The 60,948-nt window shown below is 35.1% G+C and overlaps 2 protein-coding genes across 5 annotated transcripts; one reads left to right on the top strand and one right to left on the bottom strand.

Annotated features, from left to right (window-relative positions):
• Window positions 1-970: 970 nt before the first annotated feature.
• Window positions 971-1,414, bottom strand: LOC137408023 (octapeptide-repeat protein T2-like). Its single transcript, XM_068094414.1, has one exon. The coding sequence runs from the start codon at window positions 1,412-1,414 to the stop codon at window positions 971-973; it is 444 nt and encodes a 147-aa protein (XP_067950515.1).
• Window positions 1,415-2,582: 1,168 nt separating this feature from the next.
• Window positions 2,583-35,116, top strand: LOC137408406 (chordin-like). Of its 4 annotated transcripts, XM_068094925.1 has the most exons (20): window positions 2,583-2,895; window positions 10,365-10,465; window positions 11,790-11,931; window positions 13,297-13,449; window positions 13,987-14,095; window positions 16,702-16,801; window positions 19,240-19,378; window positions 22,162-22,376; window positions 23,315-23,563; window positions 25,704-25,832; window positions 26,661-26,802; window positions 27,764-27,951; window positions 28,853-28,948; window positions 29,678-29,881; window positions 30,463-30,684; window positions 31,041-31,146; window positions 31,507-31,682; window positions 32,614-32,713; window positions 33,097-33,122; window positions 34,541-35,116. In XM_068094925.1, the coding sequence occupies exons 1-20, from the start codon at window positions 2,748-2,750 to the stop codon at window positions 34,544-34,546; spliced, it is 2,751 nt and encodes a 916-aa protein (XP_067951026.1). In that variant the 5' UTR covers window positions 2,583-2,747; the 3' UTR covers window positions 34,547-35,116. The 4 variants fall into 4 exon arrangements, with proteins under 4 accessions (XP_067951026.1, XP_067951025.1, XP_067951027.1 ...); XM_068094924.1 differs by lacking the exon at window positions 33,097-33,122; XM_068094926.1 differs by lacking the exon at window positions 33,097-33,122 and having other exon boundaries at window positions 31,041-31,150; window positions 31,523-31,682.
• Window positions 35,117-60,948: the final 25,832 nt, after the last annotated feature.

Below are 60,948 nucleotides of genomic sequence, written 5' to 3'. Positions count from 1 at the left end.
AAGGATACTTTTCAATATACAGTTAGGTGCATAAATTTACCAATTTGTTGGTAGGTTTGAAAATCTAATAAAATAATAAAATTTGTAATTATTATAATATCTAACAAAATAAGGTTTGGGACTCACTTGATTTTGCAATTAATGTCATTGCCAAGTTTTTTCGACTCGTAGATTCTAGACCAAAAAAAATTGGACAAATTTTACGGCACAAAGGCCATTAATAAATTTTAATCTTGTTATGTGTCTGCCATAGAGCTATTCAGATTGCAATTGAGACAATTAGGAGAGAATGTGCTATAGCTTGTGTTCTATCATAATAGCATAGCATTCCTGTTTTTGCTATTCCTTTACACATTCATAGATTTTTATCCTTTTATTATGATCTCAATTAAACTGCTCCAAAAAATAAGGACAAGCAGCACAATTGTTTTTGACTTGGAGTTGGCCACTAGTGGTAAACCTCAAGCCAGATGGTAGATCACTTCAGAAGCTCTTAAACAATTTCCTCTCAGAATCTAGCGGCACTCAGGCTCATTTTACCACAGCAAATCTTTTGCAGTTCATCAGCGGGTTCTGTTTAAGATTCTCTGAACAGCTCTCAAATACTTCAAAGAAACCAAACTAGAAATATAGAATAATAATATAAAAAACTTTAGAGATAAGATAACTTGGCTGTTGAAACATAGTAGAAGATTTTGAAACAAAATCAGGAATTGAAGCAATTACTAGCACCAAACATAAGATAATGCTCCTTCACATATTGGAAGGTTGATTTCTTATGAATTCGCAGACTGTAGCACTGTTACTTAGCATGTGGAATGTTATATCAGGTAATATCCTACACATAGCTTCAGGTGATTTCATCAAATACCAATTAATGAAATAACTCAAAAACTCTTGGCGTTCAAGACTTAGATGATTATGTTCAAGCTATCCAATAGTCTTGAACAACATTCAATTTCTCGCGCAGTTAGTGCTGGTCTGTGATAGCAGTTAGTAATATAGGGAGTGTTGTCCATAGGTCTATCTCTCCCTCTCTCCTTCCCTCTTTTTCTTTCTCTTGCTCTCTCTCTCTCCTTCTCCCTCTCCCTTTCTTCCTCTCCCTCTCTATCTCCCTTGCCCTTTCTCCTTCTCCCTCTCCCTTTCCTCTACATCTCTCTTTCACATTCTCCCTCTCTATCTCCCTTGCCCTTTCTCCTTCTCCCTCTCCCTTTCCTCTACATCTCTCTTTCACATTCTCCCTCTCTATCTCCTTCTCCCTTTCTCCCTTCTTTCTTTTCTCCTTTTCTCCCTCTCTCTCCTTCTCTCCCTCTCTCCCTCTCTCCCTCTCTCCCTCTCTCCTTCTCTCCCTCCCTCCCTCCCTCTCTCTCTCATGATTATTGCTTCTAACTGCGTAAAGTAGAGGCTGAAGCATGCTGGAGAAATATCAAGTGAATTTATTGTTGAATTCATTGGGTGTTGACACAGCAGTTGACGACGAGGATTGTTTTCATGTATAAGTAATGTTTGATATTTTCCTGCTGCTTTGTCATGATTGGCTAGCTGACCATCTGAAAATGTGGTTTACAACAAAACTTGAGACACACAAAACAATTCTTGTGTTTTTAATAAAATGTATTGCTATAAAATAGTATAGCACCAATCTAAATAAACAATGGTACAAAGAGAAAACTTTTAAAAATGAATACTAAAAATATACAGTAAACTCATCATGATGAAAGTTTTCTATACCAAAAGCAATTTAGCTGCCAGTCATTCTACAAGCTGTCATAGAACCAGCCAAACACCTTTTGCTTTACCTATCTCTCATCTGCAGCATTTTATGTCCTAACCTTTGAAAAAAAGGTCAATAGGTCAGCATTGTATGTACGAATATGTCCTTCATCTTTACGAGTGGTAGAAAATCCTATGCTATAAACGGGCAATAAATAAAACCATAAATTCATGATTGTCTGAATATTTGCAACAGAATTAAAAAATTAAAACTCAACTTTAAAAATCTGCCAGCACCTCTTTATTCAGCAAATCAAAATTCTGTGAGAAAGTATGTAAAAACACCGTTCTTCGCAGTTCTTTACGCACAGTTGTTAACAATCATAGCTGAATAGATCATATCCTTTTAGGAATCCACATGCCAACATTTTAGGAAGTTTCTGAATAAGTCTTCGCCGATGAAAATATTCGCGCGATGCACTCAGCTACATAATTGTCTAGGAAAAGCATTCCTCATTTACATAAGAACGCGAGCAATGTTGCGTCCATTATATGATAGACCTAATTCATAATAGTTATCACTTTTACAACACCTTCGACTATCCACTGCATGTCCAACAGCTGCCTAATGTCCATCTCTGACACGCTTAGTCCAGGCATGATTTATATTGTATACCGCAGACGCATTCATATTTTACATATCCAACGCACTGCTTCAGCTCGGATCATTGTTGAAGCTAACGCAACCAATTATAGTAAATGCATACTCAACGCGTAAGCTCCGCCTCTTTTTCATCTACCAATCACGCGGGATGTTATGGCATATAAAGATCTGGTGTTACGAGCTAAGATTAACAGTCATTGGAAAGCATATCAAGGGAAGATTTTGAACTGAAGCTAGAATTATAATTTAATTTTTGCTGACCAACCTCGAACGCATAACGTCAGCAAACTGTGAAATTGACCGACCCTCTCTCCTCAAGGTCCTCAAGGCGCACCAGAAGTCAAGAATTTTACAGACTAGAACATTTGATATGGAGCATTCTGGGAAGACTAAACTATTCTCGACTATCTTAATGTTATTATCCTTGGGACTTTGTTTGAAATATTCGTCAGCAAATAAATTAGAAGAAATTCCACTCGTGGCAGACAGGCAGTTAGAGTCCTTCTCAAGTAATGTTGGTAAGTGACTATTTTACTTTATTTAAGTTTTCAATAACTAATATCCATTTGAAGTTTGGCTTAAAATCGACATGAGAAACAAAGTTCACAAGGGGTCTCTTCTCGAGAAGTCAAGCGATAGGGTTGAGCCTGATTCACTTGCAAGCTAAAATTTCAATTGATTGTCCCGATTGCTTATAACCCAGCTAATCTTTTAGTATCGTCATTAAAATCAAGTCTCCCTGACTACAGTTGCTGCAAAACCATATTGAAATAGATTCCTTGTAACAAAGTCCACCGCGCCTGCTGTTGCCTGCTTCCATAGTCTTAACAATAGAGCTCAGATCATTTCATCTGATAGGCTCTGCATTGACTGCTAGTTACTGATCAAGTCTACTGTGAATTTTTTGAGAGACCAAAATACTCACAGCCCATCAATAGCTATAGATTGTGCTTAACTTGACTCGACACTACGAAGCAGGGATTCAGTTCTACTAATTATCAAAAAGATTTAAACTTTTATGGGATTTAACTTCCAATAATTATAACGATAAAACAGTTATATTAGTAACTAACTTATCACAACCCTAGAATTATTAAATGCATGACTTTGAAAAATAATTTTTAAAGATTGAATTCTATTTTAATTTAAATAACACTTTCATTAGAAATAGAATTTGATGGTTAGGAAATTTGGCCACTACTCAGGTGTATGTACTTTTATATACTTATATGCTTTATATACAAACATCTCACACCATGATTAGAAGCAGATTCATTCAGTTATTAGAAAATTATTACTTGTTATTACTTGGCAAGTTGCCAAGTCTGCTAGTATATTTAGAAACAAAATTGTAAGAAAACCAAGTTTTATCAGATTTACAAACCTTTATCATAGTGTACACATTGTGACAATGCTTCGTATCACATTGATGGCTTGTGCTGTCTTCGTTTATTTTGTCAAACAATTCCTACTCTTCTAGTAGCCTTGACTAAAAACAGGAGAAGTTAGAGCTTTCACTTTCAGTTTCCTTGTCCAGCTCATCTAATTATTGAAGCTCTTATTTGTCCAAAAGTTGTGAAAAGTAGAAAAACACCAGCCTGCTAGAAATATGAGACTCTAGACTTTTCAACCGTAGTTCAGTTGTGTGATTACTGCGTGCTCTAAGTAATGACAGGTATGATTCAGTAATTTTTAAGAGCGTTCTATGCATCTGCGTGCATCTGCAAGCACCACAGATGTGCGTGACACTATTATTATAAGGGTATCAATAGACCGAATCTCACACCTGGACTTCTATGTCACTCGAGCACTTTCTATAAATAATTGTTGCTTGGAAGTGCGGCGTCTCTGCGAAAAACAATTTCGCTGGCATCACTCTACCCGCTGTCACGAAACTAACCAAAGACCTTTTGTTTTACCCATCCCTCAGCCACAGCTTCTTGTCTTCTCACCTGCTAACTGTTGAATGAGGTGTGTCTGAATGAAAGGACGCCATATGCTCAATGCGTAAGCACTTTTTTCTTGGTCTTAAATACTATATTTTGTTTGAGAATAATCCAAGGTACCACGACTTTTAAAACAAAATTTTGTAGTCGAATAAAAGTAAATGGACACAGTATTATATTGACAGATTAAGTTCAGGCATTATTTTATATGGATATATTTAAAAGATTTTAAACCTATGGTGAAAAATAATATTAACTGTTTAAAAATCCATTTGCAGAAAGCTTTACTAGATTTTATCAGAAAGTATGGGTATTTATCTATCATTTTCAGTTGTTGTTGATGTTTGAGGTGATCTGATTGCTAGGACGGTTTAAGATTAAAATGGATAAAACTTGATCACTGTTAAAACACTCAATTAACTGCGCTAAAATCTTTTTAAAATTTAATTTGGATTTGAAAGAAATATTCTATTTTAGCTTTGCAAGTTCCTAGAAGTGGCCAATTCTCCCTAAATGATCATATACCACAATCCTACGTGACAACGCTCTCTTGGCTCGTTGCCACAATGTTGGCGACTAAGCATGTCTTTATGAATGTTTTTACTTGGAAACTTGGTTGTCAGGAAGTAGATTAAGTCCAAACACTGACTGGCTGTAACATATTTCAGTTTAGTGTAACTAAACAACAGCTATAGCTATGTTGTGATGAACATTTCATCGTCTGGGTCTGCAGAAGCGCAGGTGTTTAGCAGTTACGGCAACCTTACGTTTCCAAGTTACGGAATATTTAAAACCTTAAGCACGGCGGGATATAGGAAGCTGTCTAGTTTGGTTATATTGGAGCCAGAAATGCAGATAGTTACAAGTTTAAAACTTTATGGTGGCGCAATAGTACCAGACTTGGGAGAATAATATAACATGCAACAACTTGTGGCTAAGCTACCAACGTTTTGATGCTTCCGTGAAGTACATCAAATGTGTCTGTTGCTGGCTAGCTTTGATAAGGAATGGAAAATGCAGAAGTCTCCCCAATTCAAATAGCTCAAATGACAGTTTAGAAGCATTTGAATATCTCTCAATAGCTGTTTATAGTAGCAGTTAGTATTCATTACCCCCATTTATCAATGACTTGAAAGAGTCAATTGTCTAAATTGCTATGCAGTAGTGAGGAATAGGTTTAAAACTGTATAATTGGGTATAAATATTCTACGCAAGTCTATAATCAGGTCTGTAAAGTGATAATGTACGTATTAAGAAGCATTCAAATTCTCTAAGCGTGTGAGGAGATGCGATCGAAGTAAAGTGAGGGGTTTGAATAAAAATCGTGTAGCTATTGCAATGGTAGGATAGCTACCATAGTTGTTTCCTTGATTATGACACATGATAGTTAGCGATAACTGAGCTACACATTGTTCATTGATAGCAAACAAGCATGCTTTTGACAGAATTCTAAAAGCCATGACTCCAAAATCTCCATAAATAGTTCGTTACATACTCCAACAAATTTTTTGTTTGTTCACAAGTCATTAATAGAGCTATTACCATTAACACCACACGCCTTTGAAATTAGATTGTGGAGGACAACTCCAAGTTCATATAAACACATCAAACTAAATGATTTTTATCAATGTGATTTTTACCGTGTTTATCAAGCAGCAATTGAATCTTTGTTTCAAGTAGCTCAATTAGGGTTTTAGTGAAAAATATAAAAGCCTTCCTGATCCTGTGAATATGCAACCAAATTCATCAAAAAGATTTTTCCTGGTTCCGATTATTGGCTAAAATAGACCAACTAGTTCTGATTAAAAAGATTTTGATTCTTAATTAAACTTTAAAAACGAACCTACAAATTATATCATTAGGTTTTATCTGAAAGTATCGGTATGTTTCTATTATTTGCGATTGATTTTTATGCTCAAGGTTATTTGAATGCCATGTTTCAAGACTAAAATCTATAAAACTTCATTGCGATTAAAACGTTCAGTAGAAAACTTGGTGTGAAATGACATCACTGATTGTTATTGATGTGATAGTTGATATCAGCTATTACATTCGAGTTGCAGTGCTATATGTCTCTGTTCTGTCGGTCTGCTTGCTATTATGAATGTCATAATCGCACTTTCACTGGATCTGAGAATTTTAACCGAGATCAACTTTAATCGATTTTAATTTTGAAACATCCTGGCAATCAGATCACCTCAAACATCAAAACAATCTCAAATGGTAAAATATACATATATTTTCGAATAAAGTTTACTCAAATTTTGTAAGAGTACATCTTCAAATAAGCTAAAAGTAAGATTTTGCACAACAGCCATGCTCTCACTCACTAATCCAGTCACAAGTTTTTGTAAGACTAATTTGTCAAAGTAATTTTTAACTAATGTCAGAATGGCGCATAGGTAGGCGAGTTGTGACCTTACGGTTGCAAGAATGACAGCTTAGACCCCATTCATGACCAGTTCTGATGTATTCGTACTTCTAGCCAATTTTACACTTACAAAGTTTTCACTCTCAGCGATAATTTATTAAGTGTTTGTTCTCAAATGCGCAGACTGGCTTATCTTGCCAGACATCGGCTTTTCTAGAAGCTAACCTCAGCTAGAGGCCAGAGACTTACTAATGGCTATTTATATAAGCGTTTAATTAGAAATTTAATGATTATGTAATGCTATGCGGTTGCCATAGAGATGAATTACAGTTCAGTGTTTCTCAGAGATTAAAAATGTGGATTCATGATTATTTCTTATTAGTTTTGTTGCTATTTTAACCTGGCTGCTTGTGTGCCTGCCAGTATGCTCACCAACATGAAATCATATGCTGTCAGATTCTCATTGGTAGAGGGCTGTTGCTGAATTGATCTCAGTCATGAATAATGTATTTGCTTGAGATGGTTGCAACAAGTGGCTTCTAAGGTTCTATAACCTTTTGAAAATATGTTTTTATAGTCAAATAAAAGTAGGTGGACACTATATTATTTTGACGTATTAAATTCAGGCACTATTTCAAGTGAATAATCTTAAAATCTTGACTGATGGCACATAAATTTTTAAAAGTCTATAGTGAACCATATATTTGGCTGTTTAATCCAAAAATCCTCAAATTAAATAAAATGATCCATAATTTAAAAGTTTATTCGGATTTGAAGTACTAAATTTTAGTCATCGTTTTTCTAATGTCAACTGTGACTCATAACATTAAGATGGTCTAGTTTGTTCATTTCAGCTAGATTTAGTAAACAACCATTATTGGCAAACTGTGTCATGCAGTTCAACCTGTTCCCTGTACCAATATTGAACGGCGAGCGCAGGTGATGCCATTGTTTCCTCTGAACATCATTATACCTTAAAGATAATAGCTTTGTGTTTTCTTTAAAGAGCAGTAAATGTCACTTTGTCATCATGCTTACGCACCTGGTTATGCAAATGAAGTGGTGTAATATCAGCTCAACTATGTAATTGTAATTTAAAGTCCTGAAATCGGCATAGTAACACTTTTGTCACTTCCGTTATGATGGGTACAATTTGAAAACACACCTTCACGAAATGCCCAAATGCCATAACACGAATGACACTGTTTGTCTTACTTAATGCATGACAAAACACACTGATGACAACCCTTGTCTGGGTGATGAATCTCAAACAAGATGCAACACCTGTATTATTCTCAGGCTATACCTCAGTGAGCAGCCATGGGCTAGGGGTCTAAAATGCCTGACCCGTAAAAAAGCATGTCAGCGTTCAATAACCAAATTATCCAATGTTGGTGAATAGAATGACATCTAGCCATAACTTACTATCATTAAATGAGTATGTCTCTGGTCGGCGAGGTTCCTTTGCCGCTGGAGTCAGACATATCAGACCATATCAGCCTAGTTGAGTAATCTTGGGTTATGAACGACTCTCTAGAAACATATTGTGAAACCTGACAAAAATTATAAAAAAAAACACCTGCTTTAGTTTTCTCATTTTACTTGTTGCTAGAATGAAACTAAACATTTGTCAGAGTTGCAATAAAACTTGCAGCTTGATTAGTTGTGAGCTGTTCGGAGAGAAGTCTGCAGAAGAAGAGGTGCAGCAAATATGGGCCATCAAGGCATCGATTTGCAAATGTTTTCGTATGCATTCCATTGGAGGCAACCTTTGTATTGATAGCCTCAGCTGATCTTGAATCTATGGTACATGAACTGGCATGGCTTGATCTCGCTTTGGCAGCAGTGGGCATGTTGCTGCCTTCTAAAGTATTTGGTTCTTGAAAATATTTCCTTTTTTATATTGTCTGAGCTTTAACAATCGATTTTTCTATTTTAAGTTCCAGCTTTAACAAGGAGGCTATCATACACGCTAGCATCAGGATTTGCTAGCAATGACAACAGTGAAACTTTGAAATGCAAAATCTTTTGCACTTATTTAAGACAAAACAAATATTTCAACATATTAAATTTAATTTAAAATTTGTAAGGTTTCTAGGTATCACAATAACATAATTTGATTCTGAATGAGATTATTCGCAAGAGTTGTTGCTCTTAAAAACTTAATTTTTAGTTAGGTAGACTTGTTATAACTTTTGCTATGATTGGTGGTTGATAAAGTACATGAATATAGAGTCTGGTAAGATCCAACGACAGTGGATAAGCTCAGGCTCTGCAATGCATCAGTCAAAACTTTTATAAACTCTACTTGAGATTGTCAAGTTGAATAACCATATGTACGATTGTTTTGGATTTTTGGAGCACAGTTGATTTGGGCAATTGTTAGTTTGTCATCATCGATGCTCAAAGTCAAGAGTTCAAATCTTATAGGATGCAATCTTTTTTACCTAACTTCCAACCCAGCTTTTGATCGACAGTTAGACATGGCTTTTGTTATAGTAAAGATGTAACAAAAATATAAACGATTGTAAATATATAACATAATATATAAAATATAAGTGGATCGAAAATATAAACGCCTTCTTCATCACCAACATGTTCGGTGCACGCTGAAAAAACTGTGTTGGATTCGTTTGAATGACATCGGTGGAGTATTTACTGTGGTGATCGAGGTAAATACTTTGATGTATTTGTATAAATATGTGAGTATTTACTGTGACATGTAAGTAGCAGATAAAAGATAACTAAGTTTATATATATATATATATTTATATATATTGTATATGAGTAGGAATAAACAAATGCTTCTCGCGTATTCGTTCCAGAATCTAGTCTAAGTATTTCTTTGATAGGTAGTCAGTCACCTGTAGGTTTACCTCTTTAAAGTGCAGGTAGTTTAGAAGCATCTTAAGACTAAAAGCGCTTTAAACATAAAAGTGTTTTGTGATTAATTCTACTAAGTACTAGACTCGTCTGGTTCTCTCTTCTTCATTTATTTAATTACTTGTTCACACTTTTTCATCAGCCGGTTTACGTAAGATCTCTAGATTGTCAAGCATAATTTAAATACTTTTCGCGCATTGATCCAATTGCACTGTAGATCTGAGGTGAAGCGGTGCTTTAATAGATGATTATGTGTGAATTTGTCGTATAATGATATACTATATGGTCATCCCTTTCTCAGACGTTTCACTTCAACCTGCAGTTTATGTATTTATGGCCTTAATGCACTCTAGGTACAATGAAATCCTGTTAGATAAGAGCTTCTATGGTTTCAGTTATAGCTAATCGCACCAGACCTCTTATACGACTCTGTCATTACCAAGCCGTAAATAATATTAAAATCACCTTTTTAATTAAGTAATAGCCCATTATAGCGGTAGGGATTTGTCACTCGCACAGCTGGCCGGGTGGCCTGGTATGATTCTGTCCCGCTCTGGAATGTTGGCTTTAACTGCTTTCATTCATATCATTGACGCGTGATGATTCGGGTAATCTTGATCATCGCTATCAACACGTCTTCATATTTTTGTAATTTTCTAGTCAAGTACCAATATCTGTTAAGGAACTAGCCGTAGGAGGATAATTGCTTCTAGCGCATTCTAGCTGATTCAGAGAGGTCATTTGATAGAATGTGTGAAACCAATTAGATTATAATGCTGTTTGACAGGATGTGAATTTGGAGAGGCAAGGTATGACATCGACAGCCAGTGGCACCCTATTTTAGAGCCATACGGAGTGATGTACTGTCTGAAATGTTCATGTGAAGCTGTAAGTAACGCTGACTAGCTTCTCTCATTGGTCGGAAATCAGACTAGTTAAATTCTGGATGAAGATGTTGGACCACAGTCTAAGCGGCGGAGTCTCTTCTTTCTAATGATTGATCAAACACTAAGTTGATGTCATGCAGTTTATATTTCTACAAATCCGATTATGATAAAGTTATTATTGTACAAACAACATCTCTATATGCTGTGACTTTTCAAAATATTTTCAACATTCATGTTTTATATTAAACAGGATAAATTTTAGAAAAGAAACATCAAGCATTTAACTCTATTTTGTGATTCCAGTACTTCTCTGTCTTACTTGAGAAACTTTGCCTAACTTTCAAATTAGTTAAAATTTTAAACGTCTGTTTTAAGTTTAGCTTGTCTGGTCTGGGTTTGTGAACTGATTAAATAAAATGTTTGTGCTCATGAGGTCTGACAAGCTTAATTTTAAAAACAAAATACAAGCGGATATACACTTTTTAAAATATGATATGAATCTTCTTAGACTCTTTTCACAAGTTTCTCAAAAAGTGAAATTGTAGCCGTTTGCTAACAATGAACCACTGGCAGCCCTCTGACAGCATTAAAGAAGAAGTTATACAAAATTTCAGTAAATTTATCAAAACTTATCAGTATTTTTCTATAATTTGCGATGTCTTTTGATGTTTGAAGTAATCTGCCTGCCAGGATGTTTTAAGATTAAAATGAATAAAACTTGATCATGGTGAAAATGCTCAGATCAAGCGAATGTGCAATTATCACGTCTATAGTTGCAAAGAGACTGACAGAATAGAGACGTATAACACTGCAACTTGAACACACTAGCTAAAATCTACTATAGCAATGATAGCAACTAGTGAAATTATTAGGCACATATTTTCTTCTGAACATTTTGATCACAATAAAGTTTTGTAAGTTTTAATCTTAAAACATCCTGGCAGTCAGATCACCTCAAACATTAAAAACAGTTGCAAATAATAGAAAAATACTTTTTAATAAAATTTACAAAAATTTCATGTAAGTTCATTCCAATTACAGAAACATTATGCAAAGTTTCGACTTGTCAAGAAATCATTTAATCTGTATAGCTCTGTTAAAGTAAGGCAAAATCTTTGGCCCAAACACAAAGTCTGTCAAAATGAAATTTTTTTGTAACTTTCAATGTAGTGCAAAGACAGCACAAACAAATAGAACTTGTTTTATTTCATGTCTGATCAGGTTTTAATATGGAAGCATTTTGATTTGCTTTAAAGATTTCTGGCATGTGTTCACATTATGTTCACAGCCCAATGATGTCTAATCTAATTGCTCCCTTACTGCAGGTTATCAAGAAGGGACTTCTGCAGCAGAGAGGTCAAGTGCAGTGCCGACGAATCTCACATGAGTGTCCAGATGTCAGCCATTGTTCAGAGACAGCGATTTTACCTCCTAACAGCTGCTGCAAAATTTGCCCCGAGAATGAAGGTAAGGTTGCACTCAGAAAAGGCAACACAGATGCGAATAAAACAGTTGGTAATATAATGCCACATCAAATTCGAGATTTTTTAATTGAAAGCGTAGTTACACCAAATCCATGAATAAGAGCTACATGTATGTAATAAGCAGGAATTTCTTTTACTGCACATTATTTGTTGCGTCATACAACGAATTTAAATTTATTTGAACTGAGCTTTATTTATTCATCAAGTAAAACAATTGCTAAAAAGACATCATAAAAACTCATTGATGAAAACTATATATGCACAATACCTTGGCTAGTCAAGGTGCAGAGCACAGTTGGTAGGGAGTGAGCAGGGGGGACTCGCGTGGATGAAAAATCACTGCAATTCGTTTTTTCAATTCGAAAAAGTTTTAGTTTTAATATATATTGCTATATATGTATTACTTTATTGGCAATCATTTTATTTCAAATAAAACTGTTTTTCAATTATGCTATACAACAATATAAAAGAAAAAAAAGTAAAAAAGGGCAACAAATCACCACTGAAATCCAATAAATCGTTTGACCAATAGTGTTTAAAATACCTGTTTCTGATAAGAAAGCAGCTATTAGGTAGAAGATTGTTAAATGATAGCAGCTGGCAATGATATTTTGTAAATAATTGATGTAAACATTTTTGCAACTAATCTAGACATTTTAGTTCTCTGTCTAAATTTGTCTAATTTAGACATCTTTGTTTAAACTAGACAATTTTAGACATGGCAATTAAATGGTATGTAAACTTATTCTAATACCAAGGATATAGAAATTAAATACTATGCTATGTTTGGTAATAGAAATAAAGTAATATTTTTGAGCGCTCTTTTTCTTTTGCTGCCTTTTTATTGACTGACCTGCTGGGGGTAGGCACTTTTATGTTTCTTTGTATCCACTCAAGTGATCTGACTTTCTGTGGTCAGCAAACATTTTATTAACTTACTCTCTTTGTGTATTTGAGAATGTTAAATAAAGTTATCTTATTGTAAGAGGCTACAAGATCAAAAAGTATTTAGCCTTACTTAAAGTAAAATGTGATTGGCTCAGCACACAGTAATGATTTTGACAATTTTCTCCTACACCGATGAAAGCTCACAATTTCTGCTTTTCTGTTTGAGTCAATTTTTTAATAGTTCTATAAAGCTTTTAAACTGCACAACCTAACTGAATAACTCTGTGTCTATGTTGGTACTAAGATGCTCAGTGTGTGTGTTCACGTCTCATATATGTGCTGCTGGGTTTTGGTATGCTTCTGGAGTTCTACGGTAGAGATAGCATAACTCCCAACTGTAAATAATACTTAACCCCGCTTTTCTTACACACTGCTGCTCCACCTTGTCTATTGCTTGTAGATGATAGACTAGTTTCTGTGGTTGCGCCATTTGGTGGGCAGGCTAGACTAGACCCCGCCTCTCCGAATAACCGTAGGCTAGAGCACCAGTCAGGCTCAGCCAGTAATGGTAGATCTATTAGCTCAGTTCTAACAGGCACGGGACTAGCTACAGGTGACTGTCTATAAGCGCATCAATGCTGCTTATCTTTGCTCTATTTAACTAGTTTGCCAGAAAGATTACTAGTAAAACAAGTGTCTACAAAGAACTGCATCTTTGCAACCATTTTATGGACACCTAATATCTAATATGGCAAGCAATATATGAAGTGCATACGAGTATATGCCATATCACACAAAGAAATAAAGTGTGGTATTTATATCGCTAATATTCAAACTGGAATCTCAAACTCATTTGGATACAAACAAAAACATTAAAACTTTCATTTTCTTAACTTTGAACTTCTTTGCATTAACTATTTTATGCATTTATTCATATTTATAGTTTTTATTGCATCAAAATAATTAGCAAGCCATTTCTTGTTTTTTAAAAGTATCAATTTTCAATTTTGATAAAAATCATACTTACTGTAAGATTTTAATTTTTCTTGAACACAAAGTTTACTCTGTATTCGACTTGAAATATTGATATTTTTTATTTGAAACTTGAAAAAAATTGTAGTTTTTTGTAATTTTATTTTTTTTTATTTAGATTTATTTGTACTGCTGAGTGAAACATCTAATTCCACAACCGTGACTGTTGGAAAGGCAACCCTGGTGCTTGAGCAGTCTGTCTTACGCATGACTATACTGTTGTCTAGGTAAGTGGTTTCTATGTCTATGTAAAACAACTTCGACTACGTATACTGTTTATGGATACTAAGTAGCCTACCATGTTTCCATAAAGCGGTTAATCTGCAAGTTTGCATCACCTGCAAGATGAAAACAGCGAAAATTCGTAAGTCGAACGAGTTTTGTTAATCAAAAATTTTTACCGAATGTTTTGCGCTTGTGGAAAATGAAAACAGCACTTGCGAATGATGCGCCAGAAAATGCTGTGCAAGCTATTCCACACTTCAGTTCTTATTTTGATTTGAGTAGTTGGAAATGCGCCAACATGACTGCTGATATAGAAATTATATTTTTTAACAAAGCACCCCGGCAATCATTCCTATTTTGATTTTACAATTTTAACAGTTCTTCTGGCAGTTAACATGGTCTCTGGCGTAGAGATCCTTATCTTATGTAAATATGCTGCCGTGTTGATCAGCATCATGCGAGTGTCCGTTGAAACACACACGGTAACTCAACGTGCGCACAACCCTGGTATAAATACTCATCGTACAAACGCAGCATATGTACTAAACTCTATAAAACCAGAATATTTCCTTTTGTTTAGTTTATTGATATATCAGCGCTTATGTTTACAATTTAACCCTAGGCTAGTCGTGGAAGCTGCAGTCATGAGGGAAATATCAAGTTGGGTGTAGCTCAAAACTGTGTCATGGGATTTTTCCTAGCCATAGTTACATTACATAATCTAGTTACATTACATAATCTAACATCTCTTAAAGATATCTTTAAACTAATGCTTTTATTTCAAAGTTTTATGTATTTTGACCTTGACCTTGACACCGAATTACAAAGTTTTTAGGCAAAGAAAACTTTATAGATTAGTTTCATATTAAAGTCTGTAGAAAGTTTTCTATCAATATATGAAATGAGATCGTTTGCAATTATTGTATTCTCATTATATTTTTTGGTTAACCGAACTATGCAATTTAATAGAACCTATTATCATAAACTTAATGAAATCATACTTATGCATTTTTAAATTCACACAACACACATTTGCTTTTCAAGACTCCTAATTGTCGCATATCTTTTTATCCTATCATTTTTATTTGCCACATTTAAGATGTTTGAATTTTGGGAAATTACAGAAAGAAACAAAATGAAAAGCATGTATGAAAGATACACATTCTTCTATATTTTTGGCTAAGCAAACAGCATCTACCAAAGAAGATTTTTGAGTTCTCTGTTTACTCAACCCAATCCATTAACTCTGTGTATCATTTGTCTTCAGAATAATTCTCTAATTCAAAGTAGCTAACTGCTGAAGTGTCGTTGCATTTTTGCTGCATTTTATTGTATTTCTGATAAAACAAGGAGTTTTTTAGCATTGCATCATTCACACAAGGCAAGATTTTCAATGCTTCGACAATCAGTTTTTTTCTCTGAAAACTGCCAACTATTCTCACAACATATGGTACACGAAAAATCTGAGTTGCAGCATTTTTGCTCATCTTTGCATATGCTCGATTAGGTGACAATTACAGCAAGATACAACTAGCTACATATTAGCGTGTATCGTAAAGTACAATGCTGCCTGCTGGTAGCAAGGAATTTTCTCTGAGTATTATTGCTATCGTCCACTCGATATACAATTGTCGGCAAAGAATCGTTTCACTAGCTACAAACATTCCGATTATATAGTGAGATGAATGGAAACAACTTTCTTACAGGAATTACTAAGGCTTTGGAATTTGACAACCAAATAGCTGAGTGTATAGCAGTTTGTTGTGAAAGCCGAAACTATAGCCACATACCACGTATAACCTTATTTCTTAATTAATAGAGGAAACGTTAATTAGTTTCCTTGTGGCTAATGTGCTTAATTTGTTTTATGGTCAGTATTTGTAATTATTCATTTTGCGCAACATTTTGGCAGTCTCCTATTACAATGAATGCCAAACTGACAGCAGCTTGAGCAATGGGCATAGTAGCTAAACAGCTGAGTTGTGAAAATGCACTTATGTTTAGATTCCATTCTAGCTCAAACACATGTAGCTAAAGCCTGGTTCCCATATCGAATGCGAGACTCCTGCGGTAATCTCGCGCAGCAAAACACTTGCGGCGTTAGGCTCGGCGGCTAATGTTACATAAAACTGTGTTGCTGGTGATTACATAAAAATGCCTGCTAACACTGCCATCTCGAAATTGCTGACCTTCAACTGTACAGTGCATTTTGGGGAGGTTTTTTCTGTGGCTTTTCGCGAAAGTTGAACAGCACTGAACTCTTGCATTTACCGCTGGCAACTACTGGGGGTGCTCAGTGGTAATCAGTGCGCAGGTTCGCATTTTACTGCTGATAGCCCTGCGGCGCTGTCGCCTGTGCTGTCGCCTGCGCTGTCGCCTGTGATGTTGCCGGTGCTGTCACCGATGCTGTCGCTGGTGCTGTTGCCGGTACTGTCGCCGGTGCTGTCGCTGGTGCTACGGTGTATATGGTAACTAGGCTTTATAGGGTTTAAAAGTGAGTTGAGAACAAGGAAACTTAGTAGAAGATAAATAGTTTCGATCTCTTCATTTAGGTTGCCAAATCGACGAAATACTCGAAATCAAAAGCTGTTACTTTTAAACATTTCAGGGCAGTCGAGATAGAAAGCTTACAGCTGCTCGATGAAAGTGGAGATAGCTTCTATGAGACAGCAAGCTTTACCATAAACTATGTGGAAGGAAAATCTAAGGTGAGAGAAAATAGCTTAAAGAACTAAGAATATTCTAGAAAATAAACGCATAAGTTGCTTGAACTTTCTGTATCAGAGAACAGGAGCCTGTAGCAGAATAGGAGCAGCCGTGGTCTAGTAGTTAGATCGCTGGCATTCCATCAGTAGGTTAGTAGATCAAATCACAGCACAACCATTGGTGGTGTTAGAAAGGGCATCAAGCCACAATTACTCCTGCACCAAAGAGGCTATATTATGCAAAAATGGTCACAATATGTTTTGCCCGAGGACATATCCTTCGCCGGGGTGACTCTTAAATGAAAAAATCCAAAAGAAAATAAATTCTATAGTCGAATGACAAATTTAAAGCTATGTAGTTTTTATTAGTTTTTATAACTAATCTTTTTGCAGGCACAAAAGTAGTTTTTTCGATTTGTCTTCTTTATTTTTAATAGAATGACCATTAATCAAGTATACAGGTTTTTCATTTTATAAATAAACTTACACCAGGTTTTAGTACATTTTATCCAAAATTAGCTGTATTTTTCCAGTCGCAATTTTTTTTGATATTTGCGATGATCTGACTGCCAGAATGGTTCAAGATTAAAATCGATAAAACTTGATTATGGTTGAAATGCTAAAAAAAGTGGGTGCAAAATGATGTGACTAGTTCCTATCGTCGCTATAGTCGATATCGGCTATCGTGTTCAAGTTGCAGCGTTACGTGTTTCTATTCTGTCGGTCTCTTTGTAACTATAAACATCGTAATTGCACTTTCGCTTGATTTGAGAATTTAAATTCAGATCACGTTTTATCAATTTTAATTATGAAACACCCGAACAGTCCGACCACCTCAGACATCAAATGATAGAAAAATATCAACACTTTCTGATAAAATTGACTAAAATTTGTATGACTTCATTTTTACTGTGCATTTTATGGATGGAAGGCTTTGAATAAAAATAATTACTAGTAATTATTGTCATACTACAAATTTTTCGTTTTTTCCAGGCTGTTCAAGTTGTGGAATGCTTGTATCTTGGCATAACTAGTCCATTTACAATCCTCCGGGACGTAAAAGATTATTTCATTTGCTTCTACGCGAGTAACAGCTTCTTGAGCCAACTTGTGTGAATGTAACTTAATTTACAAACGAATCAACTTACAACTCAACGGTTAGCCAGAGGCGTGACGTAATCGGATTTTGGCCTAATATTTTATTATGAATGAAACGGATTCCCCTTCCGTTCGTATTATGATGGATGGCTCTGAGTTTCATTGTCTAGCTTTCTTTTCCTGCCACTCAGTCTTGTTATGGCTAGGAGCAAACAATGCATCCAAGCCATCCAGGCGTTTTTGTATCCGTGAATGAAAATAACGTGTTGAAAGAACTCTGCACTGGCAATAGCTAAAAGGCATACCACACCGCTGTCATTTGAGAGGAGACAATAACGTAATAGGAGAGCACACAAAAGCTGTTTTAAGCGCCTCTCAAAGCACATGCGCAAATATTAAACATATTAGTTATTCAAGCTAGCAAATTCTCAGAAATGTCCAAAACAAAATAATAAATTTAATGAAATCATTGGCATTTATAGTAAGAAAGGCAGCACCGTGTATAATTCATGCAACTGGAGTAGGACCCTAGTTGTTTACCACTCTTTGAGTTAAATGTAATTGGAGCACTTCAATTTCAACACACCCATACGACAAAAAGCAATTTCCTGTAAAATTCTTAGATTAAAGGCTACATATATGTTAAATCTTTACTATGATCACTATGCTTTTATGATGCGAATTTGAAGTTGTGCACATGTTATGTTTCTGTACGATATATACTCCAATAGACAGTCACATGTCGTTGATTAATGTGAGCGCTTTGCTACAAATGATAATAATTTCTAAGCCAGAGGCCATAGCGGTGCACTCCTGCATCATCAAATAACAATAGGAGCGACTGGAGTGTTGAAAAATGCTTACAATAGAATAGCTTGCTCTGCATTTGTCTTTGCATCATTCGCAAAAATCGTTTCCGTCATTTATAAGCATGAATGATTGGATGAAGAATAGCCAGTAACAAAGTTCGTTGACTTGCAGATCTTTGCCATTTCTATCTTGTGGATTATAGAAAACTTGCAGATTAATCTTTATTCAGATCAGATTAATCTTTATTCAGATCAGATTAATCTTTGGCACAGTGATTAAGAACCACGTCTGTCTGTCTGTCCATCTGTCTGTCCCTCCAAATACATGGTTGGAGGTTCAAAAAAGATTGATCCCCTCTACATTCAACATATCATCCCTCTACCTTTGGCGTATTAACCCAGCCCGCACCACCTGCACCAACTAATCACTTTTTATGCAAATATACTTGTTCTCTGTGTTTTGTTGACAAGCATGATGATCTCTCGCAGCACACCAGACTGCCAGGGTACTAGTATGATATAATTCTCTTGTAGATATGCTTAGAATGGCGAGATGCTTTTAGATTTACAGAGGAAATACAATCAGGATCATCTCGACTAGTCTTGACAACAACAGATCAGCCGGATGGCTTTCTCTCTGGAACTATTCGTACAATCACTACAGAAAAACTTGGTAAGTTTTTTAAAAATTTTATTACTAGCAGGAAAGAGTAATGCTCATACATTTCACAAATAAGGCAAAATAGACCTGATTAATCAACAAAGAATTTAAATGGTTTTAAATTTAATCTAAGAGTGGAATCCAAAAATTTAAATAAAAGGTTTCAATCTAACGATTGGGTACTCTAAATTGATCAGTGCTTCTGAGCATATAATGTAGGACAACCTTTTTGGAAGGCATTTTGTGTGTGCCAACCCTTTGCTGTCTTCTCCATCTAAAAACTGTGATACATTCTATAGCTTTACCAACTATAAGACAGTTGTGGTGACGCTTGTTGAAAACTTATTTGTAATCGAGATAAAAAAAACTCTACGTTACGAAAATACCATTGCGTCAGTTTAAATTTGTGCAATTAGCTTGCATTTTAATATTGGCACGGGCCGTGTAATGTCAGATATCTGTTAGCTGGCAAACCACCTCATTCCTTGTTTCCTTAACTTGTTCCCAAAGCATATGGCTACCTACATAAGTAAAAAATGCACTGTCACTAAGCGTATGAGCATATACAGCATACCTATATTTTAAAATTGATTGCTATGAAAAAGTTAGCTTGCGTCAATGAGGAAATCTTACATACCATCGATGTCATAAACTTTATGACATAAAGTGATGCCAAAAGTGTGATCTCGAACTGCCAAGTAAGCATAAACAGCCAGTCATTTTTTCTCTAAATAACTACAAATCTATTTCCAAATTTCTAATTTTCAAGATTCTTTGTTTATTCAATAAATGAAGTTTATTTTTTGGCAAAAGGAAAGTTTTTAAACATCAAGCTAATTAGATCAGGGTAGACAACTCCCCTTTTAAGGTGCTCATATGCTTTCACAGTTCTAACTAGTGCAAACACTCTTTAAGGATGAAGTCACATAAGTTTTTGTAGATTTTATCAGGAAGTATCGGAATGTTTTTATCATTTTCGATTGTTTTTGATGTTTGAGGTGATCTGACTGCCAGGATGTTTCAAGATTAAAATCAATAAACCCTTATTGTGGTTAAAGCATTTAGAAGAAAATACATGCAAAATGCTGTCAATAGTTGCTATCGTTGCTATAGTTGCTATAGTTGATATCGGCTATTGTGTTTAAGTTGCAGCGTTACGTGATTTGTTTTGGAGGTTAGAGGTGACCTAATTGCCAGGATGTTTTAAAATTAAAGTCGATAAAACTTGATTGCGATTAAAATGCTCAAAAAATTTGTGTTTCTAGCTGTCCACTCGTGCTCTAAAATAATGTGCAGAATAAGCATCACTAAAATATACAAAATACGGAAATTCATTTTGCCAGAAAATCTACCAGTTGTTTTATGCGTCTTGGCGCCTCTGGTGTCTGATAAAACAGGTGTTGCTGGCTGCATAGTTTGCATTGCTGGTTCGGTAGGGAGAGAGATTTATGACATTTCTGAGAACTTTACTTTAGACCTTTGGTTCCAGGCTTGGCACTCTAGACCCTGAGGCCAGTGCTGTCTCCCAAAGTAGTTTTGAAGTCAAAATCTTTACTATGATAATAACAATATTTGTGTCCATTTTTCTATCCGAAGCCATGCTTGCAGCATTAAAAAAAAACAAATCTTTTTACACCGATTTGAACTCGGATCCTCTGTTTTATAAACCAGCGCACTAACCACTCCTCTACTCGACCACCTTAATGCTTAGTCAAATAATTATGCACATACTGATTACTCATGACAATCTCCTACAGTCACGAGACTGCCAAGCAAACTAGCTTATATAATTTATATTTGTATGTATACAGTGTATGCATATATACCGTTGTGTAACTTGGAAAATATATTTTGGGCTGCAACAAAAACTATAAGACAGTGAGTATATATGCCATCTTTGTAATACATGCCTAGTTATAATGATATAGGAACAAAGTACTTGGTAAGGTCAGGTTGACAATGTAAACAAACACACCTGCAAGTCTATATCTCGGTTAGTCAACGACAATCCCTATATTGAAGGTTATTGTATATGAATACAGGGTTTCATATCCACCTTTGTTCTTGCCGGCCGATCAGTCGTAGTATAAGATGTTTTATAGTGCACGATACGCTTGCTAGCTTCTATTCCCACAATAATGGACTACTTGAATTGTTTGTCTGGGTTTAAATCTCTTGTGTATCACGTAGACGCTATGAATATCTTACACATTGCGAATCCCGCTTTGTTACCTGTGGATAAATACGGCTGCAGGAATCTCGCTCTGATTTACTAGCAGTTAAATTCCTTGTTTGTAACTATTATACTGGTTCTAAATGGTCTTACGATTTCTTTTGTAGATTTTATCGGAAAGTATTGGTATTTTTTATATTTTGAGATGATTTGTCTGCTAAAATGGTTCAAGATTAAAATTGCTTAATTCGGTCACAGTTAAAATTTGGTCATGGTTAAAACGGTATAAGTATATTTATATAGAGTAATAGCTCATAAAAAATCGGTAAAATGACGGAAAGTCATAGGTCAAGGCCAAAGGACAAATGAATGTTCACAGCTTATCGGGTGCTGCCTAAGAATTTTGGTTGCATAGGAAATCAACAAAAGAAATGGCAGCAGCTAAACGGTTTCACTTTGTGCACACTAGCCTTAGTGATGCTGTTGCCAGTATGTTTGGTCTGTATTGGTTTAATTTCTTTTCAAATCCTTTTTACTACAGCTAGCATTATAATAATAATAATATTGATGCCAACATTAGTATTATGTTCTTACAGCAGCTTTGTCTGCCTATATTTTTCAGAGACATTCTCCACCCTATTTACCGACTCTCAAGGCTTGGGCTATTCAGGCACGCTGTCAATGGGTGTTGATACTTCTACCAATTCCCTGGTCATCAGGGCTACAGTTCTGGCTCCTTCTTCCACTTTAAGTGGCAAGCACCCGGTCTCGCTTGAAATACTTAGGGACAGAAGAGTAGTGTACAGCGATGTACAACCTCTTCATTTTGGCTCAACCGTGAGTTACACAGACAAACACTTGCTTAGCTCTGCTGCCGGTTAAAAAAATTGAATTTATTAGTGCATTTATTAAGCAGCTTTAGTCAAAACTTTTTGATCAAAATCTGAGTTCAATAAGAAAAAACTTGACAAAAAGCCAGAAAAAAACATGCTTTCAAAACACTGACACGATTCAGCAAATCTTTTATCATCAAAGACTTGTTAAATGTTTAGAGTAATACAATGGCTAGAACTGTTATTTAATAAAGTGCTGCCGCCACTGTTAGGCTTATCTATTTGTACATTATGGTTTATGACTTTTGCAGAAACCTCACAAAAGCTCCATGCTTTAGCGATAGGAGTTGTTATACCTTTTGATGGCTTTAGGGGTGTTTTTATATACTTCAAATGATCATATGAGGCTCACAATATTTAATTTAGAGATGTTATACTTGAAGTGCATTAAATTACCAGGCTGCGTAGTTGTGGAGCGGCTATTCAACTTAATCCATTTGTTCATCAGTATGAATTTAACAATTTGGTATTGATTAGTCGCTTTACCCTTTAGTTTAAAGTTAAGATCACAGTAAATTATATTTTAATTCTCTGATATAAAAAGCCAAAATGAAAATTTCAACGTGTGGTGCCAAATTTAAACTTTATAGTTTTTGTAAAGTTTTGAATTTGAACTTTTTGAAATTTACCATGTCCAAGCATTGAGACACCTTAAATTGTAAGATATATCACTTGAGGAATGTATACAATAGAGAGAAATTCCTTCAAAGGTCTTTATATTGCTGTATGGTTTAATTTTGCTAGAGTGTGTACAGAGTCAATATTCGAAGCACGAGAATGTGAATTAACCTTAATAGAGATGAAATTTTTGTAAATGGGGAAAAATCATCAAACAAACAGTCACCCAGGGCTTGATAAACTATGTTGCCATAACGATTTTAGGCAGGAGAGTTCACAAGCACCTGGGATGGTTTACCAATCGCAAGTTTGAAACAGCTGGCAAGGGGACGTCTGACTGCCCGACTTACTCTGCCGGGAGAAGTTGAACTGTCAGGCGCTATCACTACGTTTCATCGGTGCGGTGGAATAAAGTCATTGATTACGGGGCAGGATGCCCTCCCACCCTATGCTACTATGGGGGTAGCCCTAGCGGAGCTCAACCTCACCTCTTCTGGCAGCGTCCATTATAAGGTACCTTTAACCTTTTGAACCCTGGCTGTCCTCGTCAATGTGTGTCACTATCACTAACACTAGAGACTAGAGAGAGCCAGATCAAAATTTCATCGCTTTGCTCACTGCAGTGACTATGTTTTAATAAGTTTTTATACAGCAATAGCATAGCAGCACACTCCAATATGGCACTGCAATATCATCATGAAAACAGCTGTGTCACTCTCATTCTGTCGTGATTCAATGTCGCTATTTGGAAGGGAAACACCCGTGCGATGCCCTATATTTGTGCTGTGGAAACTGCCTTACCGACCAATCATAGTTAAACGCTCCGATTCAAGCGGAAGTATAATTATGACATCTATAGTTGCAAAGAGGCTGACAGAATAGAAACACATAACGCTGCACCTTGAACACGATAGCTGATATCAACTACAGCAATGATAACAATTAGTGATGTCATTTGGCACTTTTTTTTCTGAGCGTTTAATCTCACTCAAGTTTTGTAAATTTTAATCTTGAAGCATCCTGGCAGTCAGATCACCTCAAACATAAAAAACAATCACAAATAATAAAAATACTGATACTTTCTGATAAAATCTAATAAAACTTTTTTTAAGTTTTCAAGCTGTGCTGACTGATGAAATTACAGCGATTGGCATATCAAACGGTTGACTTGGATTTTTATCTTAGCCTATAGGGCATCATTCATCAATTAAACTCACTAGTAATACTTCCTGTGGTACCGCAATGACAATAAGATACTAGACAGCTATATAGTGCAGACTATCAGGGCTGGCGGAACCCTCATCTTGTCTTTACTTTGAACTTTTCGAATTGCTTTTTAGAATGTCGGGTGAATAGGAGTTCATGCATAGTATGAATAATTTCAGATGTTGTACGCAATTAAGCTCAAAGGACCAGATTATGCGACCAAATGGATTACTATAATTCTCATTGACTAATGCAACGGATGCAATCAGTTAAGAGCATTTCCTGTTATGTTTCCAAAGAGTATCTTCGCACTTGGGTTCCACTTATCAACTCGTCACCATGTGTCGGATTATAATGTGTCTGAAAACAATCATGTCACCCTATCTTGCATCTGAAATAAGTTGGAAAAGAATTAGCAGATTCCTATTCGACCAGTCTCTGGTCGCCATCAATCGATTGTGGGTAGTATTTCATGTTAAGCCTGAGTAGCCAGCTGATAGCATTACGTTGCAGTAAATATATATATTATTTTATTTGCAATGATTTCATTTCCAAATATTTTTGACAAAGAATTTTTGGAGTTCTTTCCAAATTATGCCATACAAGAACCATCAAACAATAAAAAACAGTTAGCCACTCAAATCAAATAAACGGTTTGGCATATAGTGTTCAAAATGCCTTTCACTACTAGGAGAACAAATACTAGATAGCAAATTGTTAAAGGAGCTATCAATTACATTTGGTTCCCATTCTTGTAAGTCGAATAGAGTTGAAAATCTGTAACTGTCATGTAAAAATGAGGACACAAACCATTAAATAAGTAAATGCAAAAGCTGGCTAGTTTTGAAAGTTGGTTAAGGCAGCCATAGCCGAAAAGATTTCTTTTGTATGTCAGTAGTAAACAAATTTGTAAAAACTTGTTGATTTCTCAAAAACACGATTGTTCAAATTTAAGATAAAATGTGTATGAGCTGTAATAATATCTTATTGATTTTGTTACATAACAACCTTTTTTCAACATCACTCAAAACATCATAGAAGACTGAAATCTCAACACCAAAGAGATCAAAGTGCTTCATAGTTACACACCTCTCAAGGGATGTTTTTATAGTTTCATACCTGTCAATAAAGTTCTTTACAGTTACTCACCTGTAAATGAGTGTCATCATATTTACACACCTGTCAATAATTGCTTTTATAGTTACACAGCCAATTCATGTCTTTATGGTTATTCATCTGTCAATAGGTGCCATTAGAGTTACCTGCCTGTCAATGACTGTCTTTATAGTTACACATTTGCCAATGGACGTCTGCATAGCTACGCACCTTCAATGAGTATTGTTATAGTTACAAGCCAGTCAATAAATGTCTTTACAGTTACACACCTGTCAATACATTCATTTTAGTGTAAAGGTGACACCGTGTGATTAATGCTTTCATTTTTTAGATTGAGATCAAAGATATTGAGTCTCGAATAAGTGAGATAGCCATGGAAACAGATCGAACAACTCTAGCAGGCAGCAGTCGGAAAATAACTAGGCTGGCTAGAGACATCAATGATCGAATGCATATTACGGTAAGGACAAGATTTGGACATTTCATATCCAGCTATCAGTTTTTTAAAGGAATTCCGAATTTTTAGCAGTACACTAAACACTCAAGGTTTAAATAACTTGCAATGATGAGAGTTTGTAAACAACCATTGAATAATGTGCAATGGTTTATTTGTATGGGTCTAAGGCCAAGTAATTGCGTCAGGCTGAATGAGTTAGTACTCTGTTTAAAGATAAACCTACACCAAATTCTAGCAGATTTTATCAGAAAGTATCAGTGTTTTTCTATTGTTTGCAATTTTTGTTGTTGTTTGAAGTGATCTGATGGCCAGAATGTTTTCAAGATTAAAATCGACAAAACTGAATTGCTGCTAAAATGCTTGAAAAAGATATTCGTGCAAAATGAGACCACTAGTTGCTATAGTTGATATCGGCTAATGAGTTGAAGCTGCAGAGTTACACATCTCTGTTCTGTCAGCCTCTTTGCAATTGCAAGCGTTATAATTGCACTTTCATTTGATTTGAGTTTTTTAACTGAAATTAAAATTTGTCGAATTTAATCTTGAAAAATTCTGGCAATCAGATCACTTTGAAAATCCAAAACAATCGCAAATGAAAGAAAAACACCGATACGTTTTAATAAAATCTTCTAAAGTTTTGTGCCGGTTCATCTTTAAGGAATTCTTGACTAACAGTTAATTGCTTGAAAATAGTTGCTTCATTTAATGGTTTAAAAGTAAACACGGTGAGTTGGATGTAAAACTAGAAATCAGATATCAACAGAATAATTGTCACAAACAATTAGCGCATAAAACACAAGCTTTAAAAGGAGATCATGTTTTGACACGCAGGTGGAAGGGGTGTATGACAAAACTGATGCAACAGACATACAACTGTTACTAGAAGGAAAACTCTTCATCAATGTTGTTACGAGGCTGAGACCTACTGGAGCATTGAGAGGACAAATCCTGGTTGTGCCTACCATGCAAACAGGTACGTTAATATGTTGCAGTTTTGTAAGCTTGTCGGCGTGTGAGACAGGCGCCTATACAAGATGCGGGATTCTCATTTCTTGATCAGCTTGTAATATGCTCGCTCCCATGTTTGTTTTATGTCATGGGTTATTTGGCAGTGAAATAGTAAACAGAAAGCTAGTAGCGAAACCAAAAGCTTAAGCATGAATTGATATATACTAGTATTTTGGCTGTGAGAGATCGTCAGATAAAATAAATAAATGCACCATCATTTTAAAGTTCTTCAAGGTGGTTGATTGGCCCAAGTATAGTAGAGTGTTGGTCTATCACCTGGAAAGTTTTAAGATCCCATTAACAGCATTTGTTCCTTAACCTCTAAGTATGGCTTGGAGGCAGACGGACACGATCCTTATTATAGTAAATATTATAGTAAATAATAACCAGATTCATGGACTTATTGGGAAGAATATTTAGTGAAAGGCAGCTGTTTTGCATATACATTTGAATAAAACTTAAATGGGGATGTTAGATGGTGCTGTTGTCATAGATATTCTGTGCTCTGCTTTAGATTTGGAGGCAAATTTTGAAATTTCAAAGTATTCATCGTTCATCTATTTCTGTAAAGAATTTGAAGAGTTGATAAATAATTGATGATAAATACATGTATATGCGTATAAGATAATTGCACGAGTTTAAATAAATGCACTAGGCTACAACTTATGGGAGGTAGTAGCAAAGATGTAATTTTCAGTTAATATTAACCTAGAACTCATAATTTTATCTAAAAATTGCTAAAGTTATAAAAACTGAATTTTTCTGTATTTTATTAAAAGTTTATAAAATTATATTTTATTATTTATTACTCAAACTTAAGTTTAATTTTTTATTTTATTTAATTTGCACTTTTTTTCACTTGTAATATTTCCATTATTGATCGCCTTTAGTAACCGGTTTTAAGTATACTAGTAATTTAATTGCAGACTACTTGCTGATGAATGAGAGACAGACGGGAATGGCAGCGGCAGCATGGTGTGAGAGCCCTGATTGTTCACTCACCTGTGCCATGCTGGTACCCCGTGCAGCTACCAGAAGGGATTCACCAACAAAGGCTTACCTAGATTACTGGAATCAACAGCAACTTCTAGCAACTTTCTCTGAAAAAAATCTGGTAAGCCAACAATAAGCTTTAGCGTAAAGTTGTGAGTTCAAATCCCATTGAAAGCAATCTTTTTTCCAACTCCAGAAATAAAAAACTTTAATAATCTAAATAAAAGCTTTATTTGAGCATAAGTCGTTTTGTGTTATTATTAAAATACAAAATTCATAAAGAAATAATATTTATAAAGAAATAATGAGGGAGTGTAAATTGTTGCAAAGATGCAAATACAATATAGTTCACTCTTAGCTAATTATATTTTATTAGTTTTAAAAGTAAAGGAGACGAAAATCTTTCAGAGATTTGTCTAGGTATATATTTTATGAAACTTTTAGATCAGTTTTCAATCAAAACTGGTTGTTGAATGTTATTCAAATGCGCATATACAATGTCAAGGATGACTGCATGCGTTAATATACCGTTTTAAGGATTTGTCTGCTGTCGCCAATTTAAAAGGCTCTACTGATAAGTAAAGTTTGTTAAGCATTAAACAATTGAGTTATGCAGAACTGTGATCAAAGCCCAAGGTTACTATTTGTGATTCAATTTTCAATCTGTTAGCTTCATTAGAGTTTGACAAACCTGTCAAACTTGACAAAACTATCGAAATTGACACAAACTGCCATTATTTTGTCAAAATAGACAAAAACCGTCAAGGTTGATTGAAGTTGTCAGAATCGATGTAAGCTGTATACAGATTGAGCTAAATCGCAAACTAAATATAAAACTTTCCTAGGCAAGCCCAGTAAGAATTTTATATTAAACAAGCCTTTAGCAAAAGTAATATCTGAGGAGACCTCACTTACCCCCGCCACCTTTACTTGTGCCCCTAAGACAATGTCTGTTCATGCAAAGTTTAGAATCTTGTTGAGCTAAGTTGCTGTTAAAGATATGCTGTGGTTTCTGTGTACAGATACAAGCAACTGTAACACAGACAGAAGTTCAGCAAATTGGCTCATCACTGCCCACTTTGAGGATTGTCAGCGAGGACAGCACCTTATATGGCCAGGTAAAAGAAATACTACGAGAAAAACTGCATCTGTATTAAACCTCTCCCAATATTAAGAATAATAGTTAATAGTTAATAAAATCATAGTTTCCATAGTTAGTAGGTTTAAAGTTGCTTTTTTTAATCACTGTCATTTTTATTCTGTAAAATCTTATTTTCTAGTTCACTTTTATCGTCATAGTTTCTATAGTTTAGTTTTAAGACTAATTTTGCATATTCATTATTTTGGATTTTTGGATTTTATGATTATCTTCACATTTATTTTGACTGATACGCATGCAGTCCCGAGCGCCGTTAGAGATCGTCAGGTGTAATAAATAAGTGCACAATTATTCTTTAACATAGAAAAGTGGTTGAGTGGTACAAATGGTAGCATACTTGGGGAAAATAAATATCTGAGTTGGTTTCCTGTGCAGCTCAATATTTTTTCCTAACGCTCTTTTCATAGTTTTGAACAACCGGACAGACATGGCTCTTATTATAGTAACGATTAGATGTGTTATTTTAAATTGCCCTATTTATTTTTACAATCTTTCATTTTTCTAGCTTAGAATTTGATGTTGCAAGTTTTCCTTTGAAATATTTCTTTTACTTTAGCATTTATATATCAATATACTTGTATTATTTTGTTCCGTTCCATTAACAAGCTTTTATCCAAATTCAACATAAAACCATTTTAACCTTGCTAGAGCTTACTTATAGATTTCATACAAATACGTGTCTATTTAGGCAAGCATTCCAGAATCATGCTTCGAGGGTTCACCAGATCTTGTTCTACCTGCGGCTGATGAAAACTCAGGTCCCCGGGTAGGCTGGGTAAATGAGCCTCTCAAACTTCCACACAAATGTAGCTATGACAAAAAGATTTATTCCGATGGAGAAAGTTGGAAACCGGATGAAGACAGTCTGGCTTGCGTGACGTGTAGCTGCAAGGTGCGACAACCTTCTATAAAGGCTTTAGCAATTGTGTCGATTACATTCTTTGAATTGTGTGTGTGGAAAATTCCTAAAAGATCAAATAGGATTTCAGCTTCACTTGTGAGTGTTTGTTGTACAAACAATGGCTATGGTATCTTGGCAGAAAAAGACTAAAATATAGTCACTGGTAGTTTGATACCTCCAACAGTGAAAGCAAAGCAGCATTTTTAACTTTTGTTAACAGCATCTTTGGCCAGTGCTGATAAAATCAATCCAAGCCAGGTAAAGAAAAATAATAATATGAAAATTATTATTTAAAAATTAAAAAGAAATTCTTATAGTAAAAAAATCTAGAACGGGTCTCCTAGATGAAAGAAACAAACATCGAGGCGTTTATGTCTGGTTTACTCATTAGTTTTTATTTGGGAGGTAGCAATAAATTGGGAGGTGAGGTATACATATCCTGTATTGTCACATTTTTGCGAGTATAAAATATATTAATGCAATTTTTCTAAGCTCTTTGGCTAAAATATATTCCTAATTGCGTTGTTCCCAATAGGACATCTAAGGTCATATGAATTTGTTTATTGCTGTAGAGAAATAAGGCGCAATGTCACCCAGTTGTTTGCCCGCCAGTGGACTGCGATAGTCCTGTGATGCTGCCAGGAGAATGCTGCCCGGCTTGTCCAAAACCGACAGACAACACTACCGACTCTTGTTTCTTTCCAGGAGACCACCGTAATCATGCTGTCGGCACTGTTTGGCATCCTTTCATGCATCCTGGAGGCTACTTCAAATGTGCAATATGCTACTGCAAGGTGCGTATAATATCTGACGACAAACTGTGTGATAGCAATTATGTGAAGATCTTTCCAAGTCAGAGTTGCTGAGTGCTTCTATTTAGGATCGAAAATTTCAAGTTCAAAAGCAGTTTATCTAAGTCTACTTTTTTGCATTTTATAAATATACAGACTATTTTTTTCTTTAAATTAAAAAATGTTGACTTGCTAAATAAATAAAATACAATAGGCCTACCACAATTGTAGTAAAAATGCGCATGCAGGAAATACTCACCAATAATTTTACATATTGGTTTTTGTCGACTAGAATCAAAGCATTTTGGTAAATAGGGAAATAACAGAAAAAGTATTAAACTGTCATACATATGGTGCAGGATGGAGGAGATGGGTATGACTGCAGACAGACTACGTGCTCCACACTTTCTTGCCCAGAATACCGACAGGAAACCTTACCTGGGGAATGCTGTCCCTCTTGTAGAGGTATGTACAGCTGCACTCAGCGGTAATCTCACATGAATCGATTGTTACTTTTAAACTATAAATAGAGAATTCTAGAGCAGGTTGCTGGTGTGCTATTACATAGAAGAAAACATGTAACCTACATGAAAGGTAAAATGTCACTTACATGTAGGCCACATGTAACCTATACACATGCAGGTCATTTGTAACCTACATGTAGGTCACTTTTAACCTGCATGTAGGTAACTTGTGGCATGCTTATGCCAACATGATTGTTCAAACTTGAAAGCTGATAAAAATAAAGACAATTGACACGTTGTTATGAGATATAGACATCAGTAATAGAAGCAAGCTTATTAGAGTTGTCTTCCCTATTTTTAGTTGAGCCAACAGACAGTTCTGTGATTAGACCAACTGTAGACTTGAGCAGAATGCAAGGCGACAGCGACAGCTACAGTTCCTGCAGCATAGGTGACAGACAGTACGCCAATGGAGAGAGCTTTAATCCACAGATAGGATCACTTGGCGTGTTTGGAAATGTTCTATGTACATGCAGAGTGAGTATTGTTTTACAGATAGAAGTTGAGATGTATTTTAATTAGCTTAGCTGTGAAATGCAATCAGCAGATTTTGATGTTTTGCTTCGTTGAATACAAAAAAATAAGTTTGAAAGTATTTATATACAAGATCTTGAAGCAGTTCTTAAATTCATATCTCAAATTTACACCAGAACATCATGTAATCAGAGCTAAATCAAAAGATTATTGCAACTTTTGAGTAGCTATTCACCAAAAAATATGTTAATAGTTAATATCAAATCATATCTATGATGTTTTTAATACTAAGAGCTTATTTTTAAGACACTAAAAAAGACGAAGTTCAAGTACTCATTTTAGATATTATAAGTAACTTGCCACATGCTAATTGCTTATTGCTAGTTGCTTATTGCTACATGCTAGTTGCTTATTTCTAGTTGCTTATTGCCACATGCTAATTGCTTATTGCTAGTTGCTTATTGCTACATGCTAGTTGCTTATTTCTAGTTGCTTATTGCCACATGCTAGTTGCTTATTTCTAGTTGCTTATTGCTACATGCTAGTTGCTTATTTCTAGTTGCTTATTGCTACATGCTAGTTGCTTATTTCTAGTTGCTTATTGCTACATGCTAGTTGCTTATTGCTACATGCTAGTTGCTTATTTTCAGTTGCTTATTGCTAGTTGTTTATTGCTTTTTGCTAGTTACTTATTGCTAGTTGCTTATTGCTAGTTACTTATTACTTATTGCCACATGCTAGTTGCTTGTTGCTAGTTGCTTATTGCTAGTTGCTTATTGCTACATGCTAGTTGCTTACTGCTAGCTATTAAAATTATATATTCTTGCTGATACAAAAATAAGACAACGTCTTTTAAAAAGGTTCATCCTGTCTTGAACCTGTTCTGAGTTTATGCTGCAAAAAATTGAAAAACAAATTTTTTTGTAAATTATAGAATGGAAAATTGGATTGCAATACTATAACCTGCGACTGCAGCAAGAAGATGGCACGGAAACATCGATGCTGCATGAAAAAGTGTGGATTTACAGAAGAAGGTAAGCATGAGATCTAAAAGTTGCTCACCGATAGCACTCGTTCTTTTACAAAGGTTCCAGGCTAACAAAGCCTAACTTATTGCATGGCGCTAAAGTTGTTTGGATATGGTTTCATGTCTAATTCTTAAACTAACAATTGATCTATGTTTGACTTATATTTACTTTGATACGATAAGAGTGATGTTTAAAAAATGCATTATATTGGTTCAGATTCCAATATTATTACGTCGCTTTTGCCTGGGTTGTGTCTTCAACATAGATGGAGTTGTCATACCAACTTACTCAAGTGTTGCATGTATCGCATGCTATATAGCAATGTGTCTGACGTAATAATATGCATGCAACTTTGGCATTTGTAACTAAATCTTTTCTGTCACACACAGACTTAACAACTAAACCATTTCCCAAGGTAGGCCTGATGGTTGTATTGTGACGCGTGACACTTGTGTGAACTGCTTCTAATGCTTACCTCAGTTTTGAGTTACGTTTTTCATGTTATGACACATCGTTTTACTGCAGAAATTTGTCAGTCTATTGTTAAAACCGTGTAACTGTAGACTGAAACTTGTTATATTGTCAATCTACAGTTATAGATTACTTTAGATTATAATCTACAGTAATAATTAGATAATTATTACTGTAAATTAGTATTACACTAGTTATATATTAACTATAATTATATAATTAGATAAAAATTATATAAGTATACAATTATATAATTAAAATTATAAAAATTATATTTTTAATTATATAATTAAAATTACAAAAATATATTTGTATGTATTATTTAATTATAACAACGAATTATATTGTTAGTTGAGAAATTAGCTTGGATTAAGTTATTTGTGTGAACCAGATGAAAGAGTGATATTACATTTAACTTAATACCAATTCTCTATTTAATGGCTTAACCTAATAGCTAAAATATACTTGCTTCAAGAGACTTGATTAAGTTTTGTATAGCCTTTTATAACATAAAAAAGTACCCAAAAGTATTTAGTGTTATCACACACAGCACACATCTGTAGCCTTAGCTCCACCATTTAATCTGCACCTGCATCGCTTTGCTTATATAAGTTTACTTGCCTGTATCTTTCTGAAATAGCTTCCTGACTCAGTTGGTTGCTTTGCCTAGCTGCTCTTTCTAGTTTATTTAAAGAATGATGCGCATATATGAATAGTTAGGAGTTGTCTTATGTTGCTAGTGTTTACATTATTCAAAGCTTTGGAGTAATTTACATACATCTACAAAAGATTTTGATTAAAAAGCCAACTAGCCTATGTATAAAGTTATAAAACAAGTTGTGAGCAAGCTTCAATTTTGAGTAAATATCAGTAATTTTCCATCTCTAAAATGGTTGTTTTTAAAATTTTTAATTGTCTGCGAATAGAATATTAAGTTTGAGAAGTTGTCTACTTCTTTATTCTTTACTCAAGCACACGTTAGGGCCACAAAATTCTTAATTTAGTTATGACTGTCTGCATTAGTTGTGAAGCCCCCAATTGAACCCTTTCAAAACATTAGAATGTTGGCTATATAAAACGGGACCACAAGTTAATAAATGAGATAATCTCAAACTTGTAAAGTCAACCAATGAACATGCGTAGTCACCAGATTATACATTTTAATTTGTCCATTTTACTGGTCTGATGTCACAGATAAATCATGCAGGCTATATTATCCTGATAGGGAAATGTCAAGCCAAAAAGCCTGTACCCTTGTTTTATGGTCAATGGCCGCACAAATTTTAGAAGTTTTTGTAAAATTTGAAAAAGTTCTTAAGTAAAAATGTATTTGGATGTGTATAATCCATTTATATATTTCAGACATGATACGTAAAAGGAGACGCAAAGAGAAAAACAAAGACAGAGACTTGATCTGCTAAGGCTAAGCACTCTCAATACAGCCTGATATATCCCAAAATCACATATGGTGCAGACAACTCCTAAAGCTCTCAACAAAATTTGCTTGGCAACTGGTTTGCCACCAAACCTAATTTTTAAACTCAATCCTGATGCTTTAAAAACATTTATTTTTATTATTTAAAACTGGTAACATGAACTGAGCAAACTTGCTTTTGTCTGTGTACTATTTATTATGTTACTATGGATATCGACTGACAATCGAAAGCTTTGTATATTATTTTTTTACTTGATACATTGTAGTAGATATCAATACACTGGCTGGCTAAGGGCCTGTCAGTTTTTGTCACATCGTATGTTACCTTTCTGTACCAATCTCTAAACTCATGTCAATGACAGATGGAGCTCTCAACCGTGTCTTTTCCAGATTCCTTTGTAAATATTGTATTTTATTGTATATTATTCTTGCTGCAAGTCATATTTAATAAGTTATATTTATATTCCTCACAATGATAAAGAATAAATTTTTAATGAAGTATTTTCCAACATTCACAATATTAAACACAACTATAGTCTGCCTAGAGCTGTTGTAATATATCAAACAGCAACCTGTTAGTCATTGTCAATCGAATAGTAATCTACTTATCTGTGATAGGCCAATAGAGTTTCAGCTCATCAAATTGTTTTAACGTGATTAGCTCTCATTATGGAGGCAAATTACAAGTAAATTTAAGTTTTTTTTAGCTTGCAGTTTGGCCCTTGTTAGTTATTTCAAGTCATAAGCTTTTAGTTTGTCATTATTGTGTTGAGGATGCTATCGGTTTTATCAGGACTCAGTGTACAGTTAGCAACAGTTTGTACTAGTTCACAACAGTTTGTACCAGTTCCCACCAGTTTGTACTAGTTCACACCAGTTTGTACCAGTTCACACCAGTTTGTGCTAGTTCACACCAGTTTGTACTAGTTCACACCAGTTTGACCCCACTCACACCAGTTTGTAACCGTTTGAAGCAATTCATATCGGTTTCCACCAGTTCATATCAGTTCGCACCAGTTTGCACCAGTTCTTACTGGTTCTTAGATGCAGCAAACCTAAAAATAAATGTCAAAAGTTTTTACAATTTAAACAAACCAGTAATTCAATGCACAGAGAGCATTCGATTAAACATCACATAAAAAATCAATGCTTTTAGCTAATGTAGGCCCTCATCAAACGCAGCTATTTTAAAGGTTGTACATGGAGTATCCGCTAAGCCATAAATACAGCAGTCTCTTGTTCAGCTTCAAATTTTAAATACAATTTATATATTACTACTTTTAAATAAAGCTTTTATAGTAGATCCCTACTTACTAATTACATAGTTTTATGTTGAGTAAAGTTTCAGGCCATGAAAAAAGTTTAATCTAGTTAAATTGTTGAGATCAGATTAGATAACTTTATCTCTTGCTATACTACAACTATTAAAAAACATTATTGACTCACAGGCGTACAATATAACAGATGTTTACCAAAGGTTATCCATAGACTAACACACAGTTCTATGCTCATGAAATCGTCAACGATTGCGAAGCTCATGATTCATACATCTGTGTTATCTTAAGTACTGATTGAATGTTGAGAATATCACACAACCTTGAAGAAAAAAAAGTTTGCATCATCATACCACACAACTCTTGGGTTATGTTGCTATTATTCTGATTAAGCAAAACCATAAAAATTTTGTTTTTTTTGCATTGGTCACTGTTGCAAGACAGATCATGTTTAAAATCAATACTAAGGGACTAAGAAAACAGAAGTGCAGTCTCTAAACCTTCTAGGAACCGCTTTCCTGAAATGCACAATCAAAGTGAAGCCTCTGGAATATTGCCAGACTTTTTAAATATTCTGAATGCATATAACGGCAAGCTAGACAATGAAATCATTAGAAAGACGAGAACTGCTGGTGCGGTTTGTAGAATTTCAAGGACTAGACTTTAAAGAACCACCATGTTTCACAAAATGAAGTGCCAGTTTTGTCAGTGTGCAGTGCCGACAATATTGATGTAAGGTGCTGAGACATAGACTATCTACGCACTGGAAGTGTATGTGATGAGATATTTAAAATTACTCATGAGTATATCATAGAGTTGAGATTACTAGTACTTAGGTATTTAACCGAGCAGGAATAACATTACTTCAAGCAACTGTATTTAAACGGATTCGAGCTAGCTATAAAATGGTCACTATATAATTAATGATTGTCTGCTTGAGAACTTTTCCCTACAAGATGGAAAAAAGGCATAGATGAAGATTAGACATAGTCAAAATCAATATGAAGAAAGTGAATATAGATTTTAAGAGATGGCAAATTATGGCAATAAGCTGAACAGACTCGAGATGACGAGTTGAAACAAAATAGAAATGATCATTGGCACACCAACCAACTTCTATGGTAATAGTAATTAAAGCAAATGAAATAGTAGTTGCGATGAAATAGATTGGTGATTATAAGATATCTGGTAGATATAATAAACACATCTGTAGAAGTTCATTTTCATTAATGAGAATCACTGTAAGGACCTTCCACAAGTCTCATTGAACCGAAACATTCATTAACGGAAGAGATCCCTTTAGGTGATTAGTCTGAGATCTGAAGTAGACTATCTACTTACTGAAACCTTTAATGACTAGCTTGACAATACAACAAAGAGCAGCTCCTTAAACCAACACCTACATGTATAATAACACAGAGCTTTAAAGCACTCACCCAGAAAGTCATCATGGAAGCAAGCACGGTGGTTAGAAAAATCTTGCTACCAACATTTGTGATTGTTGTGGCTGGTAAGTCAGAAGGTAGATTACAAGAAGTGGTTTTTTAATAAATGCAGTGAGTGAGAAGTAACATTAATTATTTTGATAGTCATACAAGGTTTGTCACTGTTTCATTGAACTCTTTTACAATGTTCAATGTCAGCTTGTCATAAATGCGTGTCATAGCGTGTTAACCATTTGTGCAATCACAGATCTTCTGGTTTCCGTGATAGCTATTTTCTGCACCTAAGTATTCATAAGATGGTAATATAGCATTTTATTATTATTTAAGTAACATTAAGATAGCATCATGAACCAAGATTCAGTAATCATATAGCACAGCCAAAAAATATTTGACACTTGGTATATGATGGCGGAGTATCCAACTCGACCATTTCTTTGTCACCAAAACTAAATGGGAATAAACTAAAATCTCGACAATTGACTTCACTTTTAAACTTAAAAAAGAACTTTTATTTCCAAAAATCTAATCTAAATTTTTTTAAACCTGTTTTCCATTATATTATTATATTGTAATAATAATATTGTCATAGCTGATGAAGCAATTCCTAATTGTGACACACTTCTGAATGAGTTCAGATTTCATGAGATATCAGATGTCAGCAACGCAAATTTTGAGAGGGTAAATGAGTCAGCAGCCTCTGTGTTAATCGCTGACACTCAACAAAACTGCATTATTACCTTTGAGTGGTCTTTGAGTAGTCACAAGTTTGTGGAAAATTCAGAGATAGGAAATTGTTTTGATCAGACAGTAATGAGCGAAAATGTAAGATATTGTCTCAACCAGATAGAGCTCACAGAACCAAACATGGTTAGTGCTGCCTACTATAATAATCTAGTTCAGCTTTTAATAAACTGTAGAGTCTCAGATCCGTACCTCGTGGTTGTCAGCTTTTATTCAACTGACTCTTTTGAATACACCTACTTTCCTAACTCCAAAATGATGGTGTTGCCAGAGACAGCACACTTTGGTGTTATGCGACTAGATCCACAGAATGACCAATGTGTACTTCGCTGGTTTGAAAAATCTGTTTTTCAGACATATAGCTACCCCTGGCCATCAGCCAGTTATGATTCTTTCCAAATTCACCAGATGAACAGCCATATGTTAATGATTTTTAATAACTCGCTACCAAAATTGGAACTGGTGGATCAGAACACGGTTTTCTCCAAAACTCTTAAACAAAACTTTCATGATGAAAACATAAGTATTGACCTTTTTGCCATAACAAAAAATAATGTTGGAGATATTTGGTTATACAGCAAAGCTAACAAAGCTTTTTATTTGATGAAGTTATCTCAGCAAACCATTAACCATAATTCACAAATTCAGAGAAATTCCAAATTCCAGAGAAAGACCTCGGCAAGTATGAGTTGGGCGCGAGCTGCTACCACCGTGTGTCAATAATGAATAATAATTAATTGATTTCACAGCGAAGAACGATCATATTTTGTGTTAATTATAATAGCTGTCTTCTGGTATAACATGTATTTAGAGTTGTGTTTATTATATTATTATTTATTATGGTCTTTGATTGTTGTCACATATTTTTGATATTTATTAAATAAACAATGCATCTGTTTCCCGTGTTACTTTTTGACCAAAAGAGTAGGAAAGAAATAGATAAAACAATGAACTATGTTTTCAACTTTGATTGGCCTGTCTGATTACCTTCATTATTGAAAAAACTATTGAAAGGATAATTGTAACAGTTTTCTAGATTAAAAAGACAGATATGTTTAAAAGTAAGAGAGGTGTGGAAGTAAAGATCTCAGTCTAGTGCTGCAAACTTTGTAATATTAGGAACAGCGCACATCATGCAGATGCATTCTGAATGATGAAGGTACTCACAAAACAACAACTTCAATACTTTAATGAAGCAATGATTATCTGAAAGAGAATTGCTTTAGTAAACTAATAAAGGCTGCATAACATAAATGTTGTGGTACATGAGAACTTGTGAAAAGTAGATGTATGTGATGAGATATTTAAAATTACTCATGAGTATATCATAGAGTTGAAACTACTAGTACTTAGGTATTTAACGGAGCAGGAATATCATCCCTTCAAGCAGTTGTATTTAAAAAAATTCACACCAGCTATAAAAAGGTCATGATATAAATAATGATTACCCACTTGAGAACTTTTTGCTCCCTGTAAAGAAAAGAAAGCATAGATGGAGATAAAGATATAAAGTACCAGTTTAACCCCACTAACGCCAGTTTGTACCAGTTTCACGAAGTGAAGTGCCAGTTATGTCAGTGCGCAGTGCCGACATTATTGAGGTAAGGTGCTGAGACATAGGCTATCTACGGACTGAGAGTGTAGGCCTACGTGATGAGATATTTAAAATTACTCGTGAGTTTCTCATAGAGCAATGAGAAGGCTAGTAGGTATACAGACATGATCACAATCAATATGAAAAAAGTGAATATGGATTTTAGGAGATGAAAAAGTATGATAGTAAGCTGAGCAGACTCGAGATGACGAGTTGAAACAAAATAGAAACGATTATTGGCACACCAACCAACTTCTATGGTAAACGTAATTAAAACAAATGAAATAGTAGTTGCGATGAAATAGATTCGAGATTAAAAAAATATGGTAGACATAATGGGAACATCTATAGAACTTCATTTGCATCGATGAAAAACACTGTCATGATTTTCTACGCGTCTGTTGAACCGAAATTATTCATTAACTGAAGAGATCTTTGTAGGTGATTAGTCTGAGATCTGAAGTAGACTATCCATTAACTAAAACCCTTAATGACTAGCTTGACAATACAACAAAGAGCATCTTCTTAAATCAACACCTATAATAACACATAGCTTTAAAACACTAACCCAGAAAGTCATCATGGAAGCACGCGTGGTGGTTAGAAGAATCTGGCTGCCAACATCTGTGATTGTTGTGGCTGGTAAGTCAGAAGGTAGATTACCAGAAGTAGTTCTTTAGTAAATACAGTGAGTGAAAAGTAACATTAATTATTTTGATAGTTATACAAGGTTTATTACCATTTTATTACTCTCTTACGATATTCAACAGACGCGTTTCATAGCGTGTTAATGATTCGTGAAATCCCAGATCTTTTGGTTTCCATGATTGCTACCTTCTTCACCTAAGTATTAAACTGGTTGTATTATAGCACTTTATTGATAGTAAAGTAACATTAAGTTAGCATCATGAGTCAAGAGTCAGTACTCTTATAGCACAGCCTAAAAATATTTGACATTGGGTATGATATGATATGATGGCACCGGATCCAACTCAACCATTTCTTTGTGACCAGAACTAAATGGGAATAAACTGAAATTTTTTCCAAAAATCTAATCTAAATCTTGTTAAAAATGTTTTCTATTATATTATTATATTGTAATAAAATGCTGAGTAATTAATATTGGCATAAACCTGTTTAGTTACTATGACTACACAATTGGTTAAAAAGCAATGAAAAGTTACTATTTTATATTTTTCAAAGTAAAAGAACTGAAATATCTTTGATATTGTTCAACAAAAATGCTAGCAAACATAACCCAGCAGTTACAAGGCATGCTGATGCAAACTATTTTATTTCACGGTTGCATCGCACTCTCATACAGCCACCGATATTTGGGATGCTATGAAGATAACAAATTTGCCCGAGCAATGAGCGAAACAGTCAGCCATAATGAGATGACCATAGAACTGTGTGTTGGGTTTTGCATATCTTTAGGTAAGTATATGTTTTGGTTTGTGCTTGTAGGTCATTTCTTTAATGTTCGCTTTTGTATTCTAGTTTAATAAACTTGATGTTTACAAGCAAAACTTATACATTCCCATAAAAGTCAATAACTTCTCAGCAAATTTTAGTTCTGTAAACCAAAGGCAAAATTAAGTTTGTTAACTTAGTTTGTTTAATAACTGTTCTATGACAAGATATAAAGCTCAATTGAACTAAATTAAAATCTCTCTCTGTCACATTAACTTTTATTTTTACTAAACAAAGATTATTAATGACGGATCTATTCTCAGGTCTAGATATTTGCTTTGATAAAACCCAGTACCTAACATTATTAACATATCTTTGACACAAAGTTGCAATAAGGAACACTTTATTCACTACACAAAGCTGTATTGTCGAAGTACAACTGAGCTTATAGAAATGATGTCTGATGTTTTAGGACACAATTACGCTGGTTTGCAATGGAAGACGCAATGCTTTTGCGGTGAGAATTACAACCGATATAACAGGAAAGGCGATGAATTTTGTGATGAGCTTTGCATGGGTAATTCATATCAGAATTGTGGTGGCTATGGATATAACAGCGTCTACAAAACATTCCCAGGTTGGTAAGCGTTTATGACTTTATCAATCAAGTTAGTTTTTGTCAGTTTTCACAGAACCTTAATAACAAAAATAAAAACGTTACCAAAGTTGAAATTTTAGGCTCAATAGATTTTCGTGTTGTAAAAGTTGTGTATTACTAACGACTTAGTGAGTAGTGATCTACTATGAAAGCTCTTTAAAAATAGTAATATATAATTTGTTTTTAGAATTTGAAGCTGAAAAAAAGATGAACTGGAGTTATGGCTTGGTGGATACAACAACCATCAAAATAGCACAGTTCGGTGGTGACATCGTCTCTCTGATAGAACATCCATTTGTAAAAAACAAAATATTGGCGGCCACCGAACGTCAATTGATTGAATTTGATGAGAATGGTAAATGCTTGGTCATAGCTGGTGAATCAATTTCTAATTGTGACACATTTCTGAATGAGTTCAGATTTCATAAAGTATCAGATATCGTCCATGCAAATTTTGAGAGGGTAAATGGGTCAGCAGCCTCTGTGTTAGTCACTGACATTCAACAAAACTGCATTATAAGTTTTGAGTGGTCTTTGAGTAGTCTCAAGTTTGTGGCAAAGTCAGAGATAGGAAATTGTTTTGATCAGACAGTAATGAACGGAAATGTAAAATATGGTCTAAACCAGATAGAGCTCACAGAACCAAACATGGTTAGTGCTGCCTACTATAATAATCTAGTTCAGCTTTTTATAAACTGTAGAGTCTCAGATCCGTACCTCGTGGTTGTCAGCTTTTATTCAACTGACTCTTTTGGATACGCCTACTTTCCTAACTCCAAAATGATGGTGTTGCCAGAGACAGCACCCTTTGGTGTTTTGCGACTAGATCCACAGAACGACCAGTGTGTACTACGCTGGTTTGAAAAGTCGGTTTCTCAGACATATAGCTACCCCTGCTCATCAGCCAGTTTTGATTCTTTTCATGTTCAACAGATGAGAAGCCATATGCTAATGATTTTTAACAACTCACTACAAAAGTTGGAACTGGTGGATCAGAACACGGGTTTTTCCAAAACCCTTAAACTAGACTTTCTTAATGAAAACATAAGTATCGACCTTTTTGCCATATCAAAAAATAATGTTGGAGGCATTTGGATTTACAGCAAAGCTAACAAAGCTTTTTATTTGATGAAGTTATCTCAGCAGACCATTAGCCACTATTCACAAATGCATTCATTTGAGAAACTCTCAGAAAACAATCAATGCTGTGAGAAAATAATTAAAGAAACCACTGTGCAGAATATAGAATCGTGTGTTTATTTGTGTGTCAAAGAAAGCTGTGTTATGTTTTCATATAACACAAAGGAACTCGTTTGCTCACTTTGTGCGACGCAAAAGAACGACCTCGGCAAGTATGAGTTGGGCGTAAGCTGCTACCACCGTGTGTCAATAATGAATAATAATTAATTGATTTCGCACTGAAGAACAATTATACTTTGTGTTAAATATAATAGATGTCTGTTGGTATAACATGTGTTTGAAGTGTTGTTTATCATATTATTGTTTAATATCGTCTTTGATTTTTGTCACATATTTTTGATATTTATTAAATAAACAATGCATCTGTTTCCCTTGTTCCTTTTTGACCAAAAGAGGGGAAAAGACATAGATATAACAATTAACTATATTTTCAATTTTGGTTAGCCTGTCTGATTACCTTCATTATTGACAAAACAATTGAAGGGATAATTGTAACAGTTTTCTAGATTAAAAATGTAGATATGTTTAAAAGTAAGGGAGGTGTGGAAGTAAAGATCTCAGTCTAGTGCTGCAAACTTTGTAATATTAGGAACAGTGCACATCATGCAGATGCATTCTGAATGATGAAGGTACTCACAAAACAACAACTTCAATACGTTAATGAAGCAATGATTATCTGAAAGAGAATTGCTTTAGTAACCTAATAAAGGCTGCATAACATAAATGTTGTGGTACATGAGAACTTGTGATATTTGGTTACAGAGACAGTAGCTATAAAAACAAAATTTGAAAACTAATCAATCATTGCATGGAATCCTGATTCTTTACAGGTAACTCTTACAGCAGATAGAACAATAATTGTATTAACAGAAAACGCATACAAACTTCTGTAATTAATAAAACTGCATACATATGGTGATGTATTATAACACTTACAGTGAATTATATCGGCAAATTAGTAAAATATAGAGATATTTGTTTAAAGTTAGTTTACACTGCCACCTTAGAACAATTGTTCTTTAAGCTCCTTTCAACTCAATCCTATCTTCTCACTACATATGAAAGCTTTATCTAACAACTAGCAGAATGCTCAGCGTTGCACAAGTAATAAAAATATGACAACATATTATGCTTATACATATTGAGAGGTAATGTAGTTGCCTGACGCTTGCTATTGGCCTGGCACGTTGCCAATAAATAAGTTGAGGAAGCTTACTAAAAAGAGCTAACTACTTAACTAGCCACTCTCCTTGACGTTATGATACAACATGATGGAGAGCGATAGCGTATTTGTACCCACATAATGACATATATCGCTTAATGAATCCATCAAGCTGGTGTGGCCTAATTGGTAATGGATCAAACTGGTGAACAGGACTGTCCGAAATCAAATCTCCGGCCATTCAAATTATTTATTCCAAGATTTTAATAGCTACATAGTTAGACAAAGACAAACTTTCAAACTTTATATCATGAGAAAAATGCTTTGTGCAGGTCAAATAAACTAAAAAATATGACAACTATAAAAGCTTTTAAATGTAAATATGAAATAATTATCAAGTAATGGCTAAATTGAATTTGTTTTGCTACGATTACCATAAAAGATTATTTGGTAATGATACAATTAGTACGAACTGAGAAAACAAAATAAAAATCCTAAATATGTTGAATTAATAATAACAATTCTCACGTAGAAGTTTGGATGTGTGTGCATATGAAAAGGTTACCGTTCCACCAAAAGCTATCCATCAAAACTTTGAATAAGACAATACTAGTACCTCTTGATACTGGTACAAATGTAAAAATGAAATCTCAGGCTGTCTTTGTCTGACCGAACGGAGAGAAAATGTAGACCCTAATCCTAATCGAGATAATACAATTGTCCACGTAAAAAAGTATTTGCCTTTACCAATTTTGCAATTGAACATTACAAAAAACAAGAAATACAAGTTCACAAAAACACAAAAAAGGATTGAGTTTCATAAAATTAATAGATTTCATAGAGTTTCGATTAATAACTCTATAAAACTCTATCATTTTTCATAGAGGTAATAAAGTTTAAATTATTACGTCATTTAGCATATAAACTTGGGAAGAAGGTGTATAAAGTAGATAAAAAAGACTTTGAATTGGAAGAGCCTTTGCAGATTCGTGGTTGCACAAGTGGATTGCAAACCTGGAGTTACCATAATGGTGTGTTCAAATCCAGCAGGATGCAAGATTAATTGCAAGATTTTAATAGCTTTAACCAGAGAGACAGATATCCATACAGACAGATGACAGATTGTGAAAAATATTTATATAATTTATTTTATTATTATATATTATATAATTACAACAATGTATTTTATTGTTAGTTAAAAAACTGGCTTGGATTAAGTTATTTGTGTGAACAAGATGAAAGATTGATATTACATTTAACTTAATACAAATTCTATATTTAATGTAAATATAATATAATTAGAAATGTATATATATATATAAGTTATTGTATAAATGGTCTTAGCTGCTTTTTCTAGTTCATTTAAAGAAAGATGCACCTATACGAGTGGTTGGGAGTTGTCTTATGTTGTGAGTGTTTATATTATTCCTAATTTGAGAAAAATTAACATATATAATACAAAAGATTTTCATTAAAAATCACTAAACCTATGTATAAGGTTATTAGGCAAAATTAAATTCCTAGTAAATATCAGTAATTTTCCATTCCTAAAATGGTTGTTTTTAAAATTTTTAACTGTTTTTGAATAAAATGTCATGTTTGAGAAGTTGTCTGCTTCTTAATCCTTCACTCAAGCACAAGTTAGGGCCACAACATTCCTAATTTAAGCTGTCTTTATCAATTGTGAATCATTCAAATTGCGCTGTTTAAAAACATTAGAATGTTTGCTATATAAAACGAGACCACAAGCTAATAAATTAGATAATCTCAAACTTGTAAAGTCCACTAATTAACAGATGTAATTACCAGATTATACATTTTTATTTTGTCAATTTTATTGGCCTGATGCTACATAGAAATCATGGAGACCATATTATCTAGATTGAAAAAATATCAAGCCACAAAGCCTGTACCCTTGTTTTATGGCCAATGGCCGCACGAATTTAGGTGTTCTAGTAATATTTGAAAAGGTTTTCAAAATTAAAATGTATTTGGATTTGTATAATTTATTTATATATTTTAGACATGATACGTAAAAGGAGACGCAAAGGAAAAAACAAAGACAGACACTTGATCTGCTAAAGCTAAGCAGTCTCAATACAGCCTGATATATTCCAAAATCACATATGGTGCAGACAACTCCTAAAGCTCTCAACAAAATTTGCTTGGCAACTGGTTTTTCAGAGAACTTAATTTTTAAACTAAACTTTGATGATTTAAAAAAACTTATTTTCATTTTTTTTAAACTGGTAACATTAATTGGGCAAATTCGTTTTTGGTTTTCTACTATTTATTATGTTACTATGGATATCGACTGACAATCGAAAGCTTTGTATATTATTTTTCTACTTGATACATTGTACTAGATATCAATACACCGGCCGGCTAAGGGCCTGGCTGTTTTTTGTCGCATCGTATGTTACCATTCAGTACCAATCTCTAAACTCATGTCAATGAAAGATGGAGCTCTCAACAGTCTCTTTTCCAGATTTCTTTGTAAATACTGTATTTTATTGTATATTGTTCTTACTGCAAGTCATATTTAATAGGTTATATTTATATTCCTCACAATGATAAAGAATAAATTTTGAATGAAGTATCTTCCAAAATTCACAATATTAAACACATCTATAATATGCCTAAAGCTGTAGTTATATATCCAATACCAGTCTGTTAGTAATTGTCAACCAAATAGTAGGGGAAGGTGGGGCTAGTTGAGACAAAAATCAGTTTTTTTGCAATAATTTTAGGTCATTGTAAATAAAGATTATTAGATATGTGCAAAATAACATGCCACATGTTGCTCAAATTGGTCATTGGTCAATTTGGTATATGATCAAAAAATTTAATTTCTGTTGGCATTTTAGTGGAGGACTACTAGCTGTCTCAACTTGCCCCGGAGTGGGGTAAGTGGAGACAGACACTGGGGCAAGTTGAGACAATATAAAGTATCATGAAGAAAACAATTAAATTTGACCATATACTTGAAACTAGAATGTTACAATATTACAACAATATATTATGACGTCAATGTCCTGCTCCTTTGGCCAAATGAATCCTACACCTAGTCTTTTGAGAAAAGTGACTTCAGACACATCTTCGGGAGTAGAAGTGCCAACATAGTGCCAACACTTTCCAACATAGTATTTTTTCACTTTTCTGCTCAAATATCGTACAACCACATAAGCTTCCTCTGTTATCAAGTTTTTTCCACCTGCATTTTCTCAGCTTCAGAAGCACATGATGAAGAGTTATCGAGAGGGACTGGCTCATCATCTGATGATTCGGAACTGCTTACAGCTACTCTTTGTCGCTTTTTTATTAGCGTGACTGTTTGACGCTTTTTCTCCTTAGCCAAACTCTTTTGTTGGATTCTCTCTTTTAACGGTGTGTTGGTCAGCACTGATGTCTCACCTCTTTTCCTTTCTCTTAGCTCTTCGCTTGATGCTGCCTTGGGGTAAAGCCTTATCATTTCCGGTGGTACTTTAGATATTGGCAGTGACTGATCCGAAGTAAGCAGTAAATTGGAAGAACTACACTTTTACTGGCAGATGTAGGGGTGCAAGCCTCACACATAACTGAAGCTGGACGATCGGTGACAGTGGCTGGCATAAAATCGGCATCTGTGAATTTATCGGGGTCATAAAGAACGATTCCTGTCGCTCTAAATCAAGAGATAATGTTTTCAGATGTCTGGGATTGGTGTAGAGCTTTGGCAGCAAGACCAGCTATCTGGTATAGGCTGATCATCTTTCCGGCATTGTCCAACATCCAACCATTGCGAGCAAAAGAGTAATACCTACAACTAAGACAACATGTTGTCTAAAATGTATCATAACTGAATCTGATAATGTCAGGAAATATTGGCTCTATACTATAGTTATATACTTTAGTTTAGCTTCATTAGGCCTGCTTTTTCAAGGATCCATAGACAGATTTGTCTAATGGTTGAAGATGACTGGTCACATGCAGTGAAAGTCTGAAAAGCACCACGTTGTTTTTTTTTCGCCATTTCAATTGCTTCGTAGACAAATGGTTTTGGTGGTTATCCAAAATCAACAACACTGGTGACTCCTTAAATGGTTTGCTGAAGCTGATGAAATGTGCCATCCACTTATTGAAGTTCGAAGCTGTCATCCAGCCACTTTGATGAACTAGCCTTAGACTGCCTGGTGGAGAATTGGTCATATATGACTCCAGATTACGCTCAGTTTTGCGTGGCCAGATAAATGTAGGTGGAATTGAATTTTCATCAGTGCTTATGCAACAAAGGAGACTAAGATGCCCCTTTCTCCAGAAGTAACCTGACCAACTTGCTTCATAGCTCTATAGAGCTATAGAGCTTTATATGCTTCATAGCTCTATAGAGCTATGAAGGGCAATAACCTTTGGCGGTACATGAACTGTAGTTAAGCCAGTTTTGTCCACTTTGTAGATTTTTTTAGCAGTGAAATTGTTCTTGCCATGGATTTCTTTGATATTTTCAAAGAAACTTGTCAACTCTATGTTTGTTATATGCTGCAGATCTGGCAAGGTTAGTGGCCTGCGGTTTCCTGAGAGATAATGCCAGATTCCGTTCCATAAACTTTAAAAACCAATCTTTTTCTACAATTTTCTTTTCATTCCAAGATTGAGGGACTCTGATATTTTTAGCAGATGCAAACGAATATGCAAGGTGCCTTGCTTCTTCCATCGTCTATCCATGCTTCATGTGAGCAGACGTTATCAAATATTCGACAAGCTTTGCCTCGGATGCAGCGCCAAAAACCTGGTGTGGAGCAACGTAGCCTATATGTTTTCTTTTACAAAATTTAGATTTGTTAACGCCTGCATTTCTTGCTGCCTCATTCAAGCTAAAATTGTCCGCAGTCATTAGTTGAACAGCGTACTGAAGTTTCTCGTTCAAATTTTTGTTACCTCTGTCAGTCTTCCTTTTGAAGCTTCTCACCATGTTTTCAGCTGATCTGCAATCAACACATTTGACCTCTACACGTAGGCCCACCTACATAAAATTTACATTACTTTAAAGAGATAGTACTACATGGAACATGATTGCAGTCAATTGGTGCACAACACTAGCAAGTTAATTTTACATGGTATTGCATTAGGAGCAAGTTGAGACAGTGTCTCAACTTGCCCCACCGATGCTGTCTCAACTAGCCCCCTGACTTCTTTTGATGACTAAATTGCTCCAATTTAAAAATTCTTTTTCATTTAAATCTATAAATTTGATGATTTATGGTGAACATCAAAAAATAAAATTTGGCTAAGTTTCAGCTTTGTGATTCGAACTACTTTCTCAGAATTAAAAAATATCTGTCAATGGAAATATTTAAAAAAATTACTGAAAAATTGAAAATTTATTCTTACCTCAAGTAGAGTTATCCAATGTCTCTGTATCCAACATAGATGACACCAACAGGAAGTGCCTTTTATTGAGTAAAAAGGGCAACTCTCTAATATAAAGCTCTATAAAAACTAGAAATTGTGGGACTGTCTCAACTTGCCCCTTGTCTCAACTAGCCCCACCTCACCCTAATCTACTTATCTGCATTCATTTGAGAAACTCTCAGAAAGCATTCAATGCTGTGAGACAATGATTAAAGAAACCACTGTGCAGAATCTAGAAGCGTGTGTTTATTTGTGCGTTAAAGAAAGATGTGTTATGTTTTCATATAACACAAAGGAACTCGTTTGCTCGCTTTGTGCGACGCAAGAGAATGACCTCGGGAAGTATGAGTTGGGCGTAAGCTGCTACCACTGCGTGTCAGTAATGAATGATAATTAATTGATTTTACGGAGAAGAACAATCATATTTTGTTAAATAGTAGTTGTTTTAGTTAAATATAATAGCTGTCTTCTGGTATAACGTGTATTTAGCGTTTTGTTTATATATTATTATTTATTATCGTCTTTAATTATTGTCACATATTGTTATATTTATTAAATCAACAATACATCTGTTTCCTGTGTTCCTTTTTGACCAAAAGAGGGGGAAAGTTACAACAAACTTACAGCGGGAAAGTTACAATAAATGTTACAACGAACTATTATTTAAATTTTAATTAGCCTGTGTGATTGACTGATCTGATCTGACCTGTCTGATATTTGACAAAACTATTGAAGGGATATATTTAACAGTTTTCTTGATCAAAAAGGTAGATATGTTTAAAAGTAAAGGAGGTAGGGAAGCAAAGGTCTCAGTCTAGTGCTGAAAAATTTGTAATTTTAGCAGCAGTGCACAGTATGCAGATACATTCTGAATGATGCAGATACCACAAAATAACAACTTCAGTACTTTAAGTGAGCCATAATTATCTGAAACATAGTTGCTCAAGTAAACTAATAAAGAGTGCAAAACATAAAAAGTGCATGATTGTGGGATATGGGAACTTGTTGTATTCGGTTACAAAGGCAATACCTATAAAACTCATACAGTAGGAAAAACAATAATTGTATTAATAAAAAAATAAAGCAAATCATTTTCTGTTATTGATAAAACTACATACTTATGGTGATGTATTATAGTACTTAAAGTCGATTATGTCAATAACTTAGTAGAATATATAGACAGCTCTTTAAAATTCGTTTACACTGCCACCTTATTTTTTAAGCTCCTTTCAACTCAATCCTAGCTTTTCATTACATATTAAAGCTTTATTTAACAACTAGTGGAATGCTCAGCGTTGAACGAGTAATAACAATGAGCAATTTATATGCTTATAAATAATAAGAGGTCAGGTAGTTGCCTGCCACTTGCTATTAGCCTGACACAATGCTGATGAAAAACTTGAGTGAGCTTACTAAAGAGAGCTAACTACTTAACTAGCCGCTCTTCTTGACATTATGACGCAACATGATGGAGAGTGATAGCGTATTTGCACAAATATAACAAAATATATCACCTATTAAATCTACCAAGCTAATGTGGCTTAATTAGTAAGGGATCGGACTAGGGAACATGAGTGTCTGAAATCAAATATTCCGCAATACAGATTCTTTATTTCAAGATTTTTATGGCAATAGATGGACAAACACAGACACAGACGTACAAACTTTCAGAAATATATATTGTATATATTTGTTGTACTATCCACCGCTGCCCGGGTGATAAACAAGTTTTGAGGCAAAAAACATGATTTGTATTTAACATATAACAACATTTGTTATTTTTTCTTAGCTCATTTTTGATTCTACTTTTCTAACTACTATCCATCAAAACTTTAAATAAAACGATACTGGTACCTCTCGATACTGGTATAAATATAAAAATGAAATATCAGACCGTCTTTGTCTGACCGATCGGAGAGATAATGTAGAGGCTACTCTTACTTGAAATAATACAGTTGTCGAAGGGAAAGGTGTTGGCTTTTACCGATTTTGCAATTGAATCTGACAATAAAACCAAGAATAAAAGTTCACGAAAATACAAAAAAGCATCGTGTTTCATAGAATTAATAGAGTTCATAGTTTCAATTAATAACTCTATAAAACTCCATCGTGTTTTATAGGGTTAATAAAGTTTTAATTATTAAATTATTTAGCATACAAAATTGGGAAAAAGGTGTATAAAGTAGATAGTAATGGCTTTGACCCGTAACAGGCTTTGTGAATCGGTGATTACACGATTGGATCGCAAATCCGCGGTTGCATTAATGGCGAGTTCAAATCCAGCAGAATGCAAGATTTCAATTGCAAGATTTTAATAGCTGTAGCCGGAGAAACAGACATCCATACAGACATTTGACAAACTTGGAGAAATATATATATAAATTATTGTATTGTTATATAATTACATTGATTCTAATAAATGTCAAGTTTGAGAAGTCGTCTACTTCTTTATTCTTCACTCAAGTACAAGTTAGGGCCACAGGATTCCTAATTTAGTTTAATACTGTCTTCATTAATTGGGAAGCCTTCAGATTGCACTGTTTCAAGAGATTAAAATGTTGGCTTTATAAAACGGGACCACAAGCTAATAAATGGGATAATCTCAAACTTGTAAAGTCAACTGATGAACATGCGTAATCACCAGATTATACATTTTTATTTGTCACTTTTCTTAGCCTGATGCTACATAGAAATCATGCAGACCATATTATCTAGATTGAAAAAATATCAAGCCACAAAGCCTGTACTCTTGTTTTATGGCCAATGGCCACACGAATTTTAGGTGTTCAAGTAATATTTGAAAAGGTTTTCAAAACAAAAATGTATTTGCATTGTTTAATTCATTTATATATTTCAGAGAATGATACGTAAAAGGAGATGCAAAAAAGAAAACAAAGACAGAGACTTGAACTGCTAGGCTAAGCAGTCTCAATACAGCCTGATATAGCTCAAAATCACATATGGTGCAGACAACTCCTAAAGCTTTCAACAAAAAGTTGCTTGACAACTGGTTTGTCCCGAACTTAATTTTTAAACTCATTCTTGAGTGCTTTAATAACATTTATTTTTGTTATTGAAAACTGGTAACATGAACTGGGCAAACTTGCTTTTGTTTGTCTACTATTGATTATGTTACTATGGATATCGACTGACAATCGAAAGCTTTGTATATTATTTTTCTACTTGATACATTATAGTAGATACCAATACACTGGCCAGGTAAGGGCCTGTTTATTTTTTGTCGCATCGTATGTTACCATTCAGTACCAATCTCTAAACTCATGTCAATGAAAGATGGAGCTCTCAACAGTCTCTTTTCCAGATTTCTTTGTAAATACTGTATTTTATTGTATATTGTTCTTACTGCAAGTCATATTTAATAGGTTATATTTATATTCCTCACAATGATAAAGAATAAATTTTGAATGAAGTATCTTCCAAAATTCACAATATTAAACACATCTATAATATGCCTAAAGCTGTAGTTATATATTCAATATCAGCCTGTTAGTAATTGTCAACCAAATAGTAATCTACTTATCTGTGATTAGCCAATATAGTTTTGGCTTATAAAACCGTTTTAATGCGATTAGCTCTCACTAGTGATGGCAAACTACAAGTAAGCCCTTTTAGCTTGCAGTTTGGTCCTTGTTAGTTATTTCAAATCATAAGTTTTTCGTTTTTAATTATTGTATTGAGGATGCTATCGGTTTTATCAGTACTCAGTTTTCAATTAGCAACAGTTTGTACTAGTTCACATCAGTTTGTACCAGTTCACACCAGTTTGTACTAGTTCACACCAGTTTGTACCAGTTCACACCAGTTTGTACTAGTTGACACCAGTTTGTACCAGTTCACACCAATTTGACTCCGCTAACATTAGTTTCAACCGGTTTAAAGCAATTCATACCGGTTTTCATCAGTTCATATCATTTCGCACCAGTTCATACTGGTGCGAAATTGCCTTTTGTTGATTGGTTGTATGAGCAGTTCATATAACTGATACACAATGATATTGAGATTTGTCACTGTCGCAAGACAGATCAGTTTTAAAATCAATATTAAAGAATAGAGAAAGCATAATATTATTATGCTTTATTATTCATCTTGAGGTGTTGACTGATGTTCTAAAAAAAGAATCAAGGAGATTGACCAACCAGAAGCTGAGATATAGCCAGCCAAACACAGGTCTACCAAAAACAAAAGTGTTTTGGTAATAATCAATATATGACATATGAAATCGACTTGTGTGCCATTGGTCAATTAAGCCAACTAATGTGCTCTCCTATAACAATCACGGCGTTTTAATTGCTTTAATCCCTGGAAGTATAGAACAATCAAATTGGGCCTAACAATCATCGCTCCTAGAATTCCGAACCAGTCCCTCTGACATGTAGATTAGTTTTAGCATAAAATAATTACACGCATCTATTATTTCGCAACATTTCGCTATCTTGCTAGTTCAGCTCATTTTTGTTGTTCTCCTACTTAGCTTCCCTATTCAGACTCATCTTTAGCGTTGTTCAGATTTTTTAACTATAGCTAATAAATAGAATCAATTAAATCAATCATCAATCTCGGTTATCATTTGGAATTTTCTACAAATTATATTAGTTACATCATTTATTCTATACGCAGTTATATTATTATTTTGTATAATATGCATTATGAATATTATATAAATCATAAAAAATAATCATAGATAAGATAATAGATCAATAGAAAAATCAAAGCAAAAGTTATCGTTTTCTTTTCTTATAGCAAGAGCAGCACGGTCAAGTTAGTCTTTTTAAGATTATGGCTGTAGTGAACTTCCAGTCTGTTAATAGTGACGATAATCATGAAAATCAACTGAATGCTGCAGTAGATACACAGTAGAAAAATGATGAAGGAACAAAAAGTCCCATTCCTATTTCTTATTCTAAACAAACTGCAATCGCGGATATCGCATATAGACTATACACGCGCCGTTCGTTGAACAGATGATCTTCGGAGCATATCCGTGGAGATCGAGTTAAAATTTGAAGCACAATAGTCAAAATCTGCTCTTCTGCTTTAAAAAATCATGGCGAGGGGTTGTGGGCAAATGCCTTTACCACACAATGTTTGGATGATTTTCCTGAGAAACCAGAGCTAGTATGTAAATTATTTACTATCGCGAGAAGCGTTTCACATCTCGTAGCCAAAACAATAATTATAAGTAACGGCGGTAAGAGTGCGCAACTCCGGCACATGACCATTAAGTCGATTTTATACGTCACAGTTTTCGGGATTTTCGAAGGGTTTTCCTCTGATTCTTTATTAGGTAGACCTGTGTTTGGCTGTCTATATCTCAGCTTCTAGGGGGTCAATCTCCTTGATTCTTTTTTTAGAACATCAGTCAACACCTCAAGATAACTAATAAAGCATAATAATATTTTGCTTTCTCTATTCTTTAAGGAATTAAGAAAACAAAAGTGCAGTCTTTAAACTCTCTAGGAACTGTTTTCCTGGAATGTACACTCAAAATACGGCCTGTGAAATAGTGTCAGCCTTTTTAAATACTCTGAATGCATATAACGTCAATGAAATCATTTGAAAGAAGAGAACTTGTTATGTTTCTGCACAGAAGCAATTAAATAGAGTATTAAATTAGAGAAATGGTTTATTGCACACTCCAGAGACAACTGATTTGATAACAGAAAACCCAAGTATTTATATGTTTGGTCATAGAAAAGCTTTGTAAAAAAGCTACAAGCATTATTAATAGCTATAATGAGACAGTACTATATAATATTAGCTTGTATAAAGCTTTAGCTAAAAAGCATAATGTTTGTTGGCAAAGTACCAATAATACTTGGCACTTGCATGACACCTCCTCACTAAGCTAAAGGTTCTTTCTGGTTCTCTTAGACCTTCGGGGTTTGTCTCTGCTATACTTATCTCCATCAGGTAGATGAGGGTTGCGTGGTCTTCTTCTAGACGAAGGTTGCTCTGTTACAGTTGTAGGGGCTGGTAGTTGCAGTTTTGTCTCCTCTGTTATATCAGGTTTATCTCCAGGGTCTTGATCTTCTTCTGTTGAGTATCTTGGTCTGAGTTGTTCAACATGTCTTCTCCAAGTAGGTCCCTTTGGTACCACTTTGACATTGAGACTACGAGTTCCATATATCTTAGTAACAATGGCTGGAACCCATCTAGGTTGTCTGTTGCGTCTAGGTCCCTGATACAAGGCATAGCATGGTGCTCCAAGATTGTAGCTGTGTATCTTGCTAACTGTCTTTTCTGCCGATCGGTTGACTTCTCTGGATTGATGAAACTGTGCTATGTGTGCGGGTGATGGCAATAGGGTGTCAATCTTACATCTCATCTGTCTTCCATTCAGCAGCTGACTGGGAGAGTATCCTGTAGGAAGTGGTGTCCTTCTATAGTGCATCAGGAACTGTTGTAGTGCAGATTTAGGTGAGAGTGACGATTTCTTCATGGCTTGTTTGAAGGATTGTACTAGTCTTTCAGCTGCGCCATTTGTAGCTGGATGGTAGGGTGCTCCAGTGAGGTGAACACTGCTTCTCTCTTGACACCACTGCTGAAACTCTCCTGAGGTGAAGCTGGTAGCATTGTCAGTGACTATGGTGTGAGGGTATCCAAAGTGTGCGAATATCTCCTCTAAGATGTCTGTGGTAGCTCTGGTAGAAGTAGATGACGTCCTGTGTATGCATGGATACTTTGAGTAGGCATCTATCATCACTAGCCATTGGCTGCCCATGAAGTTCACTGCATGATCTAAGTGAAGACGACTCCATGGCTTCTCAGGTAGCATCCAGGGATGTATAGGATACTTCTGTGGAAGCTTCTGGTGTTCAGCACAGGCAGTGCACTGTCGGCTTGTCTCCTCTATATCAGAGTCAATGCGAGGCCAATAGACAGCAGTTCGAGCTAGCTTCTTCATTCTTTCCATTCCAAAGTGTCCAAGGTGAAGGATCTTTAATACTTCCTGTTGTAACTTGACAGGAATGACTACTCTGTTGCCATATAGAAGACAACCTTCAGTGATAGAAAGTGAATCTGAGATCTTGTGGAAGAGTGACAGCTGAGTCTCCTTCATCTCTTTGTTACCAGGCCATCCTTCTGCTGTGTAGCGCATTACTGTGGCTAGTGTTGGGTCTTTCTTTGTCTCCTTTGCTAGAACATTGTAGTCTGTAGAGTTGAGCTGTTGTCCAATAGTGTGAATAGTGCATACTGTATCAACATCATCCTCATCTTCTCTTGCATCAAACTCTTTATCAGGTCCAACTGGCAGTCTTGAGAGGACATCTGCATTTTGATGATGCTGGGTAGATCTGTATTCTATGGTGTAGTCATACTGATTTAGTACCAGTGCCCATCTTGCTAGTCTGTTGGCTGCTAGAGCTGGAACTCCTTTGGTAGGTCCTAGAAGTGTGAGAAGAGGTCTGTGGTCAGTTACCAAGATAAACCGTCGACCATACAGGTACTGGTGATACTTCTTTAGAGCAAATATGATTGAGAGAGCTTATTTTTGTATTTGTCCATATTTCCTCTGTGTGCTGGTCAGTGTTTTTGAAACATTGGCTATTGGTCTATCACTTCCATCAGGATAACGATGAAATAGTACAGCTCCCAGTCCAGTTTCTGAAGCATCACATGAGATTCCAATGTCAAGATCTGGGTTGAAGTGTGCTAAGACACTATCAGTTGATAGCATATCTTTCAGTTTGTTGAAGCTCTTTTCTTGTTCAGTGTCCCACTTCCAGGTCTCTCCTTTGCGTGTCAGTTTGTGCAATGGTCCTGTGAGTTGTGACAGATTGGGTATGAACTTGCTGTAGAATTGTGTAGCTCCTAAGAAAGATCTTAGCTGAGTTAAGTCTGTTGGGACTGGCATCTGTTGTACTGCATCTGGCTTCTTTCCTTTAGTGATTCCCTTTGACGTGAGTTTGTGTCCCAGATACTCTACTGTAGGTTGAGCAAAACAGCACTTGTCTTTTCTACATCTGAGCCCTCTTTCTTCTAATCTTTGAAGAAGTCGACGTAAGTTTTGTAGATGGCTCTCTGCATTGGCTCCACTCACTAGTATATCATCTAGGTATACTGCTACTCCTGGGAGGTCTTGTGTCAGTTGCTCCATGATTTCTTGAAAATACCCTGGTGCTGATCTTATGCCAAAGGGCAACCTCTTCTGTAGTAGTACTCCTCGGTGTGTTGATAGTGCTAGTCGTCGTTGACTTTCTGGTGCCAACAATATTTGATTGTAGGCATCTGCTAAATCAATCTTTGTGTAGCAATAGCCTCCACCTAGTTTTCTGATTAGATCTTCTGGTAGTGGGATAGGTTTCCTATGTGTTTCTAGCTGATTATTGATAGTCTTGGAGTAGTCTCCACATACTCTGATCTTCCCTGCAGCTTGACCTGTTGTAGATTTGCGTACAGGTACAACTGGTGTTCCATACTGGTTGAATTGAGTTGGTTCCCATATGCCTTTAGCTACACCTGCTTCGTATGCTTGGTTGAGCTCTTCTGTCAAGGCAATAGGAACTGGTCTGGGTCGGCAGAAGACTGGCTTTGTTGAAGGTTTGAAGTTTATCTCTAGTTCAAAGTTCTTGAGACATCCTAGCTCGTCTTTGAATATTTCTGGAAATTCTTTGCACATCTCCTTACACTTGATTTGAAACCTCCCATCTGGCTGGTTCTCTGTGATTGTTGATACAAGGTTCTGTTGTAGCTTGTCATCAATAGAGATGCCTAGTTGCTGTATAGCAGTTCTTCCTAGTAGGTTGAGATCTTGTACAGCACTAATCACAAATGGTAGTCTGACTTCTTTCTGTGCATCCAATTGGGCAGTTAGCTCACATCTGCCAAGCGTCTCTATGAGATGTCCTGAGGCTGATTTGTAGTTAACTGTAGTAGGTTTTAGGTTTGGCTTTCCTAGCTTCTCCCATATTGATTTACAGATGAAGTTGTCACATGCTCCAGTGTCCAGTTCAAGTGTGAAGTTGTCTCCCTCCAGTTTGATGTTTTCAGCAAGTTTCACCATCTTGGTTGATGTGCATTCTATCATCTTTACTGGTTTTTCTGCTGCAGATAATTTCTTTTTCTTGCATGCTCTTTCTATGTGACCTTGTTTAGAACAAAAGTTGCAGGTGGCTGCTTTGAATCTGCAGTCATCCGCTGTATGGTTAGTTCGGTCACATCTGTAGCATAGCTTTCCTTCTTTCTGCTTGTCAGGTGTAGAGTTGTTTTTCTGGATTGGTTTGTATCTTGATTTCTGTTGAGCAACCTTGTTGACTTTAGACGAGTTTCCATAAACTGTCTCTTTGGCAACTTTAGCTGCTTCTTCTGTTTCCTGTGCTACCTGTATAGCTTTGTTGAAGTTGAGTTCATTGTCCTTGACCTTGAAGAGAGATTTGAGAACTGCTTCATTGTTTACAGAGCAGATAAATCTTGTTCTGAGAGCCTCATCTAATGGATCTGTAATGTCTATGAAGGCACATGTAGTTGCATCTTGACGAATTCTGGCAGCTAACTCTTGAATAGTTTCTCCAGGTTTCCTCTGCATGTCACTCCAATACTTGTAACGCTCTCTAACAATGAAGCGCTTAGGGTCATACTGGTCTTTGAGAAATTCCAGTATTTCATCCATGTTGAGGTCGTTGATCTGCTTGGGTGTTGAAAGCTGAGCTGCCATATTACTAAGCTGCTTGTAGAGTGTAGGCTGTTGGTTGGTGAGAAAAGTGCCAGCAATCTTGTCTTGATGAATAGAATTTGCTGCAATGAATGTGTTGAATCTGTCTATGTAATCTGTTAGTAGCTCTGCTGTTGGGTCAAAACCTGGGAAGGCTGGAACAGCGGTTGCAGCTGTTTCTTGTTTCCGTTGCAGGTTTTGTAGTAGTAGCTCCATCAGTTTCTTATTCTCCTCCATTCTTTCATCTTGCTGACGTCTGTATTCCTCTTGTTGCTGCTTGAACTCCTCATGCTGCTGTTGTCTATGCTCTTCTTGCTGCTTTCTCTGCTCCTCTTGCTGCTGTCTCTGGTCCTCCTGCTGCTTCTGCATTAGCTTGATCAGGTCTGCTACTTCTGCCATTGTAGTGGTGCAATTTTGAACAGTTACTCTTGTAATAAACTAGAACTCTTTGTATCGATTTTATCAATGATAAAATCTGAACAAAACTCTTTGTAACTGTTCAAAAGAGAAATCCTTGTCGCCAATTAGCTTCTGTTATGTTTCTGCACAGAAGCAATTAAATAGAGTATTAAATTAGAGAAATGGTTTATTGCACACTCCAGAGACAATTGATTTGATAACAGAAAACCCAAGTATTTATATGTTTGGTCATAGAAAAGCTTTGTAAAAAAGCTACAAGCATTATTGATAGCTATAATGAGACAGTACTATATAATATTAGCTTGTATAAAGCTTTAGCTAAAAAGCATAATGTTTGTTGGCAAAGTACCAATAATACTTGGCACTTGCATGACAGAACTACTGGTGCGGTGTATGGAATCTTGAGAACTAGAATTTAAAGAACCACTATGTTTCACAAAGTGAAGTGCCAGTTAGGTCAGTGCGCAGTGCCGACAATATTGATGTAAGGTGCTGAGACATAGGCTATCTACGGACTAGAAGTTTATGTGATGAGATATTTAAAATTACTCATGAGTCTATCATAGAGTTGAGACTACTAGTACTTAAGTATTTAACGGAGCAGGAATATCATCCCTTCAAGCAATTGTATTTAAAAGAATTTGAGCTAGCTATCAAAAAGTCACGATATAAATAATGATTACCCGCTTGAGAACTTTTTGCTCCTGCGTAAAAAAAAGCAGGGATGGAGATAAAGACATTGTCAAAATCCATATGAAGAAAGTGAGTATAGATTTTAAGAAATGGCAATTTATGGCAATAAGCTGAACGAACTCGAGATGCTGAGTTAAAACAAAATAGAAACGGTCATTGGCACCCCAGCCAACTTCTATGGTAAAAGTAATTAAAACAAATGAAATAGTATTTGTGATGAAACAGATTAGAGATTAAAACAATCTGGTAGACATAACGGGAACTCCTAAAGAACTTCATTTGCATCAATGAGAAACACGGTCGTAATTTTCCACGCGTCTGTTGAACCGAAATTATTCATTAACTGAAGAGATCTTTGTAGGTGATTGGTCTGAGATCTGAAGTAGACTATACATTTACTGAGACCTTTAATGACTAGCTTAACAATACAACAAAGAGCATCTTTTTAAACCAGCACCTGTAATAACACAGAGCTTTAAAACACCGCACCCAGAAAGTCATCATGGAAGCACGCGTGGTGGTTAGAAAAATCTTGCTATCAACATTTGTGATTGTTGTGGCTGGTAAGTCAGAAGGTAGATTACAAGAAGTGTTTTTTTAGTAAATACTGTGAGTGAGAAGTAACATTAATTATTTCAATAGTCATACAAGGTTCATTACCATTTTATACC

This window comes from Watersipora subatra, chromosome 11 (assembly GCF_963576615.1).
Source record: "Watersipora subatra chromosome 11, tzWatSuba1.1, whole genome shotgun sequence".
Classification (NCBI taxonomy): domain Eukaryota; kingdom Metazoa; phylum Bryozoa; class Gymnolaemata; order Cheilostomatida; family Watersiporidae; genus Watersipora; species Watersipora subatra.
This window is presented reverse-complemented; position numbering and strand designations above follow the sequence as displayed.

Excerpts from the sequence above, each read along its gene's own strand:
- LOC137408023 (XM_068094414.1), bottom strand. The coding sequence starts at position 1,414 with ATGCTTCAGCCTCTACTTTACGCAGTTAGAAGCAATAATCATGAGAGA.
- LOC137408406 (XM_068094924.1), top strand. The coding sequence starts at position 2,748 with ATGGAGCATTCTGGGAAGACTAAACTATTCTCGACTATCTTAATGTTA. Across the intron at positions 13,450-13,986 it reads AGGCACGGGACTAGCTACAG|ATTTATTTGTACTGCTGAGT; the intron begins GTGACTGTCTAT and ends TTTTTTATTTAG. Across the intron at positions 19,379-22,161 it reads AATCACTACAGAAAAACTTG|AGACATTCTCCACCCTATTT; the intron begins GTAAGTTTTTTA and ends TATATTTTTCAG.